The 64,220-nt window shown below is 44.9% G+C and overlaps 3 protein-coding genes across 4 annotated transcripts in view; 1 reads left to right on the top strand and 2 right to left on the bottom strand.

Annotated features, from left to right (window-relative positions):
* Positions 1–14,836: 14,836 nt before the first annotated feature.
* LOC115124759 (ethanolaminephosphotransferase 1-like) lies at positions 14,837–34,895 on the bottom strand. Its single transcript, XM_029654234.2, has 4 exons — positions 34,665–34,895; positions 24,672–24,740; positions 17,966–18,074; positions 14,837–15,091 (listed from the first exon to the last, which is right to left on the bottom strand). The coding sequence occupies exons 1-4, from the start codon at positions 34,719–34,721 to the stop codon at positions 14,973–14,975; spliced, it is 354 nt and encodes a 117-aa protein (XP_029510094.1). The 5' UTR covers positions 34,722–34,895; the 3' UTR covers positions 14,837–14,972.
* A 342-nt stretch (positions 34,896–35,237) lies between these two features.
* On the top strand, positions 35,238–38,858 carry LOC115124760 (oligosaccharyltransferase complex subunit 4 (non-catalytic)). The gene is made up of 3 exons (XM_029654235.2): positions 35,238–35,347; positions 37,300–37,447; positions 38,751–38,858. Exon 2 carries the CDS (start codon positions 37,301–37,303, stop codon positions 37,412–37,414), a length of 114 nt encoding a protein of 37 aa, XP_029510095.1. The 5' UTR covers positions 35,238–35,347; position 37,300; the 3' UTR covers positions 37,415–37,447; positions 38,751–38,858.
* A 16,846-nt stretch (positions 38,859–55,704) lies between these two features.
* LOC115118750 (microtubule-associated protein RP/EB family member 3-like) overlaps positions 55,705–64,220 on the bottom strand; it is a 58,117-nt gene continuing 49,601 nt past the window's right edge. For both annotated transcript variants that reach the window (XM_065016354.1, XM_065016355.1), the window contains 3 exons: positions 61,830–61,982; positions 55,917–55,969; positions 55,705–55,792 (listed from right to left, as the gene is read on the bottom strand). In XM_065016354.1, coding sequence (XP_064872426.1) covers positions 55,919–55,969; positions 61,830–61,982 — 204 coding nt within the window. In that variant the 3' untranslated portion in view covers positions 55,705–55,792; positions 55,917–55,918. The remainder of the gene's footprint in view (positions 55,793–55,916; positions 55,970–61,829; positions 61,983–64,220) is intronic.

Below are 64,220 nucleotides of genomic sequence, written 5' to 3'. Positions count from 1 at the left end.
TGACTCTCTACCGTAATACCCTGTATATAGCCTCCACATTGACTCTGTACCGTAATACCCTGTATATAGCCTCCACATTGACTCTGTACCGTAATACCCTGTATATAGCCTCCACATTGACTCTTTACCGTAATACCCTGTATATAGCCTCCACATTGACTCTGTACCGTAATACCCTGTATATAGCCTCCACATTGACTCTGTACCGTAATACCCTGTATATAGCCTCCACATTGACTCTGTACCGTAATACCCTGTATATAGCCTCCACATTGACTCTCTACCGTAATACCCTGTATATAGCCTCCACATTGACTCTGTACCGGTACCCCCTGTATATAGCCTCCACATTGACTCTGTACCGGTACCCCCTGTATATAGCCTCCACATTGACTCTCTACCGTAATACCCTGTATATAGCCTCCACATTGACTCTGTACCGTAACACCCTGTATATAGCCTCCACATTGACTCTGTACCGTAATACCCTGTATATAGCCTCCACATTGACTCTGTACCGTAATACCCTGTATATAGCCTCCACATTGACTCTCTACCGTAATACCCTGTATATAACCTCCACATTGACTCTGTACCGTAATACCCTGTATATAGCCTCCACATTGACTCTGTACCGTAATACCCTGTATATAGCCTCCACATTGACTCTGTACCGTAATACCCTGTATATAGCCTCCACATTGACTCTCTACCGTAATACCCTGTATATAGCCTCCACATTGACTCTGTACCGTAATACCCTGTATATAGCCTCCACATTGACTCTGTACCGTAATACCCTGTATATAACCTCCACATTGACTCTGTACCGTAATACCCTGTATATAACCTCCACATTGACTCTGTACCGTAATACCCTGTATATAGCCTCCACATTGACTCTCTACCGTAATACCCTGTATATAACCTCCACATTGACTCTCTACCGTAATACCCTGTATATAGCCTCCACATTGACTCTGTACCGTAATACCCTGTATATAGCCTCCACATTGACTCTGTACCGTAATACCCTGTATATAGCCTCCACATTGACTCTGTACCGTAATACCCTGTATATAGCCTCCACATTGACTCTGTACCGTAATACCCTGTATATAGCCTCCACATTGACTCTGTACCGTAATACCCTGTATATAGCCTCCACATTGACTCTTTACCGTAATACCCTGTATATAGCCTCCACATTGACTGTATACCGTAATACCCTGTATATAGCCTCCACATTGACTCTGTACAGTAATACCCTGTATATAGCCTCCACATTGACTCTGTACCGTAATACCCTGTATATAGCCTCCACATTGACTCTCTACCGTAATACCCTGTATATAGCCTCCACATTGACTCTGTACCGTAATACCCTGTATATAGCCTCCACATTGACTCTGTACCGTAATACCCTGTATATAGCCTCCACATTGACTCTTTACCGTAATACCCTGTATATAGCCTCCACATTGACTCTGTACCGTAATACCCTGTATATAGCCTCCACATTGACTCTGTACCGTAATACCCTGTATATAGCCTCCACATTGACTCTGTACCGTAATACCCTGTATATAGCCTCCACATTGACTCTCTACCGTAATACCCTGTATATAGCCTCCACATTGACTCTGTACCGGTACCCCCTGTATATAGCCTCCACATTGACTCTGTACCGTAATACCCTGTATATAGCCTCCACATTGACTCTGTACCAGTACCCCCCTGTATATAGCCTCCACATTGACTCTGTACCGTAATACCCTGTATATAGCCTCCACATTGACTCTGTACCGTAATACCCTGTATATAGCCTCCACATTGACTCTGTACCGGTACCCCCTGTATATAGCCTCCACATTGACTCTGTACCGTAATACCCTGTATATAGCCTCCACATTGACTCTGTACCGTAATACCCTGTATATAGCCTCCACATTGACTCTGTACCGTAATACCCTGTATATAGCCTCCACATTGACTCTGTACCGTAATACCCTGTATATAGCCTCCACATTGACTCTCTACCGTAATACCCTGTATATAGCCTCCACATTGACTCTGTACCGTAATACCCAGTATATAGCCTCCACATTGACTCTGTACCGTAATACCCTGTATATAGCCTCCACATTGACTCTGTACCGTAATACCCTGTATATAGCCTCCACATTGACTCTGTACCGTAATACCCTGTATATAGCCTCCACATTGACTCTGTACCGTAATACCCTGTATATAGCCTCCACATTGACTCTCTACCGTAATACCCTGTATATAGCCTCCACATTGACTCTGTACCGGTACCCCCTGTATATAGCCTCCACATTGACTCTGTACCGGTACCCCCTGTATATAGCCTCCACATTGACTCTCTACCGTAATACCCTGTATATAGCCTCCACATTGACTCTGTACCGTAACACCCTGTATATAGCCTCCACATTGACTCTGTACCGTAATACCCTGTATATAGCCTCCACATTGACTCTGTACCGTAATACCCTGTATATAGCCTCCACATTGACTCTCTACCGTAATACCCTGTATATAACCTCCACATTGACTCTGTACCGTAATACCCTGTATATAGCCTCCACATTGACTCTGTACCGTAATACCCTGTATATAGCCTCCACATTGACTCTGTACCGTAATACCCTGTATATAGCCTCCACATTGACTCTCTACCGTAATACCCTGTATATAGCCTCCACATTGACTCTGTACCGTAATACCCTGTATATAGCCTCCACATTGACTCTGTACCGTAATACCCTGTATATAACCTCCACATTGACTCTGTACCGTAATACCCTGTATATAACCTCCACATTGACTCTGTACCGTAATACCCTGTATATAGCCTCCACATTGACTCTCTACCGTAATACCCTGTATATAACCTCCACATTGACTCTCTACCGTAATACCCTGTATATAGCCTCCACATTGACTCTGTACCGTAATACCCTGTATATAGCCTCCACATTGACTCTGTACCGTAATACCCTGTATATAGCCTCCACATTGACTCTGTACCGTAATACCCTGTATATAGCCTCCACATTGACTCTGTACCGTAATACCCTGTATATAGCCTCCACATTGACTCTGTACCGTAATACCCTGTATATAGCCTCCACATTGACTCTTTACCGTAATACCCTGTATATAGCCTCCACATTGACTGTATACCGTAATACCCTGTATATAGCCTCCACATTGACTCTGTACAGTAATACCCTGTATATAGCCTCCACATTGACTCTGTACCGTAATACCCTGTATATAGCCTCCACATTGACTCTCTACCGTAATACCCTGTATATAGCCTCCACATTGACTCTGTACCGTAATACCCTGTATATAGCCTCCACATTGACTCTGTACCGTAATACCCTGTATATAGCCTCCACATTGACTCTCTACCGTAATACCCTGTATATAGCCTCCACATTGACTCTGTACCGTAATACCCTGTATATAGCCTCCACATTGACTCTGTACCGTAATACCCTGTATATAGCCTCCACATTGACTCTGTACCGTAATACCCTGTATATAGCCTCCACATTGACTCTCTACCGTAATACCCTGTATATAGCCTCCACATTGACTCTGTACCGGTACCCCCTGTATATAGCCTCCACATTGACTCTGTACCGTAATACCCTGTATATAGCCTCCACATTGACTCTGTACCAGTACCCCCTGTATATAGCCTCCACATTGACTCTGTACCGTAATACCCTGTATATAGCCTCCACATTGACTCTGTACCGTAATACCCTGTATATAGCCTCCACATTGACTCTGTACCGGTGCCCCCTGTATATAGCCTCCACATTGACTCTGTACCGTAATACCCTGTATATAGCCTCCACATTGACTCTGTACCGTAATACCCTGTATATAGCCTCCACATTGACTCTGTACCGTAATACCCTGTATATAGCCTCCACATTGACTCTGTACCGTAATACCCTGTATATAGCCTCCACATTGACTCTCTACCGTAATACCCTGTATATAGCCTCCACATTGACTCTGTACCGTAATACCCAGTATATAGCCTCCACATTGACTCTGTACCGTAATACCCTGTATATAGCCTCCACATTGACTCTGTACCGTAATACCCTGTATATAGCCTCCACATTGACTCTGTACCGTAATACCCTGTATATAGCCTCCACATTGACTCTGTACCGTAATACCCTGTATATAGCCTCCACATTGACTCTGTACCGTAATACCCTGTATATAGCCTCCACATTGACTCTGTACCGTAATACCCTGTATATAGCCTCCACATTGACTCTGTACCGTAATACCCTGTATATAGCCTCCACATTGACTCTGTACCGTAATACCCTGTATATAGCCTCCACATTGACTCTGTACCGTAATACCCTGTATATAGCCTCCACATTGACTCTGTACCGTAATACCCTGTATATAGCCTCCACATTGACTCTGTACCGTAACACCCTGTATATAGCCTCCACATTGACTCTGTACCGTAACACCCTGTATATAGCCTCCACATTGACTCTGTACCGTAATACCCTGTATATAGCCTCCACATTGACTCTGTACCGTAATACCCTGTATATAGCCTCCACATTGACTCTGTACCGTAATACCCTGTATATAGCCTCCACATTGACTCTGTACCGGTACCCCTGTATATAGCCTCCACATTGACTCTGTACCGTAATACCCTGTATATAGCCTCCACATTGACTCTGTACCGTAATACCCTGTATATAGCCTCCACATTGACTCTGTACCGTAATACCCTGTATATAGCCTCCACATTGACACTGTACCGTAATACCCTGTATATAGCCTCCACATTGACTCTGTACCGTAATACCCTGTATATAGCCTCCACATTGACTCTGTACCGTAATACCCTGTATATAGCCTCCACATTGACTCTGTACCGTAATACCCTGTATATAGCCTCCACATTGACTCTGTACCGTAATACCCTGTATATAGCCTCCACATTGACTCTGTACCGTAATACCCTGTATATAGCCTCCACATTGACTCTGTACCGTAATACCCTGTATATAGCCTCCACATTGACTCTGTACCGTAATACCCTGTATATAACCTCCACATTGACTCTGTACCGTAATACCCTGTATATAGCCTCCACATTGACTCTGTACCGTAATACCCTGTATATAGCCTCCACATTGACTCTGTACCGTAATACCCTGTATATAGCCTCCACATTGACTCTGTACCGTAATACCCTGTATATAGCCTCCACATTGACTCTGTACCGTAATACCCTGTATATAGCCTCCACATTGACTCTGTACCGTAATACCCTGTATATAGCCTCCACATTGACTCTGTACCGTAATACCCTGTATATAGCCTCCACATTGTATAAAGTCTCACTATTGTTATTTTACTGCTGCTGTTTAATTATTTGCTACTTTTATTTATCACTTTTCTCTTTTTTACAAAATTGTTGGTTAAGGGCTTGTAAGTAAGCATTTCACTGTAAGCTCTACACCTGTTGTATTCGGCGCATGTGACAAATAACATTTGATTTGACGCACAGTCACATGCTCTAAAACGACGTTGGAAGCAGCTTATGGTAGATAAATGAACAGGGAACTAAACTAAAAACATTCGAGAGAAATACGCTTTTTGTGCCTATGGAACATTTCTGGGATCTTTTATTTCAGCTCATGAAACATGGGACCAACACTTTACCTGTTGCGTTTATATTTTTGCGTACGGACTATTTATAAAGTCAGGCACATTTAACATTTTACGATGATTGATTATAGAAATAATTACATTTCCTCTACCCTCACACATCCTCTTGGGGAGGCAGGTAGTAGCAAAGTGTTTAGCGCATTGGGCCAATAACCCGAAAGGTTGCTAGATTGAATCCCCGAGCTGACCAGGTAAAAATCTGTCGTTCTGTCCCTGAACAGGCAGTTAAACCCACTGTTCCTCGGTAGGCCGTCATTATAAATAATTATTTGTTCTTAACCGACTATTTGAATAAAGGATAAGTAAATGTAAAAAATATATTTAATCTTTTTGACAGTTAAGGTTTTGTTTTCCCGTCTCCTAACTCCACTGCTGCCTCCAACACATTATTATCCACACCAATATACTGCCTACATTTGACCTTTATTTAACCAGGCAAGTCAGTTAAGGTTTTCCCGTCTCCTAACTCCACTGCTGCCTCCGACACATTATTATCCACACCAATATACTGGCTACATTTGACCTTTATTTAACCAGGCAAGTCAGTTAATGTTTTCCCGTCTCCTAACTCCACTGCTGCCTCCGACACATTATTATCCACACCAATATACTGGCTACATTTGACCTTTATTTAACCAGGCAAGTCAGTTAAGGTTTTCCCGTCTCCTAACTCCACTGCTGCCTCATTATTATCCACACCAATATACTGGCTACATTTGACCTTTATTTAACCAGGCAAGTCAGTTAAGGTTTTCCCGTCTCCTAACTCCACTGCTGCCTCCAACACATTATTATCCACACCAATATACTGGCTACATTTGACCTTTATTTAACCAGGCAAGTCAGTTAAGGTTTTCCCGTCTCCTAACTCCACTGCTGCCTCCGACACATTATTATCCACACCAATATACTGCCTACATTTGACCTTTATTTAACCAGGCAAGTCAGTTAAGGTTTTCCCGTCTCCTAACTCCACTGCTGCCTCCAACACATTATTATCCACACCAATATACTGGCTACATTTGACCTTTATTTAACCAGGCAAGTCAATTAAGGTTTTCCCGTCTCCTAACTCCACTGCTGCCTCCGACACATTATTATCCACACCAATATACTGGCTACATTTGACCTTTATTTAACCAGGCAAGTCAGTTAAGGTTTTCCCGTCTCCTAACTCCACTGCTGCCTCCGACACATTATTATCCACACCAATATACTGCCTACATTTGACCTTTATTTAACCAGGCAAGTCAATTAAGGTTTTCCCGTCTCCTAACTCCACTGCTGCCTCCAACACATTATTATCCACACCAATATACTGCCTACATTTGACCTTTATTTAACCAGGCAAGTCAGTTAAGGTTTTCCCGTCTCCTAACTCCACTGCTGCCTCCGACACATTATTATCCACACCAATATACTGGCTACATTTGACCTTTATTTAACCAGGCAAGTCAATTAAGAACAAATTCTTATTTTCAATGACGGCCCTAGGAACAGTGGGTTAACTGCCTTGTTCAGGGGCAGAACGACAGATTTGTACCTTGTCAGCTCGGTGGTTTGAACTTGTAACCTTCCAGTTACTAGTCCAACGCTCTAACCACTAGGCTACCCTGTGGCACTTAGAACATAGCAACCAACATGTTCTAGGAAAAGGCGCCAATTCAACAGCTCACTGACGTGTTTCAGAGCGGCAGACAGTGACCACTATCCAAAGCGGGAGAAAGCCCATTTGTTATAAAACAATATTATTTTTATTAGTGTTGCACCATTGTTCTTACGTACACTACTCCAAAAAATAAAGGGAATTGAATGAATTAAATAAATAAAAAATTCTTACATAGTTGAATGTGCTGACAACAAAATCACACAAAAATTATCAATGGAAATGAAATTTATCAACCCATGGAGGTCTGGATTTGGAGTCACACTCAAAATTAAAGTGGAAAACCACACTACAGGCTGATCCAACTTTGATGTAATGTCCTTAAAACAAGTCAAAATGAGGCTCAGTAGTGTGTGTGGCCTCCACGTGCCTGTATGACCTCCCTACAACGCCTGGGCATGCTCCTGATGAGGTGGCGGATGGTCTCCTGAGGGATCACCTCCCAGACCTGGACTAAAGCATCCGAAAACTCCTGGACAGTCTGTGGTGCAACGTGGCGTTGGTGGATGGAGCGAGACATGATGTCCCAGATGTGCTCAATTGGATTCAGGTCTGGGGGACGGGCGGGCCAGTCCATAGCATCAATGCCTTCCTCTTGCAGGAACTGCTGACACACTCCAGCCACATGAGGTCTAGCATTGTCTTGCATTAGGAGGAACCCAGGCCAACCACACCAGCATATGGTCTCACAAGGGGTACCTAATGGCAGTCAGGCTACTTCTGGTGAGCACGTGGAAGGCTGTACGGCCCCCCAAAGAAATGTCACACCATGACTGACCCACCGCCAAACCGATCATGCTGGAGGATGTTGCAGGCAGCAGAACGTGACCGTTCTGTCCTTTCTAGGGAGTTTTTACTAGCCACCGTGCTTCTATACCTGCATTGCTTGCTGTTTGGGGTTTTAGGCTGGGTTTCTATACAGCACTTGAATATATCAGCTGATGTAAGATGGGATATTTTTATTTTTTATTATATTTGATTCCGCCCCCCGACACAAACTATTGCAGCATAAACACCGGAGGCTGAGACAGAAGGGGTCGGGAGACACTCCGACAATACCCCCGGACAGGGCCAAACAGGCAGGACCCCACCCACTTGACCAAAGCACAGCCCCCACACCACTAGAGGGATGTCTTCATCCACCAACTTACCATCCTGAGACAAGGCCGAGTATAGCTCACAAAGACCTCCGCCACAGCACAACCCAAGGGAGGGCGCCAACCCAGACAGGATGACCACGTCAGTGACTCAACCCACTCAGGTGACGCACCCCTCCCAGGGACGGCATGGAAGAGCACCAGTATACCAGTGACTCAGCCCCTGTAATAGGGTTAGAGGCAGAGAATCCCAGTGGAAAGAGGGGAACCGGCCAGGCAGAGAGAGCAAGGGCGGTTCGTTGATCCAGAGCCTTTCCGTTCACCTTCCCACTCCTGGGCCAGACTACACTCAATCATAGGACCTACTGAAGAGATGAGTCTTCAATAAAGACTTAAAAGTTGAGACAGAGTCTGCGTCTCTCACATGGGTAGGCAGACCACTCCATAAAAATGGAGCTCTATAGAAGAAAGGCCTGCGTCTTGTGACTGTAGTGTACGTGTAGGTATGTACGGCAGGACTTGTAATGCTTTGTAGGTTAGCAGTAAAACCTTGAAATCAGCCCTTGCCTTGACAGGAAGCCAGTGTAGAGAGGCTAGCACTGGAGTAATATGATCAAATTTTTTGGTTGTAGTCAGGATTCTAGCAACCGTATTTAGCACTAACTGAAGTTTATTTAGTGCTTTATCCGGGTAATTTGGGTTTCCAATCTCTCCAAAAGAATGTGGTGATCGATGGTGTCAAAAGCAGCACTAAGGTCTAGGAGCAACGAGGACAGATGCAGAGCCTCGGTCTGACGCCACTAAAAGGTAATTTACCACCTTCACAAGTGCAGTCTCAGTGCTAAGATGGGGTCTAAAACCAGACGCAATCGTTAGGGTAATTTAACTGTAGGAAGGATAAAACAGCCTCTGTGCCACCAATAAGTACAGATAGTAGTATAAATCCTCTCGCACTGTCCCCGCAGCCAGAGAACTTTCTTAAGGCTTCTGGAAGGAAATGCTCCACCGGTGTCGCTCATTCAGCCGACAAACTCTCAACCGTTTATCCCTATTAAGCAATGAGTCAGAGTGGGAGGCCGATCCTTCTCTGGTCTCTCCTCCTCCCGTTACGGGGTCTGAGACGCTGAAGCCTCCCACCATTAGCTCTGACAAATTGAAAACCCTAGTCATTGGCGACTCCATTACCCGCAGTATTAGACTTCAAACGAATCATCCAGCGATCATACACTGTTTACCAGGGGGCAGGGCTACCGACGTTAAGGCTAATCTGTTTACCAGGGGGCAGGGCTACCGACGTTAAGGCTAATCTGTTTACCCGGGGGCAGGGCTACCGGCGTTAAGGCTAATCTGTTTACCAGGGGCAGGGCTACCGACGTTAAGGCTAATCTGTTTACCAGGGGCAGGGCTACCGGCGTTAAGGCTAATCTGTTTACCAGGGGGCAGGGCTACCGACGTTAAGGCTAATCTGTTTACCAGGGGGCAGGGCTACCGACGTTAAGGCTAATCTGTTTACCAGGGGGCAGGGCTACCGACGTTAAGGCTAATCTGTTTACCAGGGGCAGGGCTACCGGCGTTAAGGCTAATCTGTTTACCAGGGGCAGGGCTACCGACGTTAAGGCTAATCTGTTTACCAGGGGCAGGGCTACCGACGTTAAGGCTAATCTGTTTACCAGGGGGCAGGGCTACCGACGTTAAGGCTAATCTGTTTACCAGGGGGCAGGGCTACCAACGTTAAGGCTAATCTGTTTACCAGGGGGCAGGGCTACCAACGTTAAGGCTAATCTGTTTACCAGGGGGCAGGGCTACCGACGTTAAGGCTAATCTGTTTACCAGGGGGCAGGGCTACCGACGTTAAGGCTAATCTGATGATGGTGCTGGCTCAAGCTAAAACTGGCGAGTGCAGAGAGTATAGAGATATTGTTATCCACGTCGGCACCAACGATGTTAGGATGAAACAGTCAGAGATCACCAAGCGCAACATAGCTTCTGCGTGTAAATCAGATAGAAAGATGTGTCGGCATCGAGTAACTGTCTCTGGCCCCCTCCCAGCTAGGGGGAGTGATGAGCTCTACAGCAGTCTCAACTCAATCTCTGGTTGAAAACTGTTTTCTGCCCCTCCCAAAAGATAACATTTGTCAATAATTGGCCCTCTTTCTGGGACTCGCCAGAAAGCCTGGCCTGTTGAGGAGTGACGGACTCCATCCTAGCTGGAAGGGTGCTCTCATATTATCTACCAACATAGACAGGGCTTTAACTCCTCTAGCTCCACAATGAAATAGGGTGCAGGCCAGGCAGCAGGCTGTTAGCCAGCCTGCCAGCTTAGTGGAGTCTGCCACTAGCACAGTCAGTGTAGTCAGCTCAGCTATCCCCGTGTCTGTGCCTCGACCTAGGTTGGGCAAAACTAAACATGGCTGTGTTCGCCTTAGCAATCTCACTGGAATAAAGACCTCCTCCATTTCTGTCATTATTGAAAGAGATCATGATACCTCACATCTCAAAATAGGGCTACTTAATGTTAGATCCCTCACTTCCAAGGCAGTTAGAGTCAATTAACTAATTAATCACTGATCATAATCTTGATGTGAATGGCCTGACAAACATGGCTCAAGCCTGATGAATTGACGGTGTTAAATGAGGCCTCACCTCCCGAAAATGCAGAGGTGATGATCACATTTACGATAGCAAATTTCATTTTACCCCCCAAAAATAAATGACTGCGTTTTCGTCTTTTGAGCAACTAGTCATGAAATCTATGCAGCCTACTCAATCATTTCGTCTTTTGAGCATCTAGTCATGAAATCTATGCAGCCTACTCAATCATTTCGTCTTTTGAGCTTCTAGTTATGAAATCTATGCAGCCTACTCAATCATTTCGTCTTTTGAGCTTCTAGTCATGAAATCTATGCAACTCAATCACTTTTATAGCTACTGTTTACAGGCCTCCTGGACCGTAAACAGCGTTCCTCTCTGAGTTTCCTGAATTCCTATTGGACCTTGCAGTCATAGCAGATAATATTCTAATCTTTGGTGACTTTAATATTCACAGGGAAAAGTCCACAGACCCACTCCTAAAGGCTTTCGGAGCCATCATCGACTCAGTGGGTTTTGTCCAACATGTCTCTGGACCTACTCACTACAACAGTCATATTCTGGACCTAGTTTTGTCCCGTGGAATAAATATTGTGGATCTTAATGTTTTTCCTCATAATTGGACCACCATTTTATTACGTTTGCAATCGCAACAAATAATCTGCTCAGGACGCAACCAAGGAGCATCAAAAGCCGTACTATAAATTCTCAGAAAACCCAAAGATTCCTAGATGTCCTTCCAGACTCTTTTCACCTACCCAAGGATGTCAGAGTACAAAAATCAGTTAACCACCTAACTGAGGAACTCAATTTAACCTTGCGCAATACCCTAGATGCAGTCGCGCCCCTAAAAACAAAACACATTTGTCATAAGAAACTAGCTCCCTGGTATACAGAAAATACCCGAGCTCTGAAGCAAGCTTCCAGGAAATTGGAACGTAAATGGCGCCACACCAAACTGGAAGTCTTCCGACTAGCTTGGAATGACACTACCGTGCCGTATCAAAGAGCCCTCACTGTTGCTCAATCATCCTAGAACAATCCAAAATCTATTTTTGATAATGTCGCAAAGCTAACTAAAAAGCAGCATTCCCCACTTCAGCAGTGATAAGTTCATGAACTTTGACCAAAAAATCATGATAAGGCGATCGTTCTCCTGTATAGTATGAGTACAGCAACTGCAATTAGAAGGCATCATATTAATGTTACTGCTTCGGCTGGTGGAGGTGCTGACGACCCACGGCCAGATAAAGCATCATATTAATGTTACTCCTTAGCTTCGGCTGGTGGAGGTGCTGACGACCCACGGCCGGATAAAGCATCATATTAATGTTACTCCTTAGCTTCGGCTGGTGGAGGTCCTGACGACCCACGGCCAGATAAAGCATCATATTAATGTTACTCCTTAGCTTCGGCTGGTGGAGGTCCTGACGACCCACGGCCGGATAAAGCATCATATTAATGTTACTCCTTAGCTTCGGCTGGTGGAGGTGCTGACGACCCACGGCCAGATAAAGCATCATATTAATGTTACTCCTTAGCTTCGGCTGGTGGAGGTCCTGACGACCCACGGCCGGATAAAGCATCATATTAATGTTACTCCTTAGCTTCGGCTGGTGGAGGTCCTGACGACCCACGGCCGGATAAAGCATCATATTAATGTTACTCCTTAGCTTCGGCTGGTGGAGGTCCTGACGACCCACGGCCGGATAAAGCATCATATTAATGTTACTCCTTAGCTCGGCTGGTGGAGGTCCTGACGACCCACGGCCAGATAAAGCATCATATTAATGTTACTCCTTAGCTTCGGCTGGTGGAGGTCCTGACGACCCACGGCCAGATAAAGCATCATATTAATGTTACTCCTTAGCTTCGGCTGGTGGAGGTCCTGACGACCCACGGCCGGATAAAGCATCATATTAATGTTACTCCTTAGCTTCGGCTGGTGGAGGTCCTGACGACCCACGGCCAGATAAAGCATCATATTAATGTTACTCCTTAGCTTCGGCTGGTGGAGGTCCTGACGACCCACGGCCAGATAAAGCATCATATTAATGTTACTCCTTAGCTTCGGCTGGTGGAGGTGCTGACGACCCACGGCCAGATAAAGCATCGTGGAGGTGCTGACGACCCACGGCCAGATAAAGCATCGTGGAGGTGCTGACGACCCACGGCCAGATAAAGCATCCGGAGTGAAAAAGTCGAATGAAAAAAAAGTAGAGTTAAAACTAAAAATATCATCGCTAATTAAAAAGTAAAAACCGTAAAGTTGGCAGGTAGCAAAGAAACGTTAGCAACAAATCGCACAGCAGCACGTAAACTAGTCTACAGTCGAGGCCAAAAGTTTTGAGAATGACACAAATATTAATTTTCACAAAGTCTGCTGCCTCAGTTTGTATGATGGCAATTTGCATATACTCCAGAATGTTATGAAGAGTGATCAGATGAATTGCAAAGTCCCTCCTTGCCATGCAAATGAACTGAGTCCCCCAAAAACATTTCCACTGCATTTCAGCCCTGCCACAAAAGGACCAGCTGACATCATGTCAGTGATTCTCTCGTTAACACAGGTGTGAGTATATGCTCGGGGATTCAATCTAGCCAACTTTCGGTTTCTGGCTCAACGCTCTAACCACTAGGGTACCTGCATGCTTCTATCCCAACCCACGTTTTGACAACTGAATGGGAACTTGCCTGCCTGCCCATTTGATCGATGCCAAATACATTTGATTGACAACTATGAGATATGCCAACTGTGGATAACAGTCGTTCAAGTTTAGCACAGCTAGCTAGCAAAGTGATTCACATTTCTTGCTAGCTAACTAAATGACACCTGCATTTCTAGCTGCAGCCACGAAAAACAATACGATAGGAAAAGTTGGTTACTCACCCAGTCCTCCAATGACATGACATCCTCCCAGCAGCTAGCTAGTTAGGCTCCGTGTTTTCATCTGGCTACATAAATACCTACATAAATAGACACGCTAGCCTATTAGCCATGCTACGACTGACTTGTGATCATTGCTAGGTTGATTGTATTGACATTCCCAGCCTTAGTTACAGTCGTCCGTTTCTGTTCAGAATATTGAGTCGTTGAAACGGAAACAGTGGATGGAGGCAGCAAACAACGTACCAGGCTGTGATTTACTACCTGATATTGTGGACCACCAAGAAACGTATTGGTGTATTATATGAATCATGTATTGAACTTCATCCATCTATTCTGCCAACATCTTACTGTACGTCAGGGAACGTTGAGTCACATAGATCCTATTATTAAAACCTCCCTGGTCTGTGATCGAAATTCACTGCTCACCTGAGGGACCTTAGAGATAGTTGTATGTGTTGTATGTGTGGGGTACAGAGATGAGGTATTCATTAAAAAAAATCATGTTAAACACAATTATTGCACACAGAGTGAGTCTATACAACTTATTATGTGACTTGTTAAGCACATATGTACTCATGAACTTATTTAGGCTTGTCAAAACCAAGGGGTTGAATACTTATTGGCTCAAGACATTTCAGCTTTTTAATTTGAATTCATTTGATTTTTTTATGGCACTTTGACATGTATTGTGTTAGGGCCTAACCCTAACCCAGTGACAAACAAATGTCAATTAGGTCCATTTTAAATTCAGGTTGAAACACAACAAAAATGTGGAAAAAGTCAAGTGGTGTGAATATTTTCTGAAGGCTAAATAGTTAAGATGAAGAACACTCCCGCTCTAAAAACCTCTGTTGCCTCGATGATGTCCATGAACTAATGCATTTTTGGATTATAATGAAAAGGGTGTCATATGGCCAAGTCAATTACACGTTTGTTACAGTTTTTCATGTGACGCCAATGAAAGAACTTACCTAGCGTACACACACACGCTACACACACAGCAGTACTCACCCAGTGTATACGCCAGGAAGTTGAAAAGTCCTGCAGCGACCCAAACCCAGCTTGGCACGTGAGTGTATCCTTCAGCTAACACACAACACACACACACACACTGAAATCAGTTATTTTGTGCAAACATAAGTCTACATACACTGCATGTCCAAAAGTATGTGGACACCTGCTAGAACATCTCATTCTAAAATCATGGGCTTTAATATGGAGTTGGTCCCCCCTTTGCTGCTATAACAGCCTCCACTATTCTGGGAAGGCTTTAATATGGAGTTGGTCCCCCCTTTGCTGCTATAACAGCCTCCAGTCTTCTGGGAAGGCATTAATATGGAGTTGTTCCCCCCTTTGCTGCTATAACAGCCTCCACTCTTCTGGGAAGTCATTCATATGGAGTTGGTCCCCCTTTTGCTGCTATAACAGCCTCCACTCTCCTGGGAAGGCATTAATATGGAGTTGGTCCCCCCTTTGCTGCTATAACAGCCTCCACTCCTCTGGGAAGGCATTAATATGGAGTTGGTCCCCCCTTTGCTGCTAAAACAGCCTCCACTCTCCTGGGAAGGCATTAATATGGAGTTGGTCCCCCCTTTGCTGCTATAACAGCCTCCACTCTTCTAGGAAGGCATTAATATGGAGTTGGTCCCCCCTTTGCTGCTATAACAGCCTCCACTCTTCTGGGAAGGCTTTAATATGGAGTTGGTCCCCCCTTTGCTGCTATAACAGCCTCCACTCTTCTGGGAAGACATTAATATGGAGTTGGTCCCTCCTTTGCTGCTATAACAGCCTCCACTCCTCTGGGAAGGCTTTAATATGGAGTTGGTCCCCCCTTTGCTGCTATAACAGCCTCCACTCTTCTGGGAAGACATTAATATGGAGTTGGTCCCTCCTTTGCTGCTATAACAGCCTCCACTCCTCTGGGAAGGCATTAATATGGAGTTGGTCCCCCCTTTGCTTTCCACTAGATGTTGGAACATTGCTGCATGGACTTGCTTCCGTTGAGCCATGAGCGTTAGTGAGGTCGGGCACTGATGTTGGCCGATTAGGCCTGGCTCGCAGTCGGCGTTCCAATTCATCCCAAAGGTGTTTGATGGGGTTGAGGTCAGGGCTCTGTGCAGACCAGTCAAGCACTTCCACACCGATCTCAACAAATAGTTTCTGTATGGACCTCGCTTTGTGCACGGGGGCATTGTCATGCTGAAACAGGAAAGGGTCTTCCCCGAACTGTTGCCACAACAAATAATCTATAATGTAACTGTTAAGATTTCCCTTCTCTGGAACGAGAAAACAGACCATTAATCATCACTCCAGAGAACGGGCTTCCACTGCTCCAGAGTCCAATGGCGGGGAGCTTTACACCACTCCAGCCGACGCCTTGCATTGCACATGGTGATCTTAGGCTTGTGTGCTGCTGTTCGGCCACGGAAACCCATTTCATGAAGCTCCCATCAAAGAGTTATTGTGTTGCCGTTGTTTCCAGAAGCAGTTTGGAAACTCGGTAGTGAGGGATTTTTTACGTGCTATGTACCTCAGCACTCGGCGGGTCCCGTTCTGCGAGCTTGTGTGGCCTACCACTTCACGGCCGAGCCGTTGTTGCTCCACTTCACAATAACAACACTTTCAAGTGGACTGGGTCAACAAATTTGATGAACTGACTTGTTAGAAAGGTGGCATTATTGAAAGTCACTGAGCTCTTCAGGCTATTCTGCTGTCAGTGTTTGTCTATGGAGATTGCATGGCACTGTGCTCTATTTTATACACCGGTCAGCAATGGGTGTGGCTGAAATAGACAAATCCACTAATTTGAAGGGGTGTCCACATACTTGCTGTGTACGTATGTATATAAAGTGTATAAGTCTGTAAGTCCATTGTTGCATCAACGAGACCTTTCATGAGTCATTTGAGGTTGTGTGTGTGTGGTGCAGGTTGTGTGTGTGTGTGTGTGTGTGTGTTGGTGTGTGTGTGTGAAGTCACTGGAACTTGTTTCCTTCATGACCAAAGGGTCATAACACACACAACCTGCACCACACACACACAACCTGCACCACACCCCCACCCACCCACCCACACACCCACCCACCCACACACAACCTGCACCACACCCCCACCCACCCACCCACACACACACAACCTGCACCACACACACACACACAACCTGCACCACACACACACACACAACCTGCACCACACACACACACACACAACCTGCACCACACACACACACACAACCTGCACCACACACACACACACAACCTGCACCACACACACACACACAACCTGCACCACACACACACACACAACCTGCACCACACACACACACACAACCTGCACCACACACACACACACAACCTGCACCACACACACACACACAACCTGCACCACACACAACCTGCACCACACACACACAACCTGCACCACACACAACCTGCACCACACACACCCACACAACCTGCACCACACACACCCACACAACCTGCACCACACACAAACAACCTGCACCACACACAACCTGCAACACACACACACAACCTGCACCACACACACACAACCTGCACCACACACACACAACCTGCACCACACACACACACAACCTGCACCACACACACACACAACCTGCACCACACACACACAACCTGCACCACACACACACACAACCTGCACCACACACACACAACCTGCACCACACACACACACAACCTGCACCACACACACACACAACCTGCACCACACACACACAACCTGCAACACACACACACACAACCTGCACCACACACACACAACCTGCACCACACACACACAACCTGCACCACACACACACACAACCTGCACCACACACACACAACCTGCAACACACACACACACAACCTGCACCACACACACACAACCTGCACCACACAAACACAACCTGCACCACACACACACAACCTGCACCACACAAACACACGGCGGGCGGCATACCGGATGCATCAAAGTGGTAGTCGTAGAAGGACAGCATGAGGAAGTTGAAGACCAGGAACATGAAACCAGTGAAGGTGATGAGGTTAGGAGCTAACCATCTGGGCATCACCTGGAAAAGAGAGAGAGGGGGGGGGGGGGAGAAAGTAGAGGGAGAGGGATGGAAAGAGAGAGAAAGGGATGGAAAGAGAGAGAGAGAGAGAAAGGGATGGAAAGAAAGAGAGAGAGAGCGATGGAGAGCGAGAGCGATGGAGAGAGAGAGCGAGAGAGAGGGGGGGGAGTAGAGGGATGGACAGACTGAAAAACTTTTCTACCAAACACACAGTGCGCCCTAGACCTTCTGTCTGAGGACTAACTAGGGTCACCCAGCGCACCCTAGACCTTCTGTCTGAGGACCAACTAGGGTCACCCAGCCACGTAATAATACACACAGGCACAAACCACCTGAGAGCACAGCAGGAACGGGTGGCCACCACCTGAGAACACAGCAGGAACGGGTGGCCACCACCTGAGAACACAGCAGGAAAGGGAGGCCACCACCTGAGAACACAGCAGGAACGGGAGGCCACCACCTGAGAACACAGCAGGAAAGGGAGGCCACCACCTGAGAACACAGCAGGAAAGGGAGGCCACCACCTGAGAACACAGCAGGAACGGGTGGCCACCACCTGAGAGCACAGCAGGAACGGGTGGACACCACCTGAGAACACAGCAGGAACGGGTGGCCACCACCTGAGAGCACAGCAGGAACGGGTGGCCACCACCTGAGAACACAGCAGGAACGGGAGGCCACCACCTGAGAGCACAGCAGGAACGGGAGGCCACCACCTGAGAGCACAGCAGGAACGGGTGGCCACAGCACTGAAGGGAGTGAGTGAAAAGGCTTCTTCTACTTCCCCCAATGCAGAAGTGGTAATCTCCACCCTGCTACCATACAGCGGGTAAACGCAAGTATTTCCCATAACTGTGCCTTAAAATCAAATGTTTTCCTGGCAGCAGTGCCCACATTGGCCCGGACTCTAAAGGATATCTCTCTCAAACGCAGTCCCAACACTTCACACAGGGGCAACAGATCAATAAACACCCCGCCCAGACCAGCGAGATACTCCCCCCCCCCCGGCCAAACCAGATCAATAAACACCCCGCCCAGACCAGCGAGATACTCCCCCGGCCAAACCAGATCAATAAACACCCCGCCCAGACCAGCGAGATACTCCCCCCCGGCCAAACCAGATCAATAAACACCCCGCCCAGACCAGCGAGATACTCCTCCCCCCTCCCCCCGGCCAAACCAGATCAATAAACACCCCGCCCAGACCAGCGAGATACTCCCCCGGCCAAACCAGATCAATAAACACCCCGCCCAGACCAGCGAGATACTCCTCCCCCCTCCCCCCCCCGGCCAAACCAGATCAATAAACACCCCGCCCAGACCAGCGAGATACTTCCCCCCCCCGGCCAAACCAGATCAATAAACACCCCAGACCAGCGAGATACCCCCGGCCAAACCAGACTAACAACATTGGACACTTTATGGAAACAAAGCCTTCAGAATCTAATCTTGGAATATCCCAGGCCTGAGGTCATCTGCCTAAAGAGCAGAAACCTGAACATCGCCAGATGAATCAGAAATAGCTGTATCCCCTGTATATAGCCTCATTACTAACCTGTACCCCCTGTATATAGCCTCATTACTAACCTGTACCCCCTGTATATAGCCTCATTACTAACCTGTACCCCCTGTATATAGCCTCATTACTAACCTGTACCCCATGTATATAGCCTCATTACTAACCTGTACCCCCTGTATATAGCCTCATTACTAACCTGTACCCCCTGTATATAGCCTCATTACTAACCTGTACCCCCTGTATATAGCCTCATTACTAACCTGTACCCCATGTATATAGCCTCATTACTAACCTGTACCCCCTGTATATAGCCTCATTACTAACCTGTACCCCCTGTATATAGCCGCATTACTAACCTGTACCCCCTGTATATAGCCTCATTACTAACCTGTACCCCCTGTATATAGCCTCATTACTAACCTGTACCCCCTGTATATAGTCTCATTACTAACCTGTACCCCCTGTATATAGTCTCATTACTAACCTGTACCCCCTGTATATAGCCTCATTACTAACCTGTACCCCCTGTATATAGCCTCATTACTAACCTGTACCCCCTGTATATAGCCTCATTACTAACCTGTACCCCCTGTATATAGTCTCATTACTAACCTGTACCCCCTGTATATAGCCTCATTACTAACCTGTACCCCCTGTATATAGCCTCATTACTAACCTGTAGCCTCCTAACCTGGTATATAGCCTCATTACTAACCTGTAGCCTCCTAACCTGTACCCCCTGTATATAGCCTCATTACTAACCTGTACCCCCTGTATATAGCCTCATTACTAACCTGTAACCCCTGTATATAGCCTCATTACTAACCTGTACCCCCTGTATATAGCCTCATTACTAACCTGTACCCCCTGTATATAGCCTCATTACTAACCTGTACCCCTGTATATAGCCTCATTACTAACCTGTACCCCATGTATATAGCCTCATTACTAACCTGTAGCCTCCCCTGTATATAGCCTCATTACTAACCTGTACCCCCTGTATATAAGCCTCATTACTAACCTGTACCCCCTGTATATAGCCTCATTACTAACCTGTACCCCCTGTATATAGTCTCATTACTAACCTGTACCCCCTGTATATAGCCTCATTACTAACCTGTACCCCCTGTATATAGCCTCATTACTAACCTGTACCCCCTGTATATAGCCTCATTACTAACCTGTACCCCCTGTATATAGTCTCATTACTAACCTGTACCCCCTGTATATAGCCTCATTACTAACCTGTACCCCCTGTATATAGTCTCATTACTAACCTGTACCCCCTGTATATAGCCTCATTACTAACCTGTACCCCCATCACTAACCTGTACCCCCTGTATATAGCCTCATTACTAACCTGTACCCCCTGTATATAGCCTCATTACTAACCTGTACCCCCTGTATATAGCCTCATTACTAACCTGTACCCCATGTATATAGCCTCATTAGCCTAACCTGTACCCCCTGTATATAGCCTCATTACTAACCTGTACCCCCTGTATATAGCCTCATTACTAACCTGTACCCCCTGCATATAGCCTCATTACTAACCTGTACCCCCTGTATATAGTCTCATTACTAACCGGTACCCCCTGTATATAGTCTCATTACTAACCTGTACCCCCACATTGACCCGGTACCCCCTGTCTATAGTCTCATTACTAACCAGTACCCCCTGTATATAGCCTCATTACTAACCTGTACCCCCTGTATATAGCCTCATTACTAACCTGTACCCCCTGTATATAGCCTCATTACTAACCTGTACCCCCCACATTGACCCGGTACCCCCTGTATATAGCCTCATTACTAACCTGTACCCCCCACATTGACCCAGTACCCCCTGTATATAGCCTCATTACTAACCTGTACCCCCTGTATATAGCCTCATTACTAACCTGTACCCCCTGTATATAGCCTCATTACTAACCTGTACCCCCTGTATATAGTCTCATTACTAACCTGTACCCCCTGTATATAGCCTCATTACTAACCTGTACCCCCTGTATATAGCCTCATTACTAACCTGTACCCCCTGTATATAGCCTCATTACTAACCTGTACCCCGGTATATAGCCTCATTACTAACCTGTACCCCCTGTATATAGCCTCATTACTAACCTGTACCCCCTGTATATAGCCTCATCACTAACCTGTACCCCCTGTATATAGCCTCATTACTAACCTGTACCCCTGTATATAGCCTCATTACTAACCTGTACCCCCTGTATATAGCCTCATTACTAACCTGTACCCCATGTATATAGCCTCATTACTAACCTGTACCCCCTGTATATAGCCTCATTACTAACCTGTACCCCCTGTATATAGCCTCATTACTAACCTGTACCCCCTGCATATAGCCTCATTACTAACCTGTACCCCCTGTATATAGTCTCATTACTAACCGGTACCCCCTGTATATAGTCTCATTACTAACCTGTACCCCCACATTGACCCGGTACCCCCTGTCTATAGTCTCATTACTAACCAGTACCCCTGTATATAGCCTCATTACTAACCTGTACCCCCTGTATATAGCCTCATTACTAACCTGTACCCCCTGTATATAGCCTCATTACTAACCTGTACCCCCACATTGACCCGGTACCCCCTGTATATAGCCTCATTACTAACCTGTACCCCCCACATTGACCCAGTACCCCTGTATATAGCCTCATTACTAACCTGTACCCCCTGTATATAGCCTCATTACTAACCTGTACCCCCTGTATATAGCCTCATTACTAACCTGTACCACCTGTATATAGTCTCATTACTAACCGGTACCCCCTGTATATAGTCTCATTACTAACCTGTACCCCCACATTGACCCGGTACCCCCTGTCTATAGTCTCATTACTAACCAGTACCCCCTGTATATAGCCTCATTACTAACCTGTACCCCCTGTATATAGCCTCATTACTAACCTGTACCCCCTGTATATAGCCTCATTACTAACCTGTACCCCCCACATTGACCCGGTACCCCCTGTATATAGCCTCATTACTAACCTGTACCCCCCACATTGACCCAGTACCCCTGTATATAGCCTCATTACTAACCTGTACCCCCACATTGACCCGGTACCCCTGTATATAGCCTCATTACTAACCTGTACCCCCACATTGACCCGGTACCCCCTGTATATAGCCTCATTACTAACCTGTACCCCCTGTATATAGCCTCATTACTAACCTGTACCCCCTGTATATAGCCTCATTACTAACCTGTACCCCCTGCATATAGCCTCATTACTAACCTGTACCCCCTGTATATAGTCTCATTACTAACCTGTACCCCCTGTATATAGCCTCATTACTAACCTGTACCCCTGTATATAGCCTCATTACTAACCTGTACCCCCTGTATATAGCCTCATTACTAACCTGTACCCCCTGTATATAGCCTCATTACTAACCTGTACCCCCTGTATATAGCCTCATTACTAACCTGTACCCCCTGTATATAGCCTCATTACTAACCTGTACCCCCCACATTGACCCGGTACCCCCTGTATATAGCCTCATTACTAACCTGTACCCCCTGTATATAGCCTCATTACTAACCTGTACCCCCTGTCTATAGCCTCATTACTAACCTGTAACCCCCACATTGACCCGGTACCCCCTGTATATAGCCTCATTACTAACCTGTACCCCCCACATTGACCCGGTACCCCCTGTATATAGCCTCATTACTAACCTGTACCCCCTGTATATAGCCTCATTACTAACCTGTACCCCCTGTATATAGCCTCATTACTAACCTGTACCCCCTGTATATAGCCTCATTACTAACCTGTACCCCCCACATTGACCCGGTACCCCCTGTATATAGCCTCATTACTAACCTGTACCCCCTGTATATAGCCTCATTACTAACCTGTACCCCCTGTATATAGCCTCATTACTAACCTGTACCCCCCCACATTGACCCGGTACACTCATTATTGTTATTTTATTGTGTTACTTTAGTTTATTTGGTAAATATTTTCGCCACTCTTCTTGAACTGCACTGTTGGTTGTATTCGGCACACGTGACAAATAAAGTTGAATTTGTTCTAAAACTTTTGACCTGTAGTGCACCTGAACATCAACACCACAGATAACTTCCACAAGGCTGTGAACGTTGAGAGGGCCTACTATGCCATCAAAAGGAACATAAAACTCAACATCCAAATTAGGGATCTGGCTAAAAATACATCAGTTATCTAACCCATTGTCCTTTATGGTTGTGAGGTCTGGGGTCAACTCACCAACCAAAAATTCACAAAATGGGACATACAAACAAAAATGCCTGTCTCCTAACATCCTGCCAAATGTATGACCATATTAGAGACACATATTTCCCTCAGATTTCACAGATCCACAAAGAATATGAAAACAAATCAAACACTGATAAACTCCCATATCTACTGGGTGAAATACCACAGTCTGCCATCACAGCAGCAAGATGTGACCTGTTGCCATGACAAAAGGGTAACCAGTGGAGCACCAACACTAATGTGTAATGTTCACTAATGCTTCCATTGTTAATTTCCCTTCAGTTTATTGTCTATTCCATTTGCTTTGGAGATGTAAACTCGTGTTTCGGATGCCAATAAAGCCCTTTAAATTGAGAGAGGGTCAAGGTTATTGTATCTCAGCAAACCTCATTAATGATGCAGACAGACCTCATTATCATAATACACACACACTGTAGTCATAGTCACAATAACCTGTGTGTGTGTGGTGTGTGGGTGTGTGTGGTGTGTGGGTGTGTGGGTTGTGTGTGTGTGGTGTGTGGGTTGTGTGTGTGTGGTGTGGTGTGTGGTGTGTGTGTGTGTGTGGTGTGTGTGTGGTGTGTGTGTGTGTGTGGTGTGGTGTGTGGTGTGTGTGTGGTGTGTGTGGTGTGTGTGGTGTGTGTGGTGTGTGTGGTGTGTGTGTGTGTGGTGTGTGGTGTGTGTGGTGTGTGTGGTGTGTGGTGGTGTGGTGTGTGTGTGGTGTGTGTGTGGTGTGTGGTGTGTGTGGTGTGTGGTGTGTGTGTGTGTGTGTGTGTGTGTGTGGTGTGTGTGTGTGGTGTGTGTGCTCACCTTGACAACAGAGTTCCAGAAGGGGTGCATGACGTAGACTGACAGGGGGTTGGAATCCACCGCACTGTACTGAAGAGAGGAGAGAAGAAGAGAGAAAGTGAGGAGCGGAGAGAAGGGAGTCATTAAAACTCGTTTTTCAACAACTATACATTTCTTGTTCATTTAAGGAGGCTGCGAATTTTTGCAGCTTTTTGTTAAAAATCGCGCAAAATTTCAACATCCTGCTACTCATGCCAGGAATATAGTATATGCATATGATTAGTATGTGTGGATAGAAAACACTCAGACGTTTATAATAAAATCATGTCTGTGACTATAACAGAAAGTGTGTAGGAGGCAAAATCCCAAGGAAAACTCTTCACAAAAAACAAAACAAAAATATCCCTCCGCCAGTCTCTGTATTGTCTATGGCAAGGGAAAATAGATAGCGTGCAGTTTACAATGCCTACAGCTTCCACACGATGTCGCCAGTACTGGCATTTGAGTTGAAGTTTATCCTTGGTTAGACGAGGAATAGGCACTTCCTGTCTTCGGGTCCCTCAGAGGAAGTTATGAAAGGGAGAATATGGACCATGATTTCAAGACTTGCTGCTATCGAATACAGATCGCCCCGTGATCAATTTTATCGATTATTAACGTTTACTAATACCTAAAGTTGGATTACAAAAGTAGTTTGAAGTGTTTTGTCAAAGTTTATAGGCAACTTTTTTAATTTTAATAAATGACGTTGCGTTTTTGAAAGCAGTTTTTTCCTGATCAGACAGGCTTCATAAATGGACATTTTGGGTATACATGGACGGATTTAATCGAAAAAAGGACCCAATTGTGATGTTTATGGGACATATAGGAGTGCCAACAAAGAAGCTCGTCAAAGGTAATGAATGTATTATATATTATTTCAGCGTTTTGTGTAGCGCCGGCTACGCTAATTATTCTGTTTACGTCCCCTTTGGGTATTCCGGGGGGGTGCATGCTATCAGATAATAGCTTCTCATGCTTTCGCCGAAAAGCATTTAAAAAAATCTGACATGTTGGCTAGATTCACAACGAGTGTAGCTTTAATTGAGTACCCTGCATGTGTGTTTTAATGAAAGTTTGAGTTGTATCGAGTACTATTAGTTGTCACTCTGAAATTTCCGCTGATGTTGATCAGCAGCCATAAGAAGTTTTAACAAACTATTGTTTTGGCAAGTCGGTTAGGACATCTACTTTGTGCGACACAAGTCATTTTTCCAGTGGGTCAGAAGTCGACCGACACAGATTTTTCAACGCCGATAATAATGACAATTACAACAATACTGAATGAACACTTATTTCAACTTAATATAATACATCAATAAAATCAATTTAGCCTCAAATAAATAATGAAACATGTTCAATTTGGTTTAAATAATGCAAAAACAACGTGTTGGAGAAGAAAGTAAAAGTGCAATATGTGCCATGTAAGAAAGCTAACGTTTCAGTTCCTTGCTCAGAACATATGAAAGCTGGTGGTTCCTTTTAACATGAGTCTTCAATATTCCCAGGTAAGAAGTTTTAGGTTGTAGTTATTATAGGAATTAAAGGACTATTTCTCTCAAAACCATTTGTATTTCATTAACCTTTGAATTTTGGATGTTCTTATAGGCACTTTAGTATTGCCAGTGTAACAGTATAGCTTCCGTCCCTCTCCTCGCTCTTCCCTGGGCTCAAACCAGGAACACAACGACAACAGCCACCCTCGAAGCAGCGTTACCCATGCAGAGCAAGGGGAAAAACCACTCCAAGTCTCAGAGCGAGTGACGTTTGAAACGCTATTAGCGCGCTCCCTGCTAACTAGCTAGACATTTCACATCAGTTACACAAGCCTCATCTCGGGAGTTGATAGGCTTGAAGTCATAAACAGCGCAATGCTTGACGCACAACGAAGAGCTGCTGGCAAAACGCAAGAAAGTGCTGTTTGAATGAATGCTTACGAGCCTGCTGCTGCCTGCCATCGCTCAGTCAGATACTTAGATACTTGTATGCTTGTATGCTCAGTCAGATTATATGCAACGCAGGACACGCTATATAAACTAGTAATATCATCAACCATGTGTAGTTTACTAGTGATTATGTTTGATTGATTGATTGATTGTTTCTTTATAAGGTAAGTTTAATTCTAGCTAGCAACTTACCGTGGCTTACTGCATTCGCGTAACAGGCAGACTCCTTGTGGAGTGCAACGAGAGGCAGGTGGTTATAGCGTTGGACTAGTTAAAACCACTTAAGCTTAGGGCTTACTTTTTCGAACATTCTGTTAAAAATCGCGCAACATTTCAGCGCCCTGCTACTCATGCCAGGAATATAGTATATGCATATGATTAGTACGTGTGGATAGAAAACACTCAGTCGTTTATAAAACTGGTTAAATCATGGCTGTGACTATAACAGAACGTGTGTTTCATTGAAAAGTGCAGGAAAATCTGATCACTGAAAATGGAAAAATATATCCATGCGCGACTTGAACCCATTGATAAAGGTGAACCACATTTAATGGGGCTGAGGTTGCAATACCTACAGCTTCCACACGATGTCAACAGTCTTGTCATTTGCCTACCTTTTGTTTCTTGGTCAAACGAAGAAGAGACAGCCCATTTCTTCCGGTCTCTGACCGGATATTTTGGTTGAGATTTACCCGGACATTATTTCCAGACGTACAGCTATAGAATATACATCGCCTCGTGATCAATTTGATCAATTATTAACGTTTACTAATACCTAAAGTTGCATTACAAAAGTATTTCGAAGTGTTTTGTGAAAGTTTATCGTCGACTTTTTTAATTTTAAAAAATGACGTCGCGTTATAAAACAATGTTTTTTTCCTTGATTACAGTCTTCATAGATTGATATCTAGGCTATATATGGACCGATTTAAACGAAAAAAATACCCAATAGTGATGTTTATGGGACATCTAGGAGTGCCAACAAAGAAGATGGTCAAAGGTAATGAATGTTTTATATTTTATTGGTGCGTTTAGTGTAGCGCCGACTATGCTAATTATTTTGTTTACGTCCCCTGCGGGTCTTTTGGGGTGTTACATGCTATCAGATAATAGCTTCTCATGCTTTCGCCGAAAAGCATTTTAAAAATCTGACTTGAGTGTAGCTTTAATTCACTACCCTGCATGTGTATTTTAATGAACGTTTGAGTTTTAACTTGTACTATTAGCATTTAGCGTAGCGCATTTGCATTTCCAGATGTCTAGATGGGACGCCTGCGTGTCAGGTAGGAGCAAGAGGTTAACTGTAAAGTTGCAAGATTGGATCCCCCAAGCTGACAAGGTGAAAAGCTGTCGTTCTGCTGCCCTGAACAGGCAGTTCCCTACTGTTCCTAGGCCGTCATTGAAAATAAGAATGTGTTCTTAACTGACTTGCCAAGTTAAATAAAGGTTAAATAAAGGTGTGCAAAAAAATTAAAATAAATAAAATAAATTGGCCAAATCAGTGTCCAAAAATACCGATTTCCGATTGTTATGAAAACTTGATATCGGCCCTAATTAATCGGCCATTCCGTCAGTAGTTTACATACACTAAGTTGACTGTGCCTTTAAACAGCTTGAAAAATTGCAGAAAATGGTGTCATGGCTTGAGAAGCTTCTGATAGGCTAATTGACATCATTTGAGTCAATTGGATGTGTACCTGTGGATGTATTTCAAGGCCAACCTTCAAACTCAGTGCCTCTTTGCTTGACATAATTTGAAAATCAAAAGAAATCAGCCAAGGCCTCAGAAAAACAATTGTAGACCTCCACAAGTCTGGTTCATCCTTGGGAGCATTTCCAAACACCTGAAGGTACCACGTTCATCTGTACAAACAATAGTACGCAAGTAAAACACCATGGGACCACGCAGCCGTCGTACCGCTCAGGAAGGAGGCTCGTTCTGTTTCCTTGAAATGAACGCACTTTAGTGTGAAAAGTGCAAATCAATCCCAGAATAACAGCAAAGGACCTTTATTTTTATTTTACCTTTATTTAACTAGGCAAGTCAGTTAAGAACAAATTCTTATTTTCAATGACGGCCTAGGAACAATGGGTTAACTGCCTGTTCAGGGTCAGAACGACAGATTTGTACCTTGTCAGCTCGGGGGTTTGAACTTGCAACCTTCCAGTTACCTTGTGAAGATGCTGAAGGAAACAGGTACAAAAGTATCTATATCCACAGTAAAATTACTCCTATATAGACATAACCTGAAAGGCCGCTCAGCAAGGAAGAAGCCACTGCTCCAAAGCCGCAATAAAAAAAATACAGACTACGGTTTGCAACTGCACATGGGGACAAAGATCGTATTTTTTGAAGAAATGTTCTCTGGTCTGATGAAACAAAAATAGAACTGTTTGGCCATAATGACCATCGTTGTTTTTGGAGGAAAAAGGGGGAGGCTTGCAAGCCGAAGAACACCATCCCAACCGTGAAGCACGGGGATGGCAGCATCATGTTGTGGGGGTGCTCTGCTGCAGGAGGGACTGGTGCACTTCACAAAATAGATGGCATCATGAGGTATGAAAATTATGTGGATATATTGAAGCAACATCTCAAGACATCAGTCAGGAAGTTAAAGCTTGGTCGCAAATGGGTCTTCCAAATGGACAATAACCCCAAGTATACTTCCCAAGTTGTGGCAAGATGGCTTAAGGACAACAAAGTCAAGGTATTGGAGTGGCCATCACAAAGCATGTGAAAGGAAGGAGGCCCACAAACCTGACTCAGTTACACCTGCTCTTGTCAGGAGGAATGGGCCAAAATTCACCCAACTTTTGTGGGAAGCTTCTGGAAGGCTACCCGAAATGTTTGATCCAAGTTAAACAATTTAAAGGCAATGCCACCAAATCCTAATTGAGTGTATGTAAACTTCTGACCCACTGGGAATGTGATGAAATAAATAAAAGCTTAAATAAAGAATTCTCTCTGCTATTATTTTGACATTTCACATTCTTAAAATAAAGTGGTGATCCTAACTGCCCTAAAACAGGGAATTTTTACTAGGATTAAATGTCAGGAATTGTGAAAAACTGAGTTTAAATGTATTTGGCTAAGGTGTATGTAAACTTCCGACTTCGACTGTATATGCACAGGCAGGTGTGCATATACAATACAGACACACACAGATCGGGGGCGAGAGAGCCTCAGTGGGAGATCAGATCGGGCTTCTTCTCTCCATTCTATCACCATCCCTGTCACTCCCTCTCTCCCTGGAACAACAAGAGAGTGACTTTGGACCCCATGCACAAACTAGACCTTATAAACCAAACAACACTATCTTACAGAATTGTTCCCCTCATAAACCAGACCTGTCAGTAACCGATCAACAGTATTCATTTGGACAGCTGATGTTCAGCGTTGCCACTGACAGCTAGCTGGCTAGTTAACGTTGGCTACATCAATCACCAACACCAAGGTGTTTTCAACAGGAACCAAAGAGGAGGAACATATCTGATTTTGTCCAATAGATACTCCTGTTTGGACTAATGATTACACCCCTTCTACACTGTCTCCCTCCTCATACCCAACCCAGAGAGGTCTGGGGCATATTCCTTACCCCATCTACACTGTCTCCCTCCCCATACCCAACCCAGAGAGCTCTGGGGCATATTCCTTACCCCATCTACATTGCTGTCTCCCTCCCCATACCCAACCCAGAGAGCTCTGGGGCATATCCCTTACCCCATCTACATTGCTGTCTCCCTCCTCATACCCAACCCAGAGAGCTCTGGGGCATATCCCTTACCCCATCTACATTGCTGTCTCCTCCTCATACCCAACCCAGAGAGCTCTGGGGCATATCCCTTACCCCATCTACATTGCTGTCTCCCTCCTCATACCCAACCCAGAGAGCTCTGGGGCATATCCCTTACCCCATCTACATTGCTGTCTCCCTCCTCATACCCAACCCAGAGAGCTCTGGGGCATATCCCTTACCCCATCTACATTGCTGTCTCCCTCCTCATACCCAACCCAGAGAGCTCTGGGGCATATCCCTTACCCCATCTACATTGCTGTCTCCTCCTCATACCCAACCCAGAGAGCTCTGGGGCATATCCCTACCCCATCTACATTGCTGTCTCCCTCCTCATACCCAACCCAGAGAGCTCTGGGGCATATCCCTTACCCCATCTACATTGCTGTCTCCCTCCTCATACCCAACCCAGAGAGCTCTGGGGCATATCCCTTACCCCATCTACATTGCTGTCTCCCTCCTCATACCCAACCCAGAGAGCTCTGGGACATATTCCTTACCCCATCTACATTGCTGTCTCCCTCCTCATACCCAACCCAGAGAGCTCTGGGGCATATCCCTTACCCCATCTACATTGCTGTCTCCCTCCTCATACCCAACCCAGAGAGCTCTGGGGCATATCCCTTACTCCATCTACACTGCTGTCTCCCTCCTCATACCCAACCCAGAGAGCTCTGGGGCATATCCCTAATCTCTGTACCCCACACATACTGTAATGTCCCTAATCTCTGTACCCCACACATACTGTAATGTCCCTCATCTCTGTACCCCACACATACTGTAAGGTCCCTCATCTCTGTACCCCACACATACTGTAATGTCCCTCATCTCTGTACCCCACACATACTGTAATGTCCCTCATCTCTGTACCCCACACATACTGTAATGTCCCTCATCTCTGTACCCCCACACATACTGTAAGGTCCCTCATCTCTGTACCCCACACATACTGTAATGTCCCTCATCTCTGTACCCCACACATACTGTAATGTCCCTCATCTCTGTACCCCCACACATACTGTAAGGTCCCTCATCTCTGTACCCCACACATACTGTAATGTCCCTCAGGCGAGAAGTGAATTTCAAACAGATTCACCCACAAAGACCTGGGAGGTTTTACAATGCCTCGCAAAAGGCACCTATTGGTAAATGGGTAAACATTTTTAAAGCAGACATTGAATATCCCTTTGGGCATGGTGAAGTTATTCATTACACTTTGGACAGGAAGGAAAACGCTCAGGGATTTTACCATGAGTCCAATGGTGACTTTAAAACAGTTACATAGTTTAATGGCTGTGATGAGAGAAAACTGAGGATGGATCAACAACATTGTAGTTACTCCACAATAGTAACCTAAATGACAGAGTGAAAATACAGAAGCCTGTACAGAATAGCAATACTAACATAATTGATAGTGTGAATAGAAGGAAGCCATTATAGGACAAAAAATATATAAAAAAACATGCATCTTGTTTGCAACAAGAAACTAAAGTAATACTGCAAAACATGTGGCAAAGCAATTAACTTTTTGTCCTGAATACAAAGTGTTGTTTTGGGCAAATCCAATGCATTACTGAGTACCACTCTCCATATTTCCAACCATAGTGGTGGCTGCATCATGTTATGGGTATGCTTGTAATTGTTAAGGACTGGGGAGTTTTTCAGGATTTAAAAAAAATTAAATGAAGCTAAGCAAAGTCAAAAACAAATGGTTCAGTCTGCTTTAAACCAGACATTAGGAGATCAATTCACCTTTCAGCTGGACAATAACCTAAAACACAAGGCCAAATCTACACTGGAGTTGCTTACCTAAGACAGTGAATGTTCCCGAGTGGCCGAATTACAGGTTACTTAAATCTGCTTTGAAATCTAAAGCAAGACTTGAAAAAGGTTGTCTAGCAATGATCAACAACCAATTTGACAGTTTGAAGAATTTTGAAAATAATGGGCAAATATTGTACAATATAGGTGTGCAAAGCTCTTAGATACTCAGACTCACAGCTGTAGCAGCTGCTTCCTTTTCAATACATTTGCAGAAATAATGGGGTGCTGTCATCTATTTAATCTGTTTTGAATTCAGGCAGTGACAACAAAATTTGGAAAAAGTCAAGGGGTATGAATACTTTCTGAAGACACTGTACTTTTGTGGAGATGGGAAACTTCATTGGAATAGTAATTACGGCCATTGTGAAAGTGCATCGTCAATGGGTGCATTCTGGGAGATTCTGGGACAAGGAGCGCTCTCCTTCAAGGGGTCAATTGGGCACTAGCTCAAAAACCTAATATTAGCAGGAATTTTGTCAACAAGAAGTATAGGACAACATTTAAAAACCATTTTGAGAAGCGAAAAAAATGTACTTGTTCTCTGTAATAGCTTTGGAATAGTGACATTACGTACTTGAGGAAAATAGGACGGTTTCTCAACTCGTACCTGTACCTATGTTTGTTCTGTACAATTGCGGCCGCTGAAATTCATACATCTTATTGAATACAACCACTAACTTTTTCCTAACTTCGTTGCTCGTACTACTTAAACTGGAATGAATTGGCACATCCATATTCACGCTGCTCTGAGCATCACCAATAGGAAAAGGTCTGGTTGTAATTCAATACAAGTTTTCAGACTAAATGTAGTTGCTAGCAAATCCCACGACCAGTTATGAAAACAACTCCTCCTCGATATAGAGTGGTGAGAAGGAGGAACTCCAGGGACCCTTAGTGTCAGGTAGTAATATAGCCATTCATTGTAGTCATTGAAATCCGTAGAGTTGCCATTTTCTCATGTCAAATAACTTGTGACATTCCTGGATTACTCATTATATGAATAAAAAAAGTCTGATTTAAATCAACGAACATGATTGTCAGTTGAAAGAAGATTAAGGGAACAAGACTGTATACATATCTCTGGCTGTGTTGGCAAAATCACTACATATCCCATCAAGCTAAGCGGGGAGACCCCGCCCATTTTCATAGTTCCATGACCAGCCCGAAATGTTCAGGTAACCCTACACCAATGACGCCGGTGGTTCTCAAAACTGAATTTGGATACACATTAAGGAGCAGTGATGTCCTTCGCCACCAGAGTATGAGCGAGTGTGTGTCGAAAGGAAAGGAGTGTGTAAAGGAGTGGCCAGTGTCGAAAGCGCTCTGCCATAGGTTAGACCAGTGGGTCCCAAACAGCGGGGCGCCGGCCCGGGGTCTTCCTTTTTTGACCGCTGTACTGCGAGAGTTTGCAATTATGTTTTTAAGCCAGAGTCAGTAGTATTTCACGGTTTGTTTTACGCAAATAATTTGACATTTTCAGTTATAAAATTGAAGGTTGTTTATTTAAAGTATTTATGATGGGTGTACTGTTGCTTCATACATTGCATGCGTGCTTACTGTCACCCTACTATTAGCTACTACCATCAGGTAGCTACTTCCCACGCCGTTGCCGGACAGTCGTGCTTTTCAAGCAGGAGCGAAGGGCACTGCGTCCCGGTGTTGCCGTTCATGCTCTCCCCATTGAGTAGTAGACTATATGAAGGCTATGAATCAAGGTGACATCTAGATTATTATCAACATTAGTTATCAATATCGCCACGCAAAACGTCCTTCAGTGGCAACAAATCTGCCCAATAACCCATCCTCCGGTCGTCATATCGGGCTGCAGCTACTTGGCTAATCAGGAAGTAGCATTCTGGTGGGAAATTGTGTTTTATAAAGAAAGGACGTATATTTCCCCCCGTTCTTTCCCGCCACTAAACAGAATTAAGGAGGTGAAGTCTTCACAGCCTGAATGGAGAATATATTCTGTACCCGCTGTGCATATCAAGTCCACTAACGGGTGCTTTCGAATTCACGACATAGAGTAACTAGTTAGCGGGTTAACTAGCTGGTTAGTTCGCTGGTTAACTGGTTAACTAGTTAATAGTGAACCAACATAAGTACAGGTATGAGTTGAGAAACCTTCCTATTTTCCTCAAGTACGTAATGTCACTAGTTAACGTTACGTTAGCCAATGTTGACAGGTCGCTTATCGGTCAGATCCATTAATACACAACCGGTTAGTCTATTCCAATTACAATATGACCCCAGCCATATGAGCTGACCGTAGCGAAATTAAAATGACATTTCCCAGAATGTTCAGCGGCCGATAATGATGGTGGTGTAACTGAACGCCAAAAACACTCGTTAGCTAACCAGGTTAGCATGCTAACCGCTAGCTAGAGGAGCAGTCTTTCTCTTCACGTTACCTTGTACTTGTCGAAGCCCGACAGTTGGTCCCGAGTGACATATTCGTACAGCGCCATGTTGGCAACTCACAGGATCTACTCTAACTAACTAACTAACTATCTGAACGTTAACTATTGGCTTCACCGATCTCTGTTCCGCGTACCGCAAAAGCGAAGCACCATCTAGCTAGTTAGCTAACCAGCTACTCCTCACGCCGGCTAGGCGACAGATCCACGTCTCGGCCACTCCTCTCCCTCCGGTCCCGTGCAGCCGGACACCACTACCGCCCTCTCTGGCTTGGAGGACCAACTGTATTAAATCTAAAATATTTATTCATGTTCAATTATGAACATCTAGATTAAAATTATCTATTAAAATATTCATACGTGATTTTGAGTCGTTCCTTCTATCACAGTTTTTTTGTTAGAAATCATGGGGTGTGTTCGTAAATTCATCAGTTATTCTACGCTTCTGGCGCATTTCGGATAGAGTGCTCTGAAACCGGAGTAGATCGAGCGCACCCCGTATGACGTCATGCGCCGCTGTATGGACGCCGTTCCCATGGCTCCTCCCCTCTACTACGTCGACGTGGCGCCCTGCGCTAGTCCGAAGCGACGGGACCGGAAACCGAGGATAGTATCACACATCAGAAAGACAGAACTGAACCTGCAACCGACTAAAATACACATAAACAAGGAATAACGTAAGGCTTGAAGTATCTCTTTTGCTGAAATGTCATCGTATTATTTTGTCTTAGTAGGTGATGCTTTCCTATTCGATTTCATATCGAGTTTTTATGTCTGCAATGTTGGCTAAGGATGCAGCTCACACAGTTGCTCACCAATGTCAGATAAGGAACTACCTGTGTCTAAAAATTAGAATAGCCATAATCATGTTATTTTTTAAACTATTCATAATGTGCCATTGACTAGGCGGCCAACCATACAGGTGCAGCTCACGTTAGCTAGATAGATAGCTAGTTGTTGTCCGATGTCAATTAATTATGAATGGTGGGTAGGTAAGTAGATAGCTAGTTAACTTGTGTTCAGTTCCTTGCCTGTCATGGATGACCAGGGGTGTAATCATTACTCCAATTCTGTTGTAAAAAGTTTAGCAACACAAACAGTTTACCCCAAACGGAAAACGCAAACGAGTTTCTAGAATGGTGATATTAGGTGTGTTTCTGCCCCCTCCCCCCAGAATGGTGGTATAATGTGTGTTTCTGCCCCCACACTCCTGTTCCTCTGGTGAGTTAGAGGTTAACCCAGGCCCTGCAGCCCTCAGTAATCACTCCCCTTCCCCAGGCACTCTCATTTGTTCTTCTTCTGAAACTGCAAAAGCCTTGGTTTCATGCATGTTAACATTAGAAGCCACCTCCCTAACTTTGTTTTATTCAGTGCTTTAGCACACACTGCCAACCCGGATGTCCTAGCCGTGTCTGAATCCTGGTTTAGGAAGGCCACCAAAAATCCTGAAATTCCATCCCTAACTATAATATTTTCCGACAAGTTAGAACTGCCAAAGGGGGTGGAGTTAGCCTGCAGAGTTCTCACACTATCCAGCTTTGTGCCCAAACAAACTTCTACTTTTAAAAATCCACCTTTCCAGAAACAAGTCTCTCACTGTTGCCACTTGTTATAGACCCCCTTCAGCCCTCAGCTCTTCCCTGGACACCATATGTGAATTGATCGCCCCTCATCCATCTTCAGAGTTCGTACTGTTAGGTGACCTAAACTGGGACATGCTTAACACCCCAGCCATGCTACAATCTAAGCTAGATGCCGTCAATCTCACACAAATGATCAAGGAAAATACCAGGTACAACCCTTAATCTGTAACCATGGGTTCCCTCTTAGATATCATCCTGACCAACATACCCTCTAAATTACACCTCTGCTGTCTTCAACCAGGATCTCAGCGATCACTGCCTCATTGCCTGCGTGCGTAATGGGTCCGCGGTAAAACGACCACCCCTCATCACTGTCAAACGCTCCCTAAAACACTTCAGCGAGCAGGCCTTTCTAATCGATCCTGGAAGGATATTGACCTCATCCCGTCAGAATCAATCCTGCCCGGCTTTTCTAAAATCTTCGAAAGGCAAGTTAACAAACAGATCACCCACCATTTTGAATCCCACGTTACCTTCTCCACTATGCAATCTGGTTTCAGAGCTGGTCATGGGTGCACCTCAGCCACGCTCAAGGTCCTAAACGATATAATAATCGCCATCGATAAAAGACAGTACTGTGCAGCCGTCTTCATCGACCTGGCCAAGGCTTTCAACTCTGTCAATCACAGCATTCTTATCGACAGACTCAATAGCCTTGGTTTCTCAAATGACTGCCTCGCCTGGTTCACCAACTACTTCTCTGATAGAGTTCAGTGTGTCAGAATGGTGATATTATGTATGTTTTGGTCCCCCCCTCCAGAATGGTGATGTTATGCATGTTTCTGCCCCCCCCCCCTCCAGAATGGTGATATTATGTATGTTTCTGCCCCCCCTCCAGAATGGTGATATTATGTATGTTTCTGCCCCCCTCCAGAATGGTGATATTATGTATGTTTCTGCCCCCCCCCCTCCAGAATGGTGATATTATGTATGTTTCTGCCCCCCTCCAGAATGGTGATATTATGTATGTTTCTGCCCCCCTCCAGAATGGTGACTGACGTGCAGCTGGCCATCTTTGCCAACATGTTGGGTGTGTCTCTGTTCCTGCTGGTGGTTCTATATCACTATGTAGCCGTCAACAACCCCAAGAAACTGGAGTAGAACTGGTTTTTCCAGAGAGGGGGAGAGATGGAGGTGAGGAGAGATGTGGTGTGGGGGGGGGTGAGAAAGAGGAGAGATTGGGTGAGGAGAGTGGGTGGGGTGAGAAAGGAGTGATGGGGTGTGAGGAGAGAGGAGTAATGGGGTGAGGGGGGTGATGGGGTGTGAGGGGAGGAGTGATGGGATGTGGGGGAGGAGTGATGTGGGGGAGAGGAGTGATGGGGTGTGGGGGAGAGGAGTGATGGGATGTGGGGGAGGAGTGATGTGGGGGAGAGGAGTGATGGGGTGTGGGGGAGAGGAGTGATGCGGTGTGGGGGAGAGGAGTGATGGGGTGTGGGGGAGAGGAGTGATGGGGTGTGGGGGAGAGGAGTGATGGGGTGTGGGGAGAGGAGTGATGGGGTGTGGGGAGAGGAGTGATGGAATGTGGGGGAGGAGTGATGCGGTGTGGGGAGAGGAGTGATGGGGTGTGGGGGAGAGGAGTGATGGGGTGTGGGGGAGGAGTGATGGGGTGTGGGGGAGAGGAGTGATGGGGTGTGGGGGAGAGGAGTGATGTGGAGAGGAGTGATGTGGTGTGGGGGAGAGGAGTGATGGGGTGTGGGGGAGAGGAGTGATGGGGTGTGGGGGAGAGGAGTGATGGAATGTGGGGGGGGAGGAGTGATGCGGTGTGGGGGAGAGGAGTGATGGGGTGTGCGGGAGAGGAGTGATGGGGTGTGGGGGAGAGGAGTGATGGGGTGTGGGGAGAGGAGTGATGGAATGTGGGGGAGGAGTGATGCGGTGTGGGGGAGAGGAGTGATGGGGTGTGCGGGAGAGGAGTGATGGGGTGTGGGGGAGAGGAGTGATGGGGTGTGGGGAGAGGAGTGATGGAATGTGGGGGAGGAGTGATGCGGTGTGGGGGAGAGGAGTGATGGGGTGTGCGGGAGAGGAGTGATGGGGTGTGGGGAGAGGAGTGATGGGGTGTGGGGGGTGAGGATGAGGTGGGGGGGAGTGAGGATGAGGTGTGGGGGGGGTGAGGATGAGGTGTGGGGGGGTGAGGATGAGGTGTGGGGGGGTGGGGGGAGTGAGGATGAGGTTAGGGAGAGGAGTGAGGATGAGGTAAAGAGGGTCTGAAGAAAGGGATGATAACTCTGCTAGTCAGCCATTGGAGGTTCTGCCCACATATATTGGTATCAGTTTACCCCTACCAGTTTTCTAACCATCCTGTCATGCTGTTCCTTCATTCCAAATGGAATCCTATTTAGTATTTAGTGCACTACTATAGACCAAAGCCCATAGGGTCAAATATAGGGAACGGGGTGCCATTTGGCCATCAGGATGTGACTTGACTTCTCTCTCCTCACAGGTGGCTGAAGAGGACCATCGAGAGTAGCAGTCAGATGCCATACCTCTGCTTGCATTAGTGCTGTCTCATTCTGTGCAGGTGTTTTCTAATAAAAGGACTCTACAAACACCTGTCAGTTTATTGTGTGGTGATTGATTAGAAAGAATTGTTAATTTTGACACAAAAATGACAAACAAACATTACATACAAACATGGACACTCAGGGATGGAACTTAATGATTTTTTAAAATGACTTCTATACAACAATTCCCACTGCCCTGCATCCAAAATCTGGGCCATGGGATATTTGAGGAGACCAACATTTTCTACTAGCCTGGTCTGAAAAATGTCAGGTATCTTGATTACCACCATACAGAACATGTCTCAGAGCTGTTGTCTTCAAGCTCACCGTTATAGAGGTCTATAGAGCCTGTCTGCATTCAGGATTTCTGTAACCGTTTGCTACCCTGTGTAAAAATGGACTTCATTTCAGAAACACTTTGTTTTTCAAACATGGTCCTGTTTTATCAATTGCTGCGCTGATCAATGGACAGTTCATTACCTCTGTCAAATTATTATGTAGCTTAAAGTTGTATTTTTATTCATGTTTGCAATAAAGATGACGCTATAATAGACATTTACACTAAACCTATATCTAAAAATACATCCTAATGATAGATCTACACTACATGGATACAGTGGCAAAAACAAATGTGAACCCTTTGAAAATACATGTATTTCTACATAAATTGTTCATGAAATTTGATCTATACTTTATCTAGGTCTCAATAATGGACAGTCTGCTTAAACTCATAACACACAAACAATTATACGTTTTCATGTCTTTATTGAACACACCGTGTAAACATTCACAGTGCAGGGTGGGAAAAGTAAGTGAACCCTTGGATTTAATAACTGGTTGACCCTCTTTTGGCAGCAATAACCTCAACCAGATGTTTACTGTAGTTGTGGATCAGACCTGCACAACGGTCAGGGGAAATGTTGGACCATTACTCTTTACAAAACTGTTTCAGTTCAGCAATATTCTTGGGATGTCTGGTGTGAACCGCTCTCTTGAGGTCATCCCACAGTATCTCAATGGGGTTGAGGTCAGGACTCTGACTGGGCCACTCCAGAAGGTGTATTTTCTTCTGTTGAAGCTTTTTGGTTGTTCGTTTTCTTCTGTGTTTTGGGTCGTTGTACTGTTGCATCACCCAACTTCTGTTGAGCTTCAATTGGCGGACAGATAGCCTAACATTCTCCTGCAAAATGTCTTGATAACCTTGGGAGTTCATTTTTCCATCGATAATAGCAAGCTGTCCAGGCCCTGAGGCAGCAAAGCAACTCCAAACCATGATGCTCCCTCCACCATACTTTACAGTTGGATTTTGGTTTTGATGTTAGTGTGCTGTGCCTTTTTTTCTCCATACCTAGTGTGTTCCTTCCAAACAACTCAACTGTAGTTTCACCTGTCCACATTATTTTTTATTTACATTTATTTAACCAGGCAAGTCAGTTAAGAACAAATTCTTATTTTCAATGACGGCCTAGGAACAGTGGGTTAACTGCCTGTTCAGGGGCAGAACGACAGATTTGTACCTTGTCAGCTCGGGGGTTTGAACTTGCAACCTTCCGGTTACTAGTCCAACACTCTAACCACTAGGCTACCCTAGTTGTGATGTGGAACATCCAGGTGCACTTTTGCAAAAAAAAATGGACAGCAGTGGCTTCTTCCGTGGTGTCCTCCCGTGAACACCAATCTTGTTTAGTGTTTGACATATCGTAGACTTGTCAACGGAGATGTTAGCATGTTCCAGAGATTTCTGTAAGTCTTTAGCTGACACTCTAGGATTCTTCTTAACCTCGAGTATTCTGCGCTGTTCTCTTGCAGTCGTCTTTGCAGGACGGCCACTCCTAGGGAGAGTAGCAACAGTGATGAACTTTCTCCATTTATAGACAATTTGTTTTACCGTGGACTGATGAACATTAAGGCTTTTAGAGATACTTTTGTAACCCTTTCCAGCTTTATACAAGTCAACAATTCTTAATCTTCTGAGATCTCTTTTGTTCGTGGCATGGCTCACATCAGGCAATGCTTCTTGTGAATAGTAAACTCACATTTTGTGAGTGTTTTTTATAGGGCTAGGCAGCTCTAAGCAACATCTCCAATCTCATCTCATTGATTGGACTTCAGGTTAGCTGACTCCTGGGGTGGCAGGTAGTCTAGTGGTTAGAGTGTAGGGGTGGCAGGTAGTCTAGTGGTTAGAGTGGAGGGACAGCAGGTAGCCTAGTGGTTAGAGTGGAGGGACAGCAGGTAGTCTAGTGGTTAGAGTGGAGGGACAGCAGGTAGACTAGTGGTTAGAGTGGAGGGACAGCAGGTAGCCTAGTGGTTAGAGTGGAGGGACAGCAGGTAGTCTAGTGGTTAGAGTGGAGGGACAGCAGGTAGCCTAGTGGTTAGAGTGGAGGGACAGCAGGTAGTCTAGTGGTTAGAGTGTAGGGGTGGCAGGTAGTCTAGTGGTTAGAGTGTAGGGGTGGCAGGTAGTCTAGTGGTTAGAGTGTAGGGGTGGCAGGTAGTCTAGTGGTTAGAGTGTAGGGGTGGCAGGTAATCTAGTGGTTAGAGCGGAGGGGTGGCAGGTAGCCTAGTGGTTAGAGTGGAGGGGGTGGCAGGTAGCCTAGTGGTTAGAGTGGAGGGGTGGCAGGTAGCCTAGTGGTTAGAGTGGAGGGGTGGCAGGTAGTCTAGTGGTTAGAGTGGAGGGGTGGCAGGTAGTCTAGTGGTTAGAGTGGAGGGGTGGCAGGTAGTCTAGTGGTTAGAGTGGAGGGGTGGCAGGTAGTCTAGTGGTTAGAGCGACGGACTTGTAACCAGAAAGGTTGCAAGATCAAATCCACCAAGGTAAAAATCTGTCATTCTGCCCTTGAACAAGGCAGTTAACCCACTGTTTCTAGACCAGTTAACCCACTGTTCCTAGACCAGTTAACCCACTGTTCCTAGACCAGTTAACCCACTGTTTCTAGACCAGTTAACCCACTGTTCCTAGACCAGTTAACCCAATGTTCCTAGACCAGTTAACCCACTGTTCCTAGGCCAGTTAACCCACTGTTCCTAGGCCAGTTAACCCACTGTTCCTAGACCAGTTAACCCACTGTTCCTAGACCAGTTAACCCACTGTTTCTAGACCAGTTAACCCACTGTTCCTAGACCAGTTAACCCACTGTTCCTAGACCAGTTAACCCACTGTTCCTAGACCAGTTAACACACTGTTCCTAGACCAGTTAACCCACTGTTCCTAGACCAGTTAACCCACTGTTCCTAGACCAGTTAACCCACTGTTCCTAGACCAGTTAACCCACTGTTCCTAGACCAGTTAACCCACTGTTCCTAGACCAGTTAACCCACTGTTCCTAGACCAGTTAACCCACTGTTCCTAGGCCAGTTAACCCACTGTTCCTAGGCCAGTTAACCCACTGTTCCTAGACCAGTTAACCCACTGTTCCTAGACCAGTTAACCCACTGTTTCTAGACCAGTTAACCCACTGTTCCTAGACCAGTTAACCCACTGTTCCTAGACCAGTTAACCCACTACTTGCCTAGTTAAATGGAGTCATTAGCCTAGGGGTTCACATACTTTTTCCAACCTACACTATGAATGTTTAAATGATGTATTCAATAGACATACATGTGTGTTATTAGTTTGAGCAAACTATGTTTATCTATTGTTGTTGTGACTTAGATGAAGATCAGATCAAATGACCAATTTATGCAGAAATCCAGGTTATTCCAAACAGTTAATACTTTTTCTTGCTACTGTACATTATTTTCCTAACATGTTACTGTAACACATTTACACTAGGCCTACATCTAAAAATACATCCTAATGATAGGACAATTATGTATATACTGTATATCATTTAGGATGTGTTTTCAGATACAGTTGAAGTCGGAAGTTCACATACACCTTAGCCAAAAACATTTAAACTCAGTTTTTCACAATTCCTGACATTCAATCCTAGTAAAAATTCCCTGTCTTAGGTCAGTTGGGATCACCACTTTATTTTAAGAATGTGAAGACAGAACGCGTCTCCTTCCTGAGCGGCTGCGTGGTCCCACGGTGTTTATACTTGCATACTATTGTACAGATGAATGTGGTACCTTCAGGCGTTTGGAAATTGCTCCCAATGATGAACCAGACTTGTGTAAGTCTACATTTTTTTTCCTGAGGTCTTGGCTGATTTCTTTAGATTTTCCCATGATGTCAAAGAGGCACTGGGTTTGAAGGTAGGCCTTGAAATACAACCACAGGTACACCTCAAATGGACTCAAATTATGTCAATTAACCTATCAGAAGCTTCTAAAGCCATGATGTAATTTTCTGGAATTTTCCAAGCTGTTTAAAGGCACAGTCAACTTAGTGTATGTAAACTTCAGACCCACTGGAATTGTGAAATAGTGAATTATAAGGGAAATAATCTGTAAACAAGTGTTGTAAAAATTACTTCTGTCATGCACAAAGTAGATGTCCTAACCGACTTGCCAAAACTATAGTTTGTTAACAAGAAATTTGTGGAGTGGTTGAAAAGCGAGTTTTATTGACTCCAACCTAAGTGTATGTAAACTTCTGACTTCAACTGTATGGGCCTAGTGTAAATGTGTTAGATATAAAGTGTATACATGATTTTCCTTTCAGGACACTAAAAAGTCCCTTATTCCACTGAATAGTAATGAATTAGGCTGTTTGAGAAGGTTTGAATCATAAGAAACCTGCTAACACAGTTTGAAGTACAATAGACCAGCATAGCTACTGTAGTAGGTCAAAGCTGTGTGCTGGAAAATGTTGGTGGAGCATGGGTGGAGTAGTGTTTGGCTTGCTCCTCAAGAAATGCTCGCAGCCATAAGTTGACTTGAGGTTTGATGCGGGTGTTTCTTCTTGGGTGTGTCCTTGCCACCACCAAGACAGACGCACCCTCAACATCAGTCAAATGGTGGTGAGGTCTGGTCTTCCAACACGCAGTACCTTTCTAGACAAAGTGCCGGACGGTAACTATAGATTATTTTCACCTTTATTTAACCAGGTAGGCCAGTTGAGAACAAGTTCTCATTTACAACTGAGACCTGGCCAAGATAAAGCAAAGCAGTTCGACACATACAACAACACAGAGTTACACATGGAGTAAAACAAACATACAGTCAATAATAAAATAGAAAAATAAGTCTATATACAATGTGAGCAAGTGAGGTGAGATAATGGAGGTAAAGGCAAAAAAGGCCATGGTGGCGCAGTAAATACAATATAGCAAGTAAAACACTGGAATGGTTGATTTGCAGTGGAATAAAGTGCAAAGTAGAAATAGAAATAATGGGATGCAAAGGAGCAAAATAAATCAATACAGCAGGGGAAGAGGTAGTTGTTTGGGCTACATTATAGATGGGCTATGTACAGGTGCAGTAATCTGTGAGCTGCTCTGACAGCTGGTGCTTAAAACTAGTGAGGGAAATAAGTGTTTCCAGTGTCAAAGATTTTTGTGTTCGTTCCAGTCATTGGCAGCAGAGAACTGGAAGGAGAGGCGGCCAAAAGGAGGAATTGGTTTTGGAGATATACTGTACCTGCTGGAGCGCGTGCTACAGGTGGGTGCTGCTATGGCGACCAGCGAGCTGAGATAAGGGGGGACTTTACCTAGCAGGGTCTTGTAGATGACCTGGAGCCAGTGGGTTTGGCGACGAGTATGAAGCAAGGGCCAGCCAACGAGAGCGTACAGGTTGCAGTGGTGGGTAGTATATGGGGCTTTGATGACAAAACAGATGGCACTGTGATAGACTGCATCCAAGTTATTGAGTAGGGTATTGGAGGCTATTTTGTAAATGACATCGCCGAAGTCGAGGATCGGTAGGATGGTCAGTTTTACGAGGGTATGTTTGGCAGCATGAGTGAAGGAGGCTTTGTTGCGAAATAGGAAGCCAATTCTAGATTTAACTTTGGATTGGAGATGTTTGATGTGGGTCTGGAAGAAGTGTTTACAGTCTAAGCAGACACCTAAGTATTTGTAGTTGTCCACGTATTCTAAGTCAGAGCCGTCCAGAGTAGTGATGTTGGACAGGCGGGCAGGTGCGGGCAGCGATCGGTTGAAGAGCATGCATTTAGTTTTACTTGTATTTAAGAGCAGTTGGAGGCCACGGAAGGAGAGTTGTATGGCATTGAAGCTCGTCTGGAGGTTTGTTAACGCAGTGTCCAAACAAGGGCCAGAAGTATACAGAATGGTGTCATCTGCGTAGAGGTGGATCAGAGACTCACCAGCAGCAAGAGCGACATCATTGATGTATACAGAGAATAGAGTTGGCCCATGAATTGAACCCTGTGGCACCCCCATAGAGACTGCCAGAGGCCCGCACAACAGGCCCTTCAATTTGACACACTGAACTTTATCTGAGAAGTAGTTGGTGAACCAGGCGAGGCAGTCATTTGAGAAACCAAGGCTATCGAGTCTGCTGATGAGAATCGACTCTGATTGACAGAATCGAAAGCCTTGACCAGGTCAATGAATACGGCTGCACAGTATGGTTTCTTATTCGTGGTGGTTAAGATATCGTTTTGTTCCCCTTCCACTTAATCACAACAAACGTGCTGCAAGTTGAGTTCAATAACTACAGTTATGGTGACACGCCGGAGGAAGCTTTGAATAGGTCAGTAGCACAGGAGGTTGGAGGCACCTTAATTGGGGAGAACAGGCTCATGGTAAAATGGCTGCAGCGGAAGGGGTGGAATGGCATCAAATACAATAAACATGGTTTCCATTTGATCTGTTCCAGCCATTATTATGAGCCGTCCTCCCCTCAGCAGCGTCCACTGGTCAGCAGCCTCCACTGGTCAGCAGCCTCCACTGGTCAGCAGCCTACAGAGTAATATGATCAGAATGCAATTGCTGTATTTATGTAGATATTGTAAAGTGTTGTGGTATCTTTCAACAATAGCAAGAAGTCCATGTAGAATAAACAACCCTTTACATAATACCATATAAATCAGTGTTCTGCTAATATAACAAAGTTCACCATCATCTTTCATTGTCATTCCCAGCCGACACAGATACTGTCATTCCCTGATACAGATAATGTCATTCCCAGCCGACACAGATACTGTCATTCCCAGATACTGTCATTCCCAGATACAGATACTGTCATTCCCTGATACAGATACTGTCATTCCCAGCCAATACAGATACTGTCATTCCCAGATACTGTCATTCCCAGATACTGTCATTCCCAGATACAGATACTGTCATTCCCAGATACAGATACTGTCATTCCCAGCAGATACAGATACTGTCATTCCCAGATACTGTCATTCCCAGATACAGACACTGTCATTCCCAGATACAGATACTGTCATCCCCAGATACAGATACTGTCATTCCCAGATACAGATACTGTCATTCCCAGCAGATACAGATACTGTCATTCCCAGATACTGTCATTCCCAGATACAGACACTGTCATTCCCAGCCGATACAGATACTGTCATTCCCAGATACTGACACTGTCATTCCCAGATACAGATACTGTCATTCCCAGATACTGACACTGTCATTCCCAGATACAGATACTGTCATTCCCAGATACAGATACTGTCATTCCCAGATACAGATACTGTCATTCCCAGCAGATACAGATACTGTCATTCCCAGATACTGTCATTCCCAGATACAGATACTGTCATTCCCAGCCAATACAGATACTGTCATTCCCAGCAGATACAGACACTGTCATTCCCAGATACAGATACTGTCATTCCCAGCAGATACAGATACTGTCATTCCCAGCAGATACAGATACTGTCATTCCCAGATACAGATACTGTCATTCCCAGATACTGTCATTCCCAGATACAGATACTGTCATTCCCAGATACTGTCATTCCCAGATACTGTCATTCCCAGATACAGATACTGTCATTCCCAGCCGATACAGATACTGTCATTCCCAGCCGATACAGATACTGTCATTCCCAGCCGATACAGATACTGTCATTCCCAGATACAGATACTGTCATTCCCAGCCGATACAGATACTGTCATTCCCAGCCGATACAGATACTGTCATTCCCAGATACTGTCATTCCCAGATACAGATACTGTCATTACCAGCCGATACAGATACTGTCATTCCCAGATACTGTCATTCCCAGATACAGATACTGTCATTCCCAGATACTGTCATTCCCAGATACAGATACTGTCATTACCAGCCGATACAGATACTGTCATTCCCAGATACTGTCATTCCCAGATACAGACACTGTCATTCCCAGCCGATACAGATACTGTCATTCCCAGATACTGACACTGTCATTCCCAGATACAGATACTGTCATTCCCAGATACTGACACTGTCATTCCCAGATACAGATACTGTCATTCCCAGATACAGATACTGTCATTCCCAGATACAGATACTGTCATTCCCAGCAGATACAGATACTGTCATTCCCAGATACTGTCATTCCCAGATACAGATACTGTCATTCCCAGCCAATACAGATACTGTCATTCCCAGCAGATACAGACACTGTCATTCCCAGATACAGATACTGTCATTCCCAGATACTGTCATTCCCAGATACAGATACTGTCATTCCCAGCAGATACAGATACTGTCATTCCCAGCAGATACAGATACTGTCATTCCCAGATACAGATACTGTCATTCCCAGATACTGTCATTCCCAGATACTGTCATTCCCAGATACAGATACTGTCATTCCCAGATACTGTCATTCCCAGATACTGTCATTCCCAGATACAGATACTGTCATTCCCAGCTGATACAGATACTGTCATTCCCAGATACAGATACTGTCATTCCCAGATACAGATACTGTCATTCCCAGCCGATACAGATACTGTCATTCCCAGCCGATACAGATACTGTCATTCCCAGCCGATACAGATACTGTCATTCCCAGATACAGATACTGTCATTCCCAGCCGATACAGATACTGTCATTCCCAGCCGATACAGATACTGTCATTCCCAGATACTGTCATTCCCAGATACAGATACTGTCATTCCCAGCCGAGACAGATACTGTCATTCCCAGCAGATACAGATACTGTCATTCCCAGCAGATACAGATACTGTCATTCCCAGCAGATACAGATACTGTCATTCCCAGCAGATACAGATACTGTCATTCCCAGATACAGATACTGTCATTCCCAGCCGAGACAGATACTGTCATTCCCAGCAGATACAGATACTGTCATTCCCAGCAGATACAGATACTGTCATTCCCAGCAGATACAGATACTGTCATTCCCAGCAGATACAGATACTGTCATTCCCAGCCGATACAGATACTGTCATTCCCAGATACAGATACTGTCATTCCCAGATACTGTCATTCCCAGATACAGATACTGTCATTCCCAGGTACAGATACTGTCATTCCCAGATTCAGATACTGTCATTCCCAGCCAATACAGATACTGTCATTCCCAGATACAGACACTGTCATTCCCAGATACAGATACTGTCATTCCCAGATACAGACACTGTCATTCCCAGCCGATACAGATACTGTCATTCCCAGCCGATACAGATACTGTCATTCCCAGCAGATACAGATACTGTCATTCCCAGCAGATACAGATACTGTCATTCCCAGCAGATACAGATACTGTCATTCCCAGATACAGATACTGTCATTCCCAGCAGATACAGATACTGTCATTCCCAGCAGATACAGATACTGTCATTCCCAGCAGATACAGATACTGTCATTCCCAGATACAGATACTGTCATTCCCAGCAGATACAGATACTGTCATTCCCAGCAGATACAGATACTGTCATTCCCAGATACAGATACTGTCATTCCCAGATACAGATATGGTCATTCCAAGCCAATACAGATACTGTCATTCCCAGATACAGATACTGTCATTCCCAGATACAGATACTGTCATTCCCAGATACAGATACTGTCATTCCCAGCAGATACAGATACTGTCATTCCCAGCAGATACAGATACTGTCATTCCCAGATACAGATACTGTCATTCCCAGATACTGTCATTCCCAGATACAGATATGGTCATTCCAAGCCAATACAGATACTGTCATTCCCAGATACAGATACTGTCATTCCCAGCTGATACAGATACTGTCATTCCCAGATATGGTCATTCCAAGCCAATACAGATACTGTCATTCCCAGATACAGATACTGTGCCTATCGGCATTTAGTCTGGTAAAAATGTGGTTACCATGGTAACATGTCAATGGTCATAACTTCCTGTCTGGTGGTTATGGGGTTACCATGGTAACATGTCAGAGTGGGCAGAACTTCCTGTCTGGTTGTAATGAGGTTACCATCTAATCATTAGTTTTGTACATTTTATGAGGGGGGAAGGTTAATAGTACAAGGGGAGGGTTCTGTGCAGATATTTGTAATGTTGGGGAGGGGGTGTCTTTTTTTAATGAGACCTCGAGTTGGACCAGACCCCCCACCCCGTAGTAAATGTATATCTTTACCTTACCTTCGTAATATTGACATAAGCTCAGACCCACTTTGTTTTTCAAACATGGTCCTGTTTTATCAATTGCTGCGCTGATCAATGGACAGTTCATTACCTCTGTCAAATTATTATGTAGCTTAAAGTTGTATTTTTATTCATGTTCGTAAATGAAGATAGTGACGCAACAATGATACACATTTACACTAGATCAAAAAATACATACAGCCTCATTTCATTTCACCTTTATTTAACTTGGCAAGTCAGTTAATAAGAACATATCATTTTTACAATGGCGGCTTAGGAACAGTGGGTTAACTGCCTGTTCAGGGGCAGAACAATAGATTTTTACCTTGGCAGCTCGGGGATTCAATATTGCAACCTTTCGGTTACTAGTCCAATGCTCTAACCACTAGGCTACCCTGCTGGGGTAGCAGGGGAAGGGGTAGCCACCCTGCTATATACAGTATTAGAGTGTAGCCCAAACCGTTGGGAAGCTACAGTTGGCAGAAGAGACTTCAGACGAGTCGTGTGAAGCTAGTGGGCGTCCTAGTGTACGTGAGAGTCTTTCAATAGTGTGGTCATAATATTGGCGGATGTGGGAGATTGAGACACAGCCCATGCAAAAAAATATATATATATATATCTCTAGCTTAAACAGATGGACTTTGATAGGGATTTATTAAGTTAATTAGATTTCCGCAGGGGAAATTGTAGGCTAAGGGTTCATATTTTAAAAAATGGCCACAGAGAAGTGGGGGGTGAATTTGGGAACTGGTAATGGCTGTCTGGTATCCACATCCTGGGGAGTCTAACTAGCAGGCTGTTTTCTGTCCAGTTATGTAGACCACTACTCCCTGACTGTGCTCTGCCAATGCCCTGTCCCCCTCTTCACTCCCTCTCACCCATAAAACGGATCACCTCTTTATACAATCCACAAAGCCTTAAGAGCCGCCTAATCATTTCCAATAAGCACACACCATGTGTGCGCCAAGAGTGGGGTGTCAAAACTGTAACCCAAAGAGATCCAAGGCCGGTACGGTATCCAGTACAAACCCTGTCATGACACTATTTAAAGAGTCTGGTAAAGACAGGAATCTTTCGTCTCATAATGTTTTTGTTGTTCATTCACTCAGTTTCACATTTATTTACCTTGCTTGGTAAAAAAATAAAATATATATAGCCTAAAACAGTGTTGAAAAGTCACATAGCTAGCAAGTTAGCAAGCATGGCATTTTCTTTTGACTGCCAAAAAGGTCACGCAAGTAAGCAGTAATGTTGGTGTGTTTAACCTGGGTGCACCCCCCCCCCCCCTGGCCACTTGGTGTGTTTAACCTGGGTGCACCCCCCCCTGGCCACTTGGTGTGTTTAACCTGGGTGCACCCCCCCTGGCCACTGCAGACTATGGCCGGGGGGGGTGCACCCAGGTTAAACACACCAAGTGGCCAGGGGGGGTGCACCCCCCCCGGCCATAGTCTGCAGCCCCGTCGATGAGAATGGGGGCGTTCTCTGTCCTCTTTTTCCTGTGTCCACAATCATCTCCTTTGTCTTGATCACGTTGAGGGAGTTTGTTGTCCTGGCACCACACGGCCAGGTCTCTGATCTCCTCTCTATACGCTGTCTCGTCGTTGATCAGGCCTACCACTGTTGTGTCATCAGCAAAATGAATGATAGTGTTGGAGTCGTGCCTGGCTGTGCAGTCAATCCTTCGCGTCCGACTCGTTGGAAGAAAAAGGATTCATCGGTGAGGAATCGCTGTCCTGATAACTAGAAGCTCTTTCTGGTCATAAGACACGGTGACAGAAACATTATGTACAAAATAAGTTACAAATAATGAGGAAAAACATACACAATAGATTGGTTACGGGATCGGTACCATTTCATTCTGTTTTCTGCTCTTGCCAACGCTATTCCTTTCTCTCCGTGTGCCCAATGAGAGCTGGATGTGTTCCAGGGAGCCAGGGTAGACTGGAGAGGTCACCCAGAGAGAGGACACCATGGTAGGGCACAGACTATGGGCTAGATGCAATCTGTATTGTGGAAGATCTGACACATGAGCTGATATATGCAGCGCTATACTGTGAATGCAGTCTCCGCTAACACAGGAACATTGCCTTTGAACTTCTATCGCACTGTAGCGCAGCTATTCAGCACTACGGATTGAATCGAGCCCTGAATCTAGGCCTGTGTGTGTGTCTGTCCCCTCCTACAATAAGAGTCGACCAGTCTATTCCTTCTGGTTTTGAACCCATCTCTTTATTCAGCCTCGTAATAAAATGACAAACAATGCATGTCTATCACACAGGGCTGCCATGACAACCAGGGGCAGCTGTCAGTCACCACTGAGCCCTGCTCCCCATCACCATGACAGACACTGTGGTGTTTTTAACACAGTGCAACATGTCAACAACAACACGTCAACAACCCCCCCAAAAAAAAAACTCCAAATCAACGACAGCAGCTAAAACAATAATCCACATTCACCCATTAGTATCTATGGTAGTGTGTTTTTGTTCATTCATATAGTTTAATAATAAAAGCCTTCTCTGGGTAATAAATAGATTCACATTAACCACCTTGTTAACCTGTTAGCCACTCCATGTTTACCCTAACTAACTCCACATTCAAAACAATACAACAATTTAACCCAGGGTGAATTCAGTGGCTAACACTGTTGCAGACTGTTGCAGACAGAAATGTAAGAAATAGAGCTGACATGATTCTGACATACAGTTGAGTCTGTTCTACTGTAATCCAGTTCTATCTGAATGTTTTGTAACGTTGCTCCCTGCTGAATAGCAACCCCTGCTTCCTGCTGGCCTCACCCAATCACCTTACATGTAGGTTTCTGGATCCTTCTGATTGGTTAAAATAACCTCTAAATAAATAAAATCATGCCGCCTGGTTAAATCGCTTCTTTACAACAGGCTGTTTCCCTGACGACAGAGTCACTTGACAACTGACAACATGGTGGTGCAGCTGAGCCCATATTATTAATGCAGGGACTGATGACTGATATGTGTATGGTAGGTAGATGCCGAACCCTAATGCTGAACTGGGCCAGTGAGTCAGTGGAGTGAGTCTCTTTCCAATCTGAGAGAAGCATGCAAGACTTGGTTCTGGGTTCAGAGATGATGGAGTTTGATGTGTGACCTGCATCTATAGGCAGAGGGCTCTATAGAGCCATACTTTGTGCTAACAACCTGACATCTCTTTTACACTAGCCATTAGCCTAGCACCCTGCTAACACCTCCCATACAGATTAACCAAAGATTTTTTATAACTAACCCAAGATAGACCGGAGTCTGTCATTTCCAATGGGAGCAAATAAACCATAGTGGGCAGAGCCAACCACGAGCTAGTGCGATCCTATTGGCACATTCTAGCATTTATTTGCATATTTCCATTAGGGAACGCCTACTCTGAAGTGCGTGTGTGCAATAACTCAATTCACCCTTACACTTTTTCTAAACAACACAATACTTAGAAACTTTGGTAAAGGATAAAGTCTACAAAACGCAGTACACTCTGCTTGTTACAGATTCTAGTTTGGGAAACAGAAAAACTGTAGAGGTCAAATGTTTCATTGATGAGAAAATTTGCAGAATGTCGGCCAAAATCCTTCTCCCACTGCTGGCCACTGTGCTTCCTCTCATCACCATATCTGGTAGAGCTAGCTATTAGCCTAGCATCCTGCTAACAACGCCCATACAGATGAACTGTTCAGAGCTAGCTATTAGCCTAGCATCCTGCTAACAACGCCCATTCAGATGAACTGTTCAGAGCTAGCTATTAGCCTAGCATCCTGCTAACAACGCCCATACAGATGAACTGTTCAGAGCTAGCTATTAGCCTAGCATCCTGCTAACAACGCCCATACAGAGGAGCTGTTCAGAGCTAGCTATTAGCCTAGCATCCTGCTAACAACGCCCATTCAGATGAACTGTTCAGAGCTAGCTATTAGCCTAGCATCCTGCTAACAATGCCCATTCAGATGAACTGTCCGGAGCAGACATGTCTTGGGGGGTGGTTGCGAGAGGATGGGAGAAGAGAAGGGGAAGGAGATGAGAATCTTGAAGAGGTGATCCACGGAGGGAAGTGGTGCAGAGAAAGGAGGTATGTAGTGGTGCAGAGAAAGGAGGTGTGGAGTGGTGCAGAGAAAGGAGGTATGTAGAGTGGTGCAGAGAAAGGAGGTATGGAGTGGTGCAGAGAAAGGAGGTATGTAGTGGTGGAGTGGTGCAGAGAAAGGAGGTATGTAGTGGTGGAGTGGTGCAGAGAAAGGAGGTATGTAGTGGTGCAGAGAAAGGAGGTATGTAGAGTGGTGCAGAGAAAGGAGGTATGTAGTGGTGCAGAGAAAGGAGGTATGTAGTGGTGCAGAGAAAGGAGGTGTGGAGTGGTGCAGAGAAAGGAGGTATGTAGAGTGGTGCAGAGAAAGGAGGTATGGAGTGGTGCAGAGAAAGGAGGTATGGAGTGGTGCAGAGAAAGGAGGTATGGAGTGGTGCAGAGAAAGGAGGTATGTAGTGGTGGAGTGGTGCAGAGAAAGGAGGTATGTAGTGGTGCAGAGAAAGGAGGTATGTAGTGGTGCAGAGAAAGGAGGTGTGTAGTGGTGCAGAGAAAGGAGGTGTGGAGTGGTGCAGAGAAAGGAGGTGTGGAGTGGTGCAGAGAAAGGAGGTATGGAGTGGTGCAGAGAAAGGAGGTATGTAGTGGTGCAGAGAAAGGAGGTATGGAGTGGTGCAGAGAAAGGAGGTATGTAGTGGTGGAGTGGTGCAGAGAAAGGAGGTATGTAGTGGTGGAGTGGTGCAGAGAAAGGAGGTATGTAGTGGTGCAGAGAAAGGAGGTATGTAGTGGTGCAGAGAAAGGAGGTATGTAGTGGTGCAGAGAAAGGAGGTATGTAGTGGTGCAGAGAAAGGAGGTATGGAGTGGTGCAGAGAAAGGAGGTATGTAGTGGTGCAGAGAAAGGAGGTATGTAGTGGTGCAGAGAAAGGAGGTGTGTAGTGGTGCAGAGAAAGGAGGTATGTAGAGTGGTGCAGAGAAAGGAGGTATGTAGAGTGGTGCAGAGAAATGAGGTATGTAGTGGTGCAGAGAAAGGAGGTGTGTAGTGGTGTAGTGGTGCAGAGAAAGGAGGTATGTAGTGGTGGAGTGGTGCAGAGAAAGGAGGTGTGTAGTGGTGGAGTGGTGCAGAGAAAGGAGGTATGTAGTGGTGGAGTGGTGCAGAGAAAGGAGGTATGTAGTGGTGCAGAGAAAGGAGGTGTGTAGTGGTGCAGAGAAAGGAGGTGTGTAGTGGTGCAGAGAAAGGAGGTGTGTAGTGGTGCAGAGAAAGGAGGTGTGTAGTGGTGCAGAGAAAGGAGGTATGTAGTGGTGCAGAGAAAGGAGGTGTGTAGTGGTGCAGAGAAAGGAGGTGTGTAGTGGTGCAGAGAAAGGAGGTATGTAGTGGTGCAGAGAAAGGAGGTATGTAGAGTGGTGCAGAGAAATGAGGTATGTAGTGGTGCAGAGAAAGGAGGTGTGTAGTGGTGTAGTGGTGCAGAGAAAGGAGGTATGTAGTGGTGGAGTGGTGCAGAGAAAGGAGGTGTGTAGTGGTGGAGTGGTGCAGAGAAAGGAGGTATGTAGTGGTGGAGTGGTGCAGAGAAAGGAGGTATGTAGTGGTGCAGAGAAAGGAGGTGTGTAGTGGTGCAGAGAAAGGAGGTGTGTAGTGGTGCAGAGAAAGGAGGTTTGTAGTGGTGCAGAGAAAGGAGGTATGTAGTGGTGCAGAGAAAGGAGGTGTGTAGTGGTGCAGAGAAAGGAGTGGTGCAGAGAAAGGATGTGTGTAGTGGTGCAGAGAAAGGAGGTATGTAGTGGTGCAGAGAAAGGAGGTATGTAGTGGTGCAGAGAAAGGAGGTGTGTAGTGGTGCAGAGAAAGGAGGTGTGTAGTGGTGCAGAGAAAGGAGGTGTGTAGTGGTGCAGAGAAAGGAGGTATGTAGTGGTGCAGAGAAAGGAGGTGTGGAGTGGTGCAGAGAAAGGAGGTGTGTAGTGGTGCAGAGAAAGGAGGTGTGTAGTGGTGTAGTGGTGCAGAGAAAGGAGGTATGTAGTGGTGTAGTGGTGCAGAGAAAGGAGGTGTGTAGTGGTGTAGTGGTGCAGAGAAAGGAGGTGTGTAGTGGTGTAGTGGTGCAGAGAAAGGAGGTGTGTAGTGGTGTAGTGGTGCAGAGAAAGGAGGTGTGTAGTGGTGTAGTGGTGCAGAGAAAGAAGGTGTGTAGTGGTGTAGTGGTGCAGAGAAAGGAGGTGTGTAGTGGTGTAGTGGTGCAGAGAAAGGAGGTGTGGAGTGGTGCAGAGAAAGGAGGCGTGGAGTGGTGCAGAGAAAGGAGGTATGTAGTGGTGCAGAGAAAGGAGGTATGTAGTGGTGCAGAGAAAGGAGGTATGTAGTGGTGCAGAGAAAGGAGGTATGTAGTGGTGCAGAGAAAGGAGGTATGGAGTGGTGCAGAGAAAGGAGGTATGGAGTGGTGCAGAGAAAGGAGGTGTGTTTAGTATTCTTCTTGGTCTCCCTGTGGCGGCGCCTCCACCTTGTCGTACTCTGGCGCCATGAAGCCATCCTAAAACACACACGCACACAGAGGTCAGACAGAGGTCAGGGGCTGGCTGGGGGTGTGTAAGTGTGTGTGTGCATGTAAAAAGTTGTGTGAATGGTGTGTGTGTGTAATTATTAATTTTATTCACCTTTAGTGATCAGGTAAGTTGTCTGAGAAGGTATTCTCTTTCTCAACCTCGCCCTGGGGAAGATTTACAGGGGAGAGGTGGAGAGGAGGGGGGAGAGGTACAGAAGAGAGGAGAGGGGGAGTTACAGGGGAGAGGAGAGGAGGGGGGAGAGTTACAGGGGAGAGGTAGAGAGGGGGAGAGTTGTAACCTAGCTGGTAACCTAGCTGGTAACCAGGTAACCTAGCTGGTAACCTGGTAAACTAGCTGGTAACCAGGTAACCTAGCTGGTAACCTGGTAACCTAGCTGGTATCCTAGCTGGTAACCTAGCTGGTAACCTAGCTGGTAACCTAGCTGGTAACCTAGCTGGTAACCTAGCTGGTAACCTGGTAACCTAGCTGGTAACCTAGCTGGTAACCTAGCTGGTAACCTGGTAGCCTAGCTGGTATCCTAGCTGGTAACCTAGCTGGTAACCTGGTAGCCTAGCTGGTAACCTAGCTGGTAACCTAGCTGGTAACCTAGCTGGTAACCTGGTAGCCTAGCTGGTAACCTAGCTGGTAACCTAGCTTCATACACTTATCGGGGAACTTGAGTGTTTTATAACTTGAGTCTATGGGCGAGTTATAATTCATGGAAAGCCGTTTAGACGACATTGATGGTGAGGAACCTTCTAACGTCAAGTTGTAAAACACTGAACTTCACAACACTCATAAAAAGCAAACAAAAACAATTGTTAGTATGACTATTAAACAGTTTGTTAATATTTTATTAGCTTGATTAATTCTACCTCCTATTTTGAACATGACTTTTAGAGGCTTCTAGTTGATGGAGCAGCAGCTGCTCCTGTAGGACTGTGTGTAATCACAGCCCTCTACTGTGTGTAATCACAGCCCTCTACTGTGTGTAATCACAGCCCTCTACTGTGTGTAATCACAGCCCTCTACTGTGTGTAATCACAGCCCTCTACTGTGGATGGCAATATACAACGCATTCAGAAGGTATTCAGACCCCTTCACTTTTTTCACATTTTGTTACGTTACAGTCTTCTTCTAAAATACATTAAATACATGTTTTTTTCTCATCAATCTACACACAATACCCCATAATGATAATTTTTGCAAATGTATTAAAAATAAGAAACAGAAATACCTTATTTACATAGGTATTCAGACACTTTGCAATGAAACTCGAAATTGAGCTCAGGTGCATCCTGTTTCCGTTGATCATCCTTGAGATGTTTCTACAACTTGATTGGAGTCCACCTGATATAAATTAAATTGATTGGATATACCACCTGATATAAATCAACTTGATTGGACATCTGGGCTCCCGAGAGGCGCAGCGGTCTAAGGCACTGTATCTCAATGCTAGAGGTGTCACTACAAACCCTGGTTTGATTCCAGGCTGTATTACAACCAGCCGTGATTGGGAGTCCCATAGGGCAGAACACAATTGGCCCAACATTGTCCGGGTTTGGCCAGGTTAGGCAGTCATTATAAATAAGAATTTGTACTTAACTGACTTGCCTAGTTAATTTAAGGTTAAATAAAAAAAAAAAACATTTTTTGGGAAGGGAACACAACTGTCTATATAAGGTCCAACAGTTGTCAGAGAAAAAAACCAAGCCATGAGGTCGAAGGAATTGTCCGTAGAGCTCCGAGACAGGATTGTGTTGAGGCACAGATCTGGGGAAGGGTACCAAAACATGAAGGTCCCCAAGAACACAGTGGCCTCCATAATTCTTAAATAGAAGAAGTTTGGAACCACCGAGACTCTTCCTAGAGCTGACCGCCAGGCCAAACTGAGCAATTGGGGGAGAAGGTCCTTGGTCAGGGAGGTGGCCAAGAACCCGATGGTCACTCCGACAGAGCTCCAGAGTTCCTCTGTGGAGATGGGAGAACCTTCCAGACGGATAACCATCTCTGCAGCACTCCACCAATCAGGCCTTTATGGTAGAGTGGCCAAAAAGAAGCCACTCCTCAGTAAAAGGCACATGACAGTTTGCCAAAAGGCACCTAAAGGACTCTCAGAACATGAGAAACAAGTTTCTCTGGAATGATGAAACCAAGATTGAACTCTTTGGCCTAAATGACAAGCGTCACATCTGGAGGAAACCTGGCACTATCCCTACGGTGAAGCATGGTGGTGGCAGCATCATGCTGTGGGGATGTTTTTCAGCGGCAGGGACTGGGAGACTAGTCAGGATCAAGGGAAAGATGAATGGAGCAAAGTAGAGATCCTTGATGAAAACCTGCTCCAGAGTGCTCAGGACCTCAGACTGGGGCAAAGGTTCACCTTCCAACAAGACAACGACACAAAGCACACAGCCAAGACAATGCAGGAGTGGATTCGGGACTCTGAATGTCCTTCAATGACCAAGCCAGAGCCCGGACTTGAACCCGATTTAACATCTCTAGAGATATCTGAAAGTAGCTGTGCAGCGATACTCATCTAACCTGACAGAGCTTGAGAAATCTGCAGAGAAGAATGGGAGGAACTCCCCAAATACAGGTGTGCCAAGCTTGTAGCGTCATACCCATGAAGACTCTAGGCTGTAATCGCTGCCAAAGGTGCTTCAACAAAGTACTGAGTAAAAGGTATGAATACTAATGTAAATGTGATATTTCAGTTTTACATTTTTTATAAGTTGCCAAAATGTCTAAACACCTGTTTATGCTTTGTCATTATGGGGTATTGTGATGTCATTATGGGGTATTGTGATGTCATTATAGGGTATTGTGATGTCATTATAGGGTATTGTGATGTCATTATAGGGTATTGTGATGTCATTATAGGGTATTGTGATGTCATTATGGGGTATTGTGATGTCATTATGGGGTATTGTGTGTAGATCGATGAGGGGAAGAAAAAAAATCCTATACATTTTAGAATAAGGCTGTGATGTAACAAAATGGTGAAAAAAGTCAAGGTACTTTTTCTGAATACTTTCCGAATGCCATGCTGTATATAGTGTGTGTTTCAACATACACAAGTACAGTACCAGTCAAAAGTTCCACCTCATTCCAGGGTTTATCTTCATTTTTTACTATTTTCTACATTGTTGAATAAAAATGGTCACGCAGCTGTCATCAAATCAAAGGGTGGAAACTAAATATATTTAGATTTGTTTAACACTTATTTGGTTACGACATGATTCCATAGGTGTAGAAAATGGTAACAAATTAAGAAAAACCCTTTATTCAGTGTGTATGTGTGTGTGTCTGTTTTATCCTGTGTGTGTGTGTTTTATTCAGTGTGTGTGTGTGTGTGTTTTATTCAGTGTGTGTGTGTGTGTTTTATTCAGTGTGTGTGTCTGTTTTATCCTGTGTGTATGTGTGTGTTTTATTCAGTGTGTGTGTGTGTGTTTTATTCAGTGTGTGTGTATGTTTTATTCAGTGTGTGTGTTTTATTCAGTGTGTGTGTGTGTGTTTTATTCAGTGTGTGTGCGTCTGTTTTATCCAGTGTGTGTGTGTGTGTGTTATTCAGTGTGTGTGTGTGTGTGTGTGTTTTATTCAGTGTGTGTGTGTGTTTTATCCAGTGTGTGTTTTATCCAGTGTGTGTTTTATTCAGTGTGTGTGTGTTTTATTCAGTGTGTGTGTGTTTTATTCAGTGTGTGTGTGTGTTTTATTCAGTGTGTGTGTATGTTTTATTCAGTGTGTGTGTTTTATTCAGTGTGTGTGTGTGTGTGTTTTATTCAGTGTGTGTGTGTTTTATCCTGTGTGTGTGTGTGTGTTTTATTCAGTGTGTGTGTGTGTTTTATTCAGTGTGTGTGTGTGTGTTTTATTCAGTGTGTGTGCGTCTGTTTTATCCAGTGTGTGTGTGTGTGTGTTATTCAGTGTGTGTGTGTGTGTGTTTTATTCAGTGTGTGTGTGTGTGTGTTTTATTCAGTGTGTGTGTGTGTTTTATCCAGTGTGTGTGCGTCTGTTTTATCCAGTGTGTGTGTTTTATTCAGTGTGTGTGTTTTATTCAGTGTGTGTGTGTGTGTGTTATTCAGTGTGTGTGTGTGTGTGTGTTTTATTCAGTGTGTGTGTGTGTGTTTTATTCAGTGTGTGTGTGTGTTTTATCCAGTGTGTGTGTTTTATTCAGTGTGTGTGTGTGTGTTTTATTCAGTGTGTGTGCGTCTGTTTTATCCAGTGTGTGTGTGTGTGTGTTATTCAGTGTGTGTGTGTGTGTGTGTTTTATTCAGTGTGTGTGTGTGTGTGTGTGTTTTATTCAGTGTGTGTGTGTGTTTTATCCAGTGTGTGTGTGTGTTTTATCCAGTGTGTGTGTTTTATTCAGTGTGTGTGTGTGTTTTATTCAGTGTGTGTGTTTTATTCAGTGTGTGTGTGTGTTTTATCCAGTGTGTGTGTGTGTTTTATCCAGTGTGTGTGTTTTATTCAGTGTGTGTGTGTGTTTTATCCAGTGTGTGTGTTTTATCCAGTGTGTGTGTTTTATTCAGTGTGTGTGTGTGTTTTATCCAGTGTGTGTGTTTTATCCAGTGTGTGTGTTTTATTCAGTGTGTGTGTGTGTTTTATCCAGTGTGTGTGTTTTATTCAGTGTGTGTGTTTTATTCAGTGTGTGTGTTTTATCCAGTGTGTGTGTTTTATCCAGTGTGTGTGTTTTATTCAGTGTGTGTGTTTTATCCAGTGTGTGTGTTTTATTCAGTGTGTGTGTTTTATTCAGTGTGTGTGTTTTATTCAGTGTGTGTGTGTGTGTGTTTTATCCAGTGTGTGTGTTTTATCCAGTGTGTGTGTGTGTGTGTTTTATCCAGTGTGTGTGTGTGTGTTTTATCCAGTGTGTGTGTGTGTGTTTTATCCAGTGTGTGTGTGTGTTTTATTCAGTGTGTGTATGTGTGTTTTATTCAGTGTGTGTATGTGTGTTTTATTCAGTGTGTGTGTGTTTTATTCAGTGTGTGTGTGTTTTATCCAGTGTGTGTGTGTTTTATCCAGTGTGTGTGTGTGTGTGTGTGTCTGTTTTATCCAGTGTGTGTGTGTGTGTTTTATTCAGTGTGTGTGTGTCTGTTTTATCCAGTGTGTGTGTGTGTGTGTGTGTGTGTTTTATCCAGTGTGTGTGTTTTATCCAGTGTGTGTGTGTGTGTGTCTGTTTTATCCAGTGTGTGTGTGTGTGTTTTATTCAGTGTGTGTGTGTGTTTTATTCAGTGTGTGTGTGTGTTTTATTCAGTGTGTGTGTGTGTTTTATTCAGTGTGTGTGTCTGTTTTATCCAGTGTGTGTGTGTCTGTTTTATCCAGTGTGTGTGTGTGTGTTTTATTCAGTGTGTGTGTGTGTGTGTGTGTTTTATCCAGTGTGTGTGTGTGTGTGTGTGTCTGTTTTATCCAGTGTGTGTGTGTGTGTGTTTTATTCAGTGTGTGTGTGTCTGTTTTATCCAGTGTGTGTGTGTGTGTTTTATTCAGTGTGTGTGTGTGTGTGTGTGTTTTATCCAGTGTGTGTGTGTGTGTGTTTTATCCAGTGTGTGTGTGTGTGTGTGTTTTATTCAGTGTGTGTGTGTGTCTGTTTTATTCAGTGTGTGTGTGTGTGTGTTTTATTCAGTGTGTGTGTGTGTCTGTTTTATTCAGTGTGTGTGTGTCTGTTTTATTCAGTGTGTGTGTGTGTGTGTTTTATCCAGTGTGTGTGTGTGTGTGTGTGTCTGTTTTATCCAGTGTGTGTGTGTGTCTGTTTTATTCAGTGGGTGTGTGTCTGTTTTATTCAGTGTGTGTGTGTGTGTGTTTTATTCAGTGTGTGTATGTGTCTGTTTTATTCAGTGTGTGTGTGTCTGTTTTATTCAGTGTGTGTGTGTGTGTGTTTTATTCAGTGTGTGTCTTTTATCCAGTGTGTGTGTGTCTTATTCAGTGTGTGTGTGTGTGTGTTTTATCCAGTGTGTGTGTGTTTTATCCAGTGTGTGTGTGTGTGTTTTATTTAGTGTGTGTGTGTGTGTGTTTTATTCAGTGTGTGTGTCCTACCTCAGTAGCGTACAGTATATCCATGATCTTGGAGAGTGTTGGGCTGGCGTTGGTCTCATTCTCCTGACAGATCAACTCGATGTCTCTCAGCTTACTGAAGTAGAAATCTCTCTCTTTCTCCAGACCATCCACCGTCAGCTTCAGATCCAACATCTACACACACACACACACACACACACACACACACACACACACACACACACGAAGAGGTAGAGAGAGAGAAGGGGGAGGCAGAGGTAAGAGCACCTCCTCCCAGCTGCCCACTGCTCTGAGGCTAGGAAACACTGTCACCACCGATAAATCCACTATAATTGAGAATTTCAAAAATATTTTTCAACGGCTGGCCATGCTTTCCACCTGGCTACCCCAACCCCGGTCAACTGCCTGGCACCCCCCACAGCAACCCCAAGCCTCTCCCAGTTCTCCTTCACCCAAATCCAGATAGCTGATGTTCTGAAAGAACTGCAAAATCTGGACCCTTTCTTTCTAAAACTATAATTAAACTAAAATGATCTCCCGAAAATGTTGCAACCTATTTCTATTTCTGTTCAACCTCTCTTTTGTATCGTCTGAGATCCCCAATAATCGGAAAGCTTCTCCGCTATGCAATCTAGTTTCAGAGCTGGTCATGAGTGCACCTCAGCCACGCTCAAGGTCCTAAACGATATCATAACCACCATCGATAAAAGACAGTACTGTGCAGCCGTCTTCATTGACCTGACCAAGGCTGACCAAGGCTTTCGACTCTGTCAATCACCACATCCTCATCGGCAGACTCAACAGCCTTGGTTTCTCAAATGATTGCCTCGCCTGGTTCACCAACTACTTCTCAGCCACAGGGTTCAATTCTTGGGCCAACTCTCTTCTCTGTATACATCAATGATGTCGCTCTTGCTCCTGGTGAGTCTCTGATCCACCTCTACGCAGACGACACCATTCTTTATACTTCTGGCCCTTCTTTGGCACTGTGTTAACTAACCTCCAGACGAGCTTCAATGCCATACAACTCTCCTTCCGTGGCCTCCAACTGCTCTTAAATACAAGTCAAACTAAATGCATGCTCTTCAACCGATCACTGCCTGCACCTGCCCACCCGTCCAACATCACTACTCTGGACGGTTCTGACTTAGAATATGTGGAAAACTATAAATACCTAGGTGTCTGCTTAGACTGTAAACTCTCCTTCCAGACTCACATTAAGCATCTCCAATCCAAAATTTAATCGAGAATCGGCTTCCTATTTCACAACAAAGCATCCTTCACTCATGCTGCCAAACATACCCTCGTAAAACTGACCATCCTACCCATCCTCGACTTCGGCGATGTCATTTACGAAATAGTCTCCAACTCTACTCAGCAAATTGGATGCAGTCTATCACAGTGCCATCCGTTTTGTCACCAAAGCCCCATATACTACCCACCACTACGACCTGTATGCTCTCGTTGGCTGGCCCTCGGTTCATACTCGTCGCCAAACCCACTGTCTCTAGGTCATCTATAAGTCTTTGCTAGGTAAAGTACCCGCCTTATCTCAGCTCACTGGTCACCATAGCAGCATCCACTCGTAGCACGCACTCCAGCAGGTATATCTCACTGGTCACCCCCAAAGCCAATTCACCCTTTGGCCGCCTTTCCTTCCAGTTCTCTGCTAACAATGACTGGAACGAATTGAAAAATAATCACTGAAACGTGAGACTCATATCTCCCTCACTAGCTTTAAGCACCAGCTGTCAGAGCAGCTCACAGACCACTGCTCCTGTGCATAGCCCATCTACCTACCTCATCCCCAAACTGTATTTATTTATCTCCTTTGCACCCCAGTATCTGCATCTGTACATAGCCCATCTGTAAATAGCCCATCCAATCTTCCTCATCCCCATACTGTATTTATTTATCCTCCAAGATGGCGTAGCAGTCGGACGTGTGTTTTGTCTTGTCCCGTCCTGTATAGTGTAAATATAGTTTTTCCTCGTTTTTTTCTCTGTATATATTTCGTACATATTTTAATTTCACTTTCCAACTACAGGCTGAATATAGTCTCCTGCAACCCGCATCACCCAATGTGGTACGGATCTGCTTTTTCTATACTTTAGAATCGGAACCCTCATCAGAAGCTAGCCGCTAACTAGCTACTAGCTAGCCACTGCTAGCGGTCTTCAACGCTAACTAGGACACCAGCGACATCTACCCAAAGCATATCAGACTGCTTTTTCTCTACCACATCTCCGGATTCCTACCGCAAGCTCTGAACCTTTATACCGGATCATCGTAAATAGCTAGCTGCAATCCGAGTGGCTACTCCTGGCTAACGTCTCTGTCCCAGAGCAAGCACCAGTTAGCCTGGAGCTAGCCTCGAGCTAAGCTCATTTCCCGACTAGCCGAAGAGGTCCA

The sequence above is a fragment of the Oncorhynchus nerka genome, unplaced genomic scaffold (genome assembly GCF_034236695.1).
Source record: "Oncorhynchus nerka isolate Pitt River unplaced genomic scaffold, Oner_Uvic_2.0 unplaced_scaffold_511___fragment_3, whole genome shotgun sequence".
Classification (NCBI taxonomy): Eukaryota; Metazoa; Chordata; class Actinopteri; order Salmoniformes; family Salmonidae; genus Oncorhynchus; species Oncorhynchus nerka.
This window is presented reverse-complemented; position numbering and strand designations above follow the sequence as displayed.

Coding starts and splice junctions, on each gene's coding strand:
- LOC115124760 (XM_029654235.2), top strand. CDS start 37,301: ATGGTGACTGACGTGCAGCTGGCCATCTTTGCCAACATGTTGGGTGTG.
- LOC115124759 (XM_029654234.2), bottom strand. CDS start 34,721: ATGGCGCTGTACGAATATGTCACTCGGGACCAACTGTCGGGCTTCGAC. Junction 24,741..34,664: donor CGGGCTTCGACAAGTACAAG/GTAACGTGAAGA, acceptor TCCTCTCTTCAG/TACAGTGCGGTGGATTCCAA. Junction 15,092..17,965: donor CTACCACTTTGATGCATCCG/GTATGCCGCCCG, acceptor GTTGTGTGTTAG/CTGAAGGATACACTCACGTG.